This window comes from Alosa alosa, chromosome 14 (assembly GCF_017589495.1).
Source record: "Alosa alosa isolate M-15738 ecotype Scorff River chromosome 14, AALO_Geno_1.1, whole genome shotgun sequence".
Classification (NCBI taxonomy): domain Eukaryota; kingdom Metazoa; phylum Chordata; class Actinopteri; order Clupeiformes; family Clupeidae; genus Alosa; species Alosa alosa.
The window spans coordinates 27806066-27867013 of record NC_063202.1 but is presented as its reverse complement, the minus strand read 5'-3'; the positions used below and the strand labels follow the sequence as shown (position 1 = coordinate 27867013).

The window sequence follows — 60948 nt, the reverse complement described above, 5'->3', positions numbered from 1 at the left end:
AACGGAATTTCCTGTGATTTTTGCAGGCAACTCAGGGCACAGTCTCTCTGAATCACACTGAGCAGGACTTCTACCTAAATGCCCAATCGCGTTGTTTCAACACGTAAATTAGGCAATGCCACAGAGTATGTGTGAAAGTATGTGTGTAGAATGGTAAAAATGGTCTGAGTAAATATATTTTGCATTGCTTATTGTGCAGGCCCTCCATGCAAATGTACTTGATTGTTATTGATGTTATTGATGATACTACATTTTAGTCACTTTTGTCAATAGGAGTATTCCTCTTAAACAAACAACTTCATACTTATTTTTTGTCTTCATATTAAGTTAAGCCTTGTGAAATGATTTACTCTTCTAGAAAGCATACAAATAATTGACAAAACCTGTGAACAATTATGGCTTTTTTATTTAAGATGAATGAATATTGATCCATTAAATCAAAAACATGAACATTTATTGACAGGACGTTTTTTTCTTAATACAAAACTGTGACATCACTCAAGAAACTGAAATATTTATTTTAAAACTAAGTCCACCACGTTCCAGAACGTATCATGAAATAAGATATACTGTATGTAGAATAAAAAAATGAAGAACATCAAAGAAATATGCAGAGAGGTTCCATTTACATGTAGTTACTATTTCGTAGGATGCACAATGCATCCAATATACAGAACAATTCCAGTACATTATACATTTTTGGTTCCTTTCAGATTAAAAATGACTATTCACAAAATATACAATTAAATAAACATTAATGTATCAGAAGATCTGTTATGTGTTTTTGACTTCAGGAGTATTTCACCTCAGTGTTGGACTTTTCTAAATCATTCAAATACAGTACATTTTCAAAGGCTTTAAATCCTGCTTGGTCAATGTGTGACTCATGATTCACAATGATTGTATATCTATGTTGTTTTTATGAGATGTTTTTACCCACTTGTTTTCAGTGACTATAGCATCCACAAAATATAAGAAACCCTTTACAAAACAAAAAAGGTATAAAATTCTTTAAATAATGCACAGATTTGCTTTGGACAGAACCCAAGTCTGAATACTGGAATCAGCTTGATGCATTGGAAAAAAAATGTCAAAACATCTCTTAGGGTTGTTTAATACTGCTTACCTCGTAGATGAGGACTTTTTCTCTTTGGTCAGCTTTAGCCTTCTGAGCAACAACAACAGCAAATACAGAGGGAAAACAATACTGTACAAACACCACTAAACAATAACTTATTGAACAGGACCACTACACATCAAGGTTTCAGCAAAGACCTTTAGGATCAGAGACCCAAACTGCCACAAACTAAAAACTTCACAATGTTTTGCTGGAACAATATTTCAACGGACACAGATATGAACTGACAAGTCATCACTAAATAACAAGAACATCTTAAATGTTTGACTAGTTCCAAAAAATGTTTGAAAGAAAAAGGACGCAACATGGGGAACCCTGCACCAGATGCTATGTGACATCAATAGACAGCACTTTGGTTCCTCAAAGTTAAAACTTTGCAGTTGACAAGTAGAACGGACTAAGGCCAGCAATGTTTCAGATATGAAATAAGTGCATAGAACAAAAAGTGGTAAATACTAGGATTATGAACTCGACATTATGGTGTATGTATGACAGGTCAGTGGCCCTCCGTTAATACAAAAATGATATTAATTTGAATTTCATGATCTCATTAGGTACAAAATATTATCAGTAGTGAGGTACTTATCTCCCATAAGGTTTCTGTAGATGCAGCAATGATACAATCCAAAATCATCTAACCATAAGATAGAAAACTGATCATGTATACATACTGTTGGCATCATTGAAAGTATGTCCTACCTAAAAAACTGTTGTCCTATAGAAAAAAAGTAGTGTGCCTGCAACATTTCCATTTAATCCAAATTCTTTTAATGGATATTTTGAAATTGAAAGACTTGTGCCAGTCAGAGACATTATGCTGATTTGTAATACACTGATATGACATACCATCCTCAGATACATTCTCACATGCATTTAATCCCCAAAAGTGCCAGTAAACAGGTTCTTATTTCTACCCAAATGTAGATAATTCAACAAAAAACAGACAATGAAAGCAAATTGATTTGAGAGAACAGCCCATCCCCAAGATAAAGCCTACTCTTGTTCATGAGCAGTGCTTACAGTCATGTTCCTGTGTAAGTTAGGGTTCTGACTGTGCCGGTTCCGGCTCCTGACTGAAGAGAATGTGGTGTCACAGCCTGGAACCTTGCACTTGTGCAGCAGACGGAGATGAACTGTCTTGTAGTGTGCCCTGAAGGTGCCTTTGTTGCTGTACACCTTCTGGCAGAGTTGGCAGGTGATGGGGGAGCTGGCCTGCAGCTGTGGAGTGTGGGACCCAGGGGAGCGCTCCGTCAGCTCCGTGCCCAGGCTCTCACCCGGCCCCAGGCTCAGTCCGTCACAGCTCTCATCGCTGTCCTCCAGGGCCACTCCCTCCTCACTGCCCACGTCCGAGTCCCAGGACGAGTGGCCGCTGCCGCGGGAGGCAGCCGTGGTGCTCAGGTCCAGCACCGCCTCGTCCTCTACCGATGCCTCCGCTGGGTGCTCCGTGCTCTCGGCCGTCTTGCTCATGGGGAAGACCAGGCCCATGCGATTGTGGCCCTTAAAGATCACGGACGTCTGCCCAACGGGGTCTTTCGTGGAGAAATCTTGCCGGAAGTCACTGGCAATTTCCCTGCAAAGAGAGGACGTGGAATAGATTGTGCTGGACGCTCCATAGTGATCTTTGGTCAACAGCTTGTGGTGGAGGTTTAAGTTGGCGCTGTGCCTAAAATGTGTAAAATGGGGAAAAGTATTGACCTCCACATATAGTCCAAATTGATACACTAAAGACACTCATGCTCACACTTACTCTTTATTCTCTATTACTTCAGTCAATGATTTTAACTGTATTAATGTAATAAAAGAACGACTCAGTAATTTAATGATAATATTGAGTCTCACCTGTCTCTGCTTCTCCGGGAAGGAAAAGCAGCATTGCAGCCATCAACAGTGCACAGGTGCATCTCCTTCAGGTGTACGTTCCGGTAATGCATTTTGACGCTGTACGGATTTTTGAAAGTTTTATTGCAGATCTCACAGTGGTGGAGCTGGTCGTCTTTATTGTCCATGCACATAGAGTGAGGGTCGGTGTCTGCGTCGCGATTGCTGTACTCTTCAGCGCAGACATCACTGTCGTCTTTCTCATCTGCGAGTTTTTGAAAGAGCGGACCATTGCTCACCCTGTGATTGCTGTCAGCGTAGATGGAGTCGCAGGCCTTCTCTTGCATCTGCTTGTTAGCGCAGCCGTCCTCCTCGGACTCAGGCATGCTGTTGCTGCTGTGATTGTGGTGCTCTCGTAGTTTAGGCGATGTGCAGGTGATCACGCTGCCCTCCGCGCTGTGCCTCGGCCCCTCGTCAGCATAGTATGAGCCGTCCTCCTCCTTGCCGCGGTCCATGTCGGCGTTTGAGTCCTGCATGAAGCCGAAGGGCCTCTTCAAAGCGCTCGATGGGTGTTCCCTCTCCAAGTGTGAGTCCAGCCCTTGATCATCGCTGTCGCTGCATATCTGTCGCCTGCATGCCCGACCTCTGCCCTCAGACTCCTCGATTTCTCGGCCGGCCTGAGGAGCCTCGTCGTCCGAGTCGCTGCCGTCGGCCAGCTCCTCCATGTCCTCCACCGCCTCCTTCTCGATCTTGATGGGCATGCTGGACTTGCGCGATTTCTTCTTTGGTACTGGTTCTGAGGACGCCTCGCTGACCACTGGCTTCATGGGGACGGAGGAGGAGATGAGGGGCAGTGAGGGGAGGGTTCCTGGGGTGTTGGCCAGCTCGGCTGGGGTGACTAGGCTACGGTAGAAGGGCAGCACGGGTTGCACCGTCTTCAGGTTGGGGAAGAGGATGCCGCTCTGGCTGATGTTGGGGAAGCTGCTCTGGAGCTTGGTGTCCGCATTGTTGACCATGTAGCTGGTGACCGAGCGGCTCTCGACGCTGGTGGAGATGGCGCCATATTCGGCCCGCTTTTCGCTTTTCACCTCGGAGGGGGAGCCGGTGTGGCGCAGGTCCTTGTCGCGGTTGTTGCGGTTCATGGGCATGTGCAGACGGGGGTTGGGGTTGGCGCTGTGGCGGTTGCGGCTGCGCAGCGAGCTGAAGACCATGTTGCAGCCCTCGATGGTGCACTTGTGCTTAATCTTCAGGTGGACGGCGTTGTAGTGGATCTTCAGCGTGCCCTTGTCGTAGAAGGTCTTCTCGCAGGCGCTGCAGTACACGCGGCCCTTCTTCAGGCCGCCACTCTTCTCCAGGGACCTCATTCTGTTGTCCGGGGACATCTGGTTGACCTCCGAGCTCACGGAGGACATGCACGGGGTGGCCGGGCCGTCCGAGTAGTTGTCGCTGGTGGGGAAGTCCTCCGCTTCTTTCTTGGCGATGCCAGCCTCCAGGGAGTTGTCGGTGCGCTCCAGGTCGGAGGCGAAGGAGGCCGAGCTGGAGCCGAGGAGGCTGCTCTCCCCTGGCGGGCCCGACTCGTCCAGCCGGCCCTGCTGCTCCTGCCGCTGCGCCGCGTCCAGCTGGAGCGCGTCTGGCGGCGAGCCCAGGAGCGGAGCGGGCACCGAGTTCAGCAGCTGGAAGGGCAGCATGAACGCCATGCTGTTGATGAAGTTCTCAAAGTGGTGCACATGGCCCGCGCTGGGCTTCTCCACCTTGATGGGCAGGTTGGGGCTGCGTGGTGTGCTGTTCTCGATGAAGGTCCGGATGTCGGAGTTGGTGCGGGTGCTTGGAACGATGACGGACTGGCTCTCTTTGTCCTGGAGAGCCATCAGCTCCACAATGGACTTGGTTTCTCCAAAGCGCAGAAATTGCTGCAATGTGGCAATCTCCTCTTCAAAGGTCATAATAGCCCAGCGGTCCAGCACTTTCCCTGCCACATCCTACCAAACACAGAACAGGAAGAAAAGGTTCAATGTAACTCACATTCTTCTTAGAACCCACTTAAAACTAATACACATTAGCACCTTCCACCACCTGCCAAATACACATTTGCTTTGACTATTTTAAGGTCAAAAGGGTGTCTAATTATAGCAACAATTTATCCTTATGGTTGCCATTCCTTTCAGTCTGCCATCTCTGATGGATCTCACGGAGGCGGAGTGGAGAGGGGCTGAAGATCAGAGGACAGGGGGCTGCTCATTGATCAAGTGCCTGGGTTGCCCAACCCCACAGTAATTACACGAGCACGATCACGCTTTGAAAGTCATTTGAAAGTCATGACGGCAACTTCGTGCTGTAACAACGATAAATATTTTATCACACGGCGGCTGTTCAAGGGCCTGTTGAGGAGTCTGATTTCGCGCTCACCATTACAGGGGGGCTAACATGAATTGCCCACACATATCACCAATGATGCCTGATGATGAACTAATAGAGCAGATTCTCCTTGGTGGTTCCCTGGTGGGTTCTGAGGAAGTCCTTGTAAAAAATTATGTTTACACATTTCAATCCTAAATCAGGCACCCCAGTCTGATCTCAGCACGACTCAGTAAATAAATAAATAAATAAATAAATAAATAAATAAATAAATCGATCGCTCTAAGTCTGGGACTTCCAACAGAGGCAGTTGGATAAGTGTGTGAGTGCTCTGTGTACAAACCTGAAGAACATATCCCCGGATGTAATCCTGGAGGGTCCAGTCTAGTGCATTGAGGATCTGGATGACTTCTTCCTGCTTGAGAACGCTGAAGAGGCGGTCCAGTAGGATCTTGAGGCGCACCGGGATGGCCTGCGTCCCATACAGCATCAGACTGCAGATGTCAAACACCACATTGGAGTGGACAATCTCCACTTGACTGCCCTGGTACATGTGGTGCACCTTCAATTTACTCAGTGCTACAAGGAGACAATGTCATAAAACAGTGTTACTGTCAGAACATGAGAAAATATATTCACAATCTTGCTACATGAAATGCATGCTTGTTTCTGTCATATTTGAAACGGCAATCTACTCAAATGATGAAAGAGTAAACAGACTCGATTATCTTTCTTGATTATGAAGGAGGATTATCTAAGTGTATCCTTACCATGAGCTACCCATCCATGCTTGCAATTTTCACACTGTCGCCTCTTCAGTTTCCCAGGTTTGAAACTATCACAATTACAGTTCACCAAGGTACAGCAAATAGCCTGTTCAAAAAACAGAGGAAGAGTCACTTGCAGCAGAAAATAGTGTGCAATGTCATCTTTTCTGATTCACAATAGAGGTGGCCAGAAAAAAAAAAAAAAAAAAAAATGATTCTTGGCATTGCATCCCCGAGTTACCTATCCTTATTAATTATCTCTCAGTGAAGTGCTGGCCAGGTGTCATATGTATGCAAAAATCTCAATCTATATACAAACACAAATTCACCACTCGCTTGATCACGTTCAACATTCAGCTTTTATACCCTCTCACGTGAGATGGTTCATTTGAGAAACATCAACCTTAAATCACCCCAAAGATATATCAGCTTTTCCATTTTACAGGGCATTTCATTTCACGATTTCCACCCCATCCTTAAAATGAGAGCTCCTCCATTCTTCAACAGAATAGAGTAATCTGGCCCATGAATAAAAGGCACAAGCCAGAGTTCCACGCCTGTTTTTTTTTTTTTTAGATCACTGTGCCCAGGAAAGAATATAGATTGGAGGCAGTCAGCGAGGCTTTCCTGGCGAATAACTCAAGCCTATTCTCTAAAGAGCAGTGTAGGGAACCAAAGGGGATTATGTTAGCCGCTGCACTGTGGGGCATGTCACACCAGACGCGCTCTCCTCCAGTGAGGAGGGGTGTCTGGGGCCAGGGTGGGGGATGGACAGCGGGGTGAGAAGTAGCCAACACAGCTGCAGGGCAGTAGCAGCCACGCTCATCCTCTCTAACAAAGGAGGACTCGGCCACACCTGGACTGGCCATGCCATTTGAAGGGGGGGAGAGGGGGGGAGAGAGAGAGAGAGAGAGAGAGAGAGAGAGAGAAAGAAAGAGAGAGATGGAGAGGGAGGGAGAGAGAGAGAGTGAGAGAGAAGAAAAGCTCCAGGGCCAGTGGCAGCTAGATGACGTTTTATAGTCCATCGGGAGGGCTTGGGTTCACCTAATGGGGCTTATCTCCCCGGCGGTGGACTCGATATTGTGTTTGTCGTGTTGCCTGCTGATTTTGCGCGCGCTTCCTGCCTGCTGTTAATAGAGGTATAAAGTAGTGGGAGGCAGGAGTGGGTCAGGGGTTGCCTCGTGGTTGGGGCTGACCCCAGGACCACATCTCCTCACAGCCTCAATCTGCACTCAACACAAAAATCAAAGCCCCACATTTCAAGGCATCAGGTGGAAGAACTGGAAGATGAAACAAAAAAAAATATTTTTTTGCATAACATTTGATGTTCTGACACATTAAATCATCTCCATTCAAATGGGCCATTAATTAGTGTGGGGCGGCTCGGCCTCCACAGATGTCCATGCCTCAGGGGGTGAGGTCCCCCTTTTGAGCTGCTCTGACACAGGGGAGCTCGCGGCACTGCTGCGGTGGAGGGGGATGCGGAGATGACAGCCCAGCCTGTGCTGGAGCAGCCGGAGTTGAGCTCCGAGCTCACCATGCAAGTCCAGCCATGTTCTGTAGTTAAAATGAAATGCTGTGAGGGTGTGAGAAATAGTAGTCTTCTTTTTTATCACCTTAATGTCAATGTGTGATGAAAAAAACCCTTGTTGACTGAGACCATTCTTAATGCCAGTGTGATAAAGCTTCATATTGGCAATGGTCTCAATCCTGGTTACCAATGGCCAATTTCAAAGACTATTCATGAGAGCCAAGAGAGCTCAAATAATTTGCTATATCCAGTACATTTTAATTTCAAGAGCCGTGAAGATTTTGACACTGGACCTGTTCAAATCAGTCATCAAAGAACTACTTGGCACGACTGAGAGCAAACCCTTTGAGATTTTTCCTGTACCTCTTCGAACTTGATAAATAATGTATCGGCAGCATGTTTTGTAATCCTTAAAACGGAGCAAGTATGCAGGCTGATTCAGTCAACAGGGAGGAGCCCTTCACTTTGTTAATCAAATATGACTCCTGCTTGAGCTTAATTACCAGAAACACTTGAATGCTGGTGTCCCTGGACCCTGTGAGGCACCTGATTTTCATATAAAAGAAGAAAAGCGAGGGGCCAAAAAAAAAAGAGCCTCTCGTCTTAAAGCAGCAAAATCCCGTCATTATCAGCCACAGAGGGAACACGGCCCAATTAATGTAATCCCATTACATGCATGCGGCTCCTCTGCTGTTACGTTTAATGTAGATCTCAATCAGTTGTGCTGGAGAGTGACAGGAGGAAATTCCATTGTTCGACATTTGAGGCGTTTTTTCTTAATTAGCTATTCATTTCATGCGCTTGAAAGGAAATAAATGACACAAGTCTCTTTGTGAAGTCATCTTGATGAGGGGGACATAAATCCCCCGAGTTAAAAGAGAAGAGGCGAATCATTTCTAAGGAGTGAAAGTGAAGGTGTGTATCAACACCAAACTGATACAATAAAAAACAGCCGTCCAAGGGCCGAGATGTCTATTGACCTTATAGTCTTTAAATAGTGTTTTTAGTCAGCATGGACTGGTTGTGTGTATATGTGTAAAATTCTTGTGCATCATGGCTGCATTATCAAAGATATTTTTCAAACCAGTGTAAAATTATAGCACTGTGAAATAGTCTGTTTTGAAAAGTCAAAGTAAAATATTAATTAAATTTATATTAGCATTTTGTGGTTAAACAATTTCAGTGAAGATACTACATTTTTAAAAATCTATCTATCTTCATATGAACTTCATATGAGCTAGTCAGCCATTTATCTACATTTTATGTTGTGATAAAACACATCTCCTTTTTTAATTCGGTCATATTCTGGGGTGGGTGTGAGAATAAAAATAAGTCTCTTTTTTCTTTGCGTGAGTGTTGATGCTGCCTCTTAGCTCCTGGGTGTTGTATTGCCTGGGCTGGGAAATGTGAAGCAGATGTCTACAGAGGTGTTCTCCCCAGCAGGAGCTACGCTGGCCTCCCTCTCTACATGCCCTCTCTCAACTCCTGCACCACACATGCAGAACAGGAGATGGATATCGCTGCTCTTTTCTTTTTGGGAAGAGTGAAAAAACATATCTAATTTTATCGGCAATTTAAATTTGACATGATTTAAAGTGATCAAATCACATCAGATTACCAGACAACAACTTGAATTAAAATATTTTGATGGCAATGATGCAACACTGCAATTCCAAATTAAATCAAATTAAATTACAGTATACGATTAAAAGAAAAGTCAGCTAAGTAACAAAGATATTTGTAATATTTTTAAAACAAAAATTTTTTATTTTCATGATTCATGTTCTTTGCATTTTTTGTAAAAAAGCATGCCTTTTGTCTTAACCGACATGAAAAGTCTCTTGCTAAAAATAAAACATTTAAAAACCATTGGATATTTTCAATCCAGACTTGAAAATAAACATAACTTATTCACAGAGGCACTGAACTACGCAGAGAAAAGAATAACTTCCCTCTAAACATGTTGCAACTAATGTTCACTTCAGGAGCCATAAATCTGTGGGCTCGCAACCGTCTGCACTCATTTGTTCCAATGAAATGCTGCTTAGTCAAAGTTAAAATGAAGTGGGACCTCTCCAGGGACGCGGGCCAGAAGTCGGGTGGGGAGTGTGAGGGGAAGAGGGCCGGCGTACCATGAAGCCCCAGACCCTAAGTGATAACATTCGTCTGTGGGAGGGAGAGAGGGAGGGAGGGAAGAGGGGGGAACGAGAGGGCCACTGAGGCCAGAGCACAAGATGCAGATGCCCCTGATACCTTTTTTACACAGCCGTGCACAAACACAGGAGCAACAAGCAAATGCAAGCGCGCTCGCACACACACACACACGCACACACATGCACACACAGAAAGACATGGTTGGAAATCATTTGTGGTTGTCTTGACGTACAATGTGGTCCCAAATAACTATATGAAGCAGTCTTTCACCACATAGCCTCTCAATTACATCACTGTCAGCGGCATGCGCAGGGTTCCTGATGAGCTAAACCGTTTGGCCTGGGCCACTGTAGCTGTGCGAGGACATGCTCAGGTACATCACGAGACTGGAGCGGAGAACAGCACTGCAACACCAGCTCACCACAGCCGCTGCCCCGTCCTGCACAAGGCTACTGTTCACACTCACACTGAGACAGAGTGTGTCCAATTGGTCAGAATGTCAGTTATTTCGTGTTTTGGGAATTCAGGACCTCCGTTCCCAGTCACAGCCCCCCCCCCCACATTGGGCCAGGGCCATGACATCCTTCATGGAGAAAAGAAATATTAAAACGGTTCTCTTTGGCTCTTAAAATAAATCCTGCCATATGTACATAATAGCCATGCAAGTTTATAGACTCAACAGCAATTGCTAAGCAATATTCATAACAACTGTGGACAGCTGCGGCCGACAGTATTGAGTGTCCTTGTTGAAATAATTTACTGTAAAGCAAATCAATTAAGTGATGCTTGGTGCAGATTGCCAGCTAAATGCTACACGCCTGGCATTTGGTGCCAAAGAGACACAGCCTCGATAATAACTACAACTGTCTCTAAATATTTTAGGGGGGAGGGTGGGGGAACTGGGGGGTCTGATTTTTCCCCCGACATTCTGTGTGATTCATTTAAGAGTGATTTGTTTCATTTCTTTGTCACTGTCCACAAATGTGCTTCCTTAACCAGATCAGAACACACATCATTATAGAAATATTCCAAAGATTTCTGTTTGGATATTAAACAGTGAATTACAAACTGTGAAACAATATATACAAACTGTAGCTTTGTTGGTGGTAAAAGAAAAACTGTAAGTATAGACAAAGCCAATGATACAAATGTACAAATAGTGGCAAAGATGTATGATGATGTCGATAACCAAAAACAAAGTGACACCATTGCAATTTCCAGTCACAACAACCACACTGAATTTTTTAGGGCTGACCTAAAACGTCTGAGACCCCACAAGAAAACAGAGCAGCACAAAGTTTTCCTGGTGACATCAGTAGGAAATATTTGCCTCCTCATGCTCGTGCTCATGCCTTTATTGTAAACTGACGAGACGTGTTTTCATCAGACACACATCCATCTTTCTGACTCCACTATTTCCCTGATAGATTAGCCACAAACTCTTAGTAAAGTAGAGTGATATCAAACTCAGACTACTAATACTAAAAACGTCAAACTCCCGAAAAAGATTATTAACTTTAAATATTTTCTGAGACTATGGGAACCATATTGTGACTTATTTATATCAATAATGTTGCTCATTACATTCCTTTCTATTATATTTATATTAGAAGTTAGATATAAAACGTCACAGGAATTCTACTTTAATGATAAATGATGAGTCACAATGTAATCCTAAAGACTTACTAAAAGTTTCAAAATGAAGGAAAATATGACTAGAAGCAACTAAATCATTCACCAGACAGATAGGTGCTGCGAGAATACATCATACACTCACTAATCTTTAAGAAACAACTGCAATGTCCGGCTGTGTTCTTAGCCTATAACACTAAATCATGTTAAAATAAAAACATTGATCTCTTTATGATTAAAAGGAGTGAAGGAATTACCTGGATCTCCATGTGAAGCTTTGTGTTGAACATCTATGCCCATGAAACTGATCCCAAAAGCAGGTGGGTACGCACAAAAACAAACAAACAAACAAACAAAAAAAGCCCCTAACTGCTTCTACCCACCACCTCTGCCGCTCGCAGTGTGGAGACAGTGGCAGCTCACAGACCACAAAGACAGGCAGTAAATGAGAGGAACATGTTAGTACACTGCGTCTGAGAAAGTTTGGCTTCGAGCTATGCACTGATTAATATCAGATTCTCCCCCACACTCTGCCTCTCTCTCTCTCTCTCTTCCTCTCTCTCTCTCCCTCCCTCTCTCTCTCACTTTTTCCTCACCCAGCCTCTTGACAATCTTGTCACATCTGGCTGACAAATCCTCACGAGCCGCCTCTATAGCTGTGTGGCGGCGGCGGCGGTGGCAGGAGCGCGCTTAGTGCGGGGCTGTACGGGGCCTGCAGCGGAGAGGGGCCCCAGCGCTGATGGACCATCATGGAACTAATGAAGCTGAGTGCGGGGCTCAGGGGCTGCAGCGCCCAAGCGCAGCACCAGGCAGCTCAGCCCAGCACGCCCCGGGGCCCTACTCTACACCACTCGCAGTTAGCACAGGGAGGGATGGAGAGAGAGAGAGAGAGAGAGAGAGAGAGAGAGAGAGAGAGAGAGAGAGAGAGAGAGAGAGGGAGAGCGAGGATCCACACAGGCAGCCCACACAGTTCATAGGGGCTGGGAGGCCAGAGGTTCACCAGCGGAGGAGGGAGAGGCAGCTAACAGCACAGACAATACAGCCATTTCTCTGTTGAGGAGCTGCTGCTGCTGCTGCTTGATATACTTTTCTAGAAAGGTGCTACAGCGAAATGGGAAGGAATCCTGACGTGAGTCAGGGCCATAAGTGCTTTGCCCAAGTGGCTTTAGAGGGCTGAAAAATCTCTATAGCGGTGCAGCACTGTGTAAAAAAAAACACCCCTCTTTTTTTCTCCTCATGTTGAGATCCTTTTGGTGTAAGCCGAGACAGGGAACTCCCCTCTTTTCCCCTCGTGTTTTGCCCTCCTCCTGATCACTTCTGCCCCAAGAGTTAATCGTTCATTTAAATATTTTTTTTTCTTTTGAAAATTCTTTTTGAATGACAGTGTACTTGAGAGAAGTAAATGGGGGATTTTGTAAAGTACTACACAACAAGCTTACATGTATGACTACATAATGATGATAAGAAAAACAAATCAAGGACAGTCAACATAAAAATCCCAAGGAGACAAAACAACACAGATGCCTCCTAACGATCATGGTACAAGGATTTCTGAATGAATGAAACTTTACTTCCTCCACAGCTGATATGTCTGGCATGACTCTGCTGATGACTAAGGGTCCCCTCCCAAGGCTGGACAGGCTGTGGTTGTCCCCAGTACAAATACAGTACAGTACAGTACAAAGCTGCCTGCCACAGACACTTACACACAAACCAGCACATCGACAGATCGGCTAATTGTTGCATTAAGGCTGCGACAAAACATTATGCCGGTCTTAAATTACATTCCAATAGTGCCTGGCTAGCAGCCAGCGGAGAGCAACTAAAAGCAAAGCATGGCAATGAAGTCTTTTAGAGAGAGAGAGAGAGAGAGGGAGGAAAAGAGGGAGAGAGAATAAGAGAAAAAGAGAGAAAGAAAGATAGCTACTCAGCCACAGTGAAAATGAATGTTTGGACTAAACAGCAACAGTCTACAAATCATTAGATATTTTTCTCTTTCTACAAAAAGTGTAACTTTCCATATCATTAGTGAAGAATAATAGGTTGTCACTGTTGAAGAAGTGTAAAACAATTAGTTCTATCTAAGTTTCAGCATTGACCTCCTAGATTTTGTGGAGTTGACGGGATAGTCAATTTCAGCGAGCAAGTGAGAGCATGAAAAATGAATTAAAAAGTTTCACAACATCAATCAAAAGTTTCCAAAAATATTTTCATAAGAAACTCCACTTGGCAAATCAACCCTGCAGCTTCTCTCAGAAAGAGATATTTTGCTTGTATGTTTTCACCTCTATAAAGTGAAGGCATTAGATGACACTGAAAAGAAGAAGAAGAAGAAGAAGAAGAAGAAGAAGAAGAAGAAGAAGAAGAAGAGGAAAGATAGTGTAATGAAGATATCTTCCTTACCTGCGACATTCTTATTAAATGGATGATCCCAGGCTGAGTGTGTTGTTTGCCATTCCCTGCGAGTCCCTACAAAAGAAATGCCTCCAACTCTCCTGTCTGCACAAGTAGTATGGCAGCCGAGCCGTCACACGCCGCTTCTCTCAGGCTGTCGCACATGAACACTGAAGCCTTGCACAAAACACACACACACACAGACACACACACACACACACACGCACACACTTGCTCTCTGTCTCTCACTCTCTCTTGCCCTCACACACATACACACATTCTTCTTCAAGCTCAACCTCGCGTTTTAAAAACAACAAATGCGCCACTCTTACACATGCCCTCTCTCTCTCTCTCCTCTCTTTCTCTCCTCCTCTCTTTCTCTCCACTCCTCTCCCCCTCTTCCTTATTTTTTCTGTCCGTGGTCTGGCTCTAAACTGCTCAAGATGTGCAGTGTGCTGAAACTGGGCACAGGGGATTGGAATGAGATCCTCCCACCCTCCCACTCGCCGTTCTCACCTCAGGAGCTGCCTTCTCTTTCCCCGGCGAGCCCCAGCGTGGTGTGTTGGAGCATGCCCCCCCCCTCCCCCTCCCACCAAGCCCACCCCCACCCCCCAACAACACACACACACACACACACACACACACCTCCCCCGTCGAGTCACAGGGCAGTCCCCTCACAGCTGGCTGGAAGAGGGCATGACACTCATCTTTCACAGAGATTTGATCAAAAGGAATCACAAAGGCTCCAGGCTCTCCTAATGCAGTCAGGAGAGACTCTACCTCTCTGCTCCCTCTCTCTCTCTCTCTCCCTCTCTCTCCTTCAGCCTTGCTCTCCAAGGCAGCTTGAGTAATGCATTAAATCAATGCAGCCCTGCACAGAGCTCACCCTAGAGTTGAGCTCTGACTACGGATGTGTGTGTGTATGTGCGTGTGTGTTCTCAACACCGCTCTGTGAACAGTCCCGATAACAAGTTGTACCTTGTGCTGACGGGAACTCACCACCGTCTGGACCCAGTATCCAGAAACATGTAAGTGCAGGTAAGTTACCTGTGATTTGATTTTCTTAAGTGTGTCACTATCAGCAATCATACAGGGACGTGCTTATTTAAATCACACTAAACTTCCAGTGCCTCAAGGGCTCATTTTCCAAAATCACGCCATGCACAAAATACACATTTAGCAAGTAGCAGAGGTGTGAGGACTGAGATGGAATATAAGGAAAAAAAGAAAGTAAGTTTACTGTGATTAAGTACAGGACACAAATATTATTTACTATAAAAAACAATGACTGTTTATGACTGTCAAGAAAATGTATTATGACCCATCATCCAATTTTCCTCTCTACTAGAACCAAACTACACATTTCCAAGTATTTTTGAAAACAATATTCCAGTTGGCTCTGTGCCTAAAACTGATTTTCTGATTGTCATGATAACGTAATAGGGGTCAGACCATTCCTTCAACTTCATATAAGAAGCTGTAAAAACATCCTTTCGCAAGAAGCCTGAGAAAAGGAGGACGGCCACTACGGAGGGAGAGAGATGGTCAGGGTGAATCAGCCCGAAGGAGAGGAGCGAGGAGAGGAGAGGAGAGGAGACCTCCCTACCACGGCTCCAACCCATTAGGCGCGGCATTTAATCCACAAATTACAATGCAGGTTTTAACAGGTATGTTTTGACTAACTGCAGGGGTTCTGTAATTGAGAGAGGAACACCACCATGAGGCAGTTAGGGAATCTAATGGCCCAGAATCTTCATTTCTTTTCAAGTTTTATCAACAGGCTCAGACCAGGCGATACCTATTAATGTGTAACTAATAAACCTTGAAATATTCAATTAAAACTGCATCACTTACTGAAGATCAAAGCTTTTATTTTGTCAGAAGAAAAATTTTATGAGGTTACACTCGGGATGCTTTTCAGCCGAGCATGTAGCAGAAGATTGAAGTGGTTGTCCTGTCAAGCAAAAATGCCAGAAACATTTTATTTATTCCACACCCAAGGGATGCATACAAAATCAATCCCAAGAAATTGCTGGGATTAAGAGGCTCCTGGATGTAAAATTGCTGTTTTTAAACAGAATTACTCCAAGCCCGGGTCCCTCCCTCCAGGGCAGTGTTCACAGCGAGGCGTAATGCATCAGTGCATGTTTATCCCGACAGGTCTAGGTGGCTATTTGAATGTTTGTTATGTGCCCACTCGAGGAAAAAGCCATGTTCACATCTGTACTCAGTGTCTATGTACTTCAGAAGATGACGAGAGTCTGGGAAGAAAAAAAGAATTACTATTCATCAGATGATCGCATTTGGGAGAATAGCATGTCTGGTTTGTTTAGGATCCTGTCTGTCACCACTAAATCAATTTTTAAAAGGCAAAGCACTGTTTCAGAAACACAAATCCAGAAGTTCAGATGTTGTGGTTGCTTCCGCGTCACATGAAATAAAACATCTGATACACATATTGCACACGAACAAGGTTAACGAACAAGGTTAATGTTAGGGACCTATACTGATGGCTATACAAACAACTTTTCTAAAAGCACCATTGCGATGTCACCCTGCTTCACAATTGCACCATTTCTGCCTTGGATTATGGCAGAGACAACTCTGTCTGGGTTTGTGCTAGAAATGCAGAGACATGTCATTGGACGCGCACACAGCAAACCTGCCCAGACAAGGCTGGCTGGCATTCAAGCCACTCTGCACATTGTAAAGACATCCATGTGTCTGCCTTCACTTTTAACTGACAATAAAAAGGCCAAGGGGAGAAGCTGTTACTGCCTATCCTGAGGGGCCAACGTCAGCGGTGGTACCAAGTACTGACCGCTCCTCAAAATGACTGGAATTTGTCCGAAACGTTGGTTAATTTTTCAGCTGAAGCAAGTGCACACAGTCTTTTGAGATCGTATCATAAAAGAGCAAGAATCCCAAATGAGTCATGAGACATAAATTCCTGGGAATCAGTTGTTGATAGAGAGAAGTCAACATACAATCAAAATGAGGTCTATTAAATATATTGGCACAACATTCATGTCATTGATTATCTTTGACCAGTGTCATCAGGCTTGGTTACACTTTCAGCCACTGATATGCTGCACATTGAAAAGTTGACATAAAACATGAGTGCTTGGTGCAATAAAGTGATCATTTCACGTGGTGTGTTGGAAATGAATATGGTATTTTCGTTCGAGTGCACTCCTCCGACACGAGGCGTATTAATACGGCTTCCTCGCACGCTCCAGCTCTGATGAGAGGGCTCATGGCGCTTTAATGACCACCAGTTTAATCTAAAACCGAGTGAGTAAAAGCATGGACGTCCTCTGAGTGCACTCCACATGCAAGTAAAAAGGGAGGCTAATTTCACAGTCCGGGCTCTAAAAATATCAACTGAGCGGAGAGGTGCCACGCGGACCCACGGGTCAAAACATTCACAGAGAGACCGCGCTTTTGAAACGCACCAAATACAATAATGTGCACGCTGAGGGTCTTCTGCGGATTCTAATGTGTAGCACAAAAGGTGGCAGCAGAAATGGACGGCGTCTCACTTGATCTCATACTCTGGAGACACAGGAGGAGAGGCTTCCTGGATTTGATGTGTGCAAATTATGTCTGGAATACTGGATTAAATTAGGATGATTAGCAGGATCCTCCTGGAAGAGTGATGTCCCTCCGATATGGCACTGGACATAAAGGCCATGCCAGGTGACAGTAAGCATCTGATGAGCAACAGAAGCGCACTAAAGATTAACACTTCAAACTCCAGCAGTGGATTAGTATTGATTTTGCAATTCAGCTGAGTAGCACAGGAGATAATGTTGAATAAAAGACAGGAAATGAGTCACTTTCAATGGCACTATTCAGCCCGACAGCCTCTGGTCCCAAGTCAAGCTAATACTTGATGTGTGGTTACTCTTGCCAACGTTGTCATAAGAAAACTACAGTGTTTGTCATATGGAAAGTGTTGCTACCATCGTCTGAACCTTCTAAGTGTGTTGGTCTGTTTGTATTTCTGTCTGGTGAGGACAGTGTGATGATCAGGTCACTGGAGAATGGAGAAAGATTAATACAAGCACTCCCCACCCCCCACCCCCTCTTCCTGGGCACTCCATTCCGCCTGTCTGGTATTGATCAGACGTGTCCACATTAGGCGAGCGATGCTTTTATGATAATCTGCCCTCGCTTCATGTAATGGCTACATTAGAGGCACCATCCCTTAGTATCTGACACCTGTTTGGTCTCTTTAGAATTACTGTTTGCATTACAACGGTGTTTAATGGCCTCTTTAGTGGGGGCCAGGGTGGGGGAGGTGGCCACGGAAAAACTTTCCAGAAGTTCCAGCCGGAGAGAGCACTTCAAAAAAGCCATCCTGGGAGACCCAATGATCGAGTGATAGATGACACTGTTTTGGTTTGTCCATTATGGATGCCACTCTTTGCCCCGCAGTTAAGCTCAGGGGCTGCACAGCCACAGGGTCAGTTAACAGAGGAGTGCATCCACACAGCTGTGGAGAAGAAGCCTGAGAGGGCTGATCAATACCCCCCTCTCTCTGCTGGACACATTCCAACTCCTGTGTCACTATGTGATGGGATCACAGACATCACCAGCTAAAAGGAGTTATTCCATGCAACTTAAATTCAAGTTTTTATTATTAGATTAAATGATCACTGGTGACAATCTCTCTTTAAGAAACGTGAGTGTGATGATTGTGTTTGTGAGTACAAAGGAGCTGGGTTGGGTTTATGGCAGTATTTGTGGCTGGCAGGTTTAAAGGTTGAGCCTGAAAACCCCTGGCTGGAGAGTGAGAGACTACTGAGGAAAAAAGCCACCTGGACACCATCAGTCTCACCCAAGGTAAACATCTCCGACATTCCTCCCGGCACGCTGGCCTGCACAGGTCAGGGGTCATGATGACAAACGAGTGACCCAGGAGCCCTGAGCGCTAGTGAAGTTTCTGGAATCTTTCAACGGGGGACAACGCTTAGCATTCAGATGGGGGCGGGGGATCGTTACCAGCGGCTGACACCGATGGCCCTTGGCCACAGGCCCGCCCACCGTTAACCTGCCACTGCAGTGACCGGGACCGCCCTCTCCTGGCCAACAGGCCCCAGAGGCCCCCGGGGGCCACAGCTACCCGGTGGCCTTTCACTCAGACACAGGCCGACTACTGACTCAGCCGACATCACTCAACAGCTCCCAACCACTGGGCTTGGATCGGAGTGATACTATCCTTATCCTTATGTGCACATCTGCAATTCACTGGGAGGTCTTAATGTTGGCTGACAGTCATGAATCAGGGGGGGGGGACTCATCTGGGCAGATAGAGAAAGTATATAACGATGAAAATAAATTAGAGGCAAGGAGTGAGAATGGGAAGTGTTTGCAGTGAGAGGTGTTAATGTAAGCAGTGTAACATATCATGCTCTCCAAAAAAAAAACCTTTCCAGTAGGAAGCAGGTTACACATCAAGAGCATGTAATGACAATATTTCATTTGAATGGAATGCAGACTATGCACACAGACTCACCGGTGGAGATAAGAACCAACTGGAACCAAAGAGGATTCTGCAGGTGGGAACAATCTCAGAGCTTGTCACTTCCAGCACAAAATGGGTGGATGCAAGGCAGCGGCTAAATCTAAGGGAGGAGCCCTCATACGCAAAGCCCAAATGACCTTTAAAACCATACTCTTACAAAGTTGTGAAACAGCACGGAGCGCACAAATTAAGTGAAAACATGCCCGTCTTTATCCACCTTTGCCTCCCTCCATGGGGGTGGAGGAAGGTGTCACTTTACAGTAGGTTGCAGATCTTATCTCAAATCAACACCTCAACAACAAACATATGGAAGACTAAGGAGAGCAGAGTCAGAATTCCCACCCTGAGTGACCTGGAAGTCTTGCCGTCTCGACACGGTGCATGGCTCAGATAGAGGCTCACGGAAATCAAGTCACATGGGGTAAAACCGCACACATGAATAACCGGGTTTGACCTGTGGTGCGATAGGTTGTACATGGTGAGTCAACGGCATGGAGGGGAGGGGAAGGCTGGAGACCCCTACACTGCAGCCTGCATCTGACCCCTGGACCTCCGTCTGCCTGTTTGCACTCCCCTTCCACCTAGACACATTTTTCCAGCAAACTCTCCCCCAGCCACCGGGGCTAATGACTCACAGAGGGACATCTGCAGTCGTGTTCATTCTCAGAGCCAGAGTGAGCCAGAGCGGGCGCGGGAGAGCAGATTCCCATCTCCCACCCCGAGCTGAGGCGCGCGGAGTAGCCAGCACCGAGGCCCCCACACTCTGGGGTCCGTTTGAAGGCAGCTATGCATGCACATCCATCATGCTCAGACCCTCTGACAGTCATGTGATCTTTTGTTGAAAACTGAATCAAACCACACGCACAACGAGCCCAGCAAGGCCAGCATGTCCCTGCCAAGCACAAAGAGAATAATTTAATTCTTACACGGCACCTTTCATACATTTTTCACGTCGTTCCTTTGGGTGTCACTTTGGGAGACTGCCATCTCGACTCAGGAGACATCCTCTATGTTACGGTGCCACACCATGTTGAAGCCAGTAATTAGACTGATTTTCAAATGAAATCTATGATCAAGAAAAGTGCGAAGAGTAAAACAAAATATTTTGGCCCCAGTGCTGGATAACATCTTGCACGTCTGCTCTTTGGCACCAACAGGTTCAGATTGACCACTGGTGGATGAGCTCTGGGTTGTTGACCGAGGTTAGGAGTTCTATTTCTTTTTCCAACTGGTACTGGCGTCTCATACCCTGACCCTGTGCTGCCTGGTGTTTGCGCTGAGTGCAGTGTGAACAGGACCTCTCTATGGGGAATAACTGTGGAAATATATGACAGTGAGAGGAACAGAAGATTGTTTTCCAGTGTGTGCGTGCCTCCATATTGTTTAGGTCTCATTAAGACGGAGTGGGGGGAGGCGAGTGCATGCTTGGTGGAGCTCCTGCTGTCTGTTTGCGTCTCTTCGCCACAGACTCCTCCTCCCCACACCTGACCTGAGAAAAAGCCCACCAGGCTTCAATTAACCATGAAATCAGACGAACGACCGGCCCATCTCTCTCCACACGCAACCCAACCTCCACAGGACCAGTCATATTTTCTAACAAGGAGCCACAAACACACAGACACGTGAAAATGGAACTTCAGCTCGCCTGTTGTTCCATTGATCACTGGCAACTGTCACTCCCTGTCGTTTGAGATCTGCTCTGTGAAGAATGTGTTGAGAGCACTATCTCCTGATCAGGTCCCCAGCTTGCAGTGGTGGGAGTGGAGAGGCGCGCTGTGGCCTGGGGCGATAGGTCTCTGTTTGGGCTTGCAGGACTGACAGGCAGCTTGGTGATAGTCTGAATGGCACCTTTGGCTATGACATTATGGTCTGTTTGCAGGCAAACGCATCGGCGCAAGTCTCAGTGGTCACATTTCTTTAACAAGAGAAAGGCCACTTTCTGCCCACATCCAAATTGAATTTGAAATGTATGTGTCCAAACACATTCCCAATTGCATGCATCAGCAACCTTTGTAGACAGAGGAGGGCACAGAAGTAGCTTTAGAATAAATAGAAAGGAATATTTCACAAAAATCAGTTTTCCCCTTCATAAGAGACTGGGCTTAGATGTAGCAAGGTCGCTGGTGGATGGCAATTATCAGCGAGGTGTTATTGTTTTGACCATGACCAGCAGGTCCCTGTCTGCCAGACGAGGTTCCAGATTGACACTAACGCTCTCCCTCGGAGGAGCAAGAAAGCGGGTCACAGGCAGGAGGGCCCACACTCTGCCAGCGTCCCCCACCCCCCAGGGTGATGGGGCAGGGGGTGGGTGGGGGTCGAATGGGGATGCGAACCTGCTCGGCAGCGGCGCACAAACATCGCCTGCTGCCAATCACAGACCTCTGCAGGCAAGAGAGAGAGAGAGAGAGAGAGAGAGAGCCGGCCCATCTGACACTCGCGGCTAATCAAAGTTCTGCCTTCATTAGGCTTCCAGATGATTCGCTAAGCGCCCGCTGCAGCACACCACTGTCGGCACCACAGCGGCGCTAAAGCTGTTCAATATTTCAACAAATACAAGGGTGACACTCACGCATCACATCTTCTGACACCTAATGAGCCCCGACCACTGGGATGCACCCCCACCCCACCAGCCTCTGAAGTGAAATCTGAAACCCAAACAGAATTCCTTGCTGAAGAGGCACAGTGCCACACTCCTGGAATCTGCCTGTGCTAACGATAAAACTGACAACTTGTTTACAGGTCACAAAAGCTAATGATAATTCAATTCTTATTACACATAATGTCACTGCCTAGTGATCAAACCCTTTGTAAAAATGTGAATAACATTCAAAGTTTGGTTACTGATCAAGAACAATAATGTCCAAAAATAGTAAGTCTTGAAGTCAAACCAAATTAAATTTGATTATTTTTTCTATTTCTTTTGTTGTAATATGAGGATATGCATTTCCATTAAAAGTCTCAACATGGTACTCCCACACGGCGACTGACAACACCATGTACATCTGTTTGTGTCAGAAATAATCAGCGTGATACAAGGTGCACAGCCTGTGCGGTTGCTGTTTCAGATCAGGCTACAGGACATAATTACCCATCTTGGCCGTGACACACCCGTTTAAGGGTCACACATAATTTTCTTTCTCTCCTTCTCCCCCCCCCCCTCTCAAATCAGCCATCCGTTCCTTCATCTGTGGCTGGCTTCATCATATAACCGGGAGCCAAGTGCAGGAAGGTGGGGTGTGATGGGGTTGGGGGTACAGGGGAGGCATGGGGGGCAGGAGTGGGGGTGGAGACGTTTCAAGAAGGGGAGCATGGGGGGAGGGGGAGGTCTGATGAAATTGGAAAAGCATGTGGAGATAGAAATCACTCTCCGACAGATTCAGACACTTCCTGCCACTCTGCAGATGCCACAGCACTGCGAGCCACCCTCCCGGGGGAGATGATTCACCTGGAAGGGGGGCCAAGCGCTGCCAGATGTGTAGGAAGCTGCCTGGGACCCACACGCTAACACTGTCTCGATTGTGCGCGGCATATGCTTTCAGTCAAGGGTGAAAAATGCAGGCACCAGCACATGCCAAAAGTCTTTCAAGCATGGCCCACCAGTCAGCCCCGAGCTTAACGCACTGATCCTCCGAGTCAGCAGATGCATGTCACCACAGAGCAAGTCAAGGCTGGTTAAACTATAAAACAGCTAAGGGACCTCGTCCAGACACCCAACCCTGTGCTAACAAAAATACACGTCTCTGTCACTTTTCGACACTCGCCAGTCCCAATTCTCCAATGGTCTCCTGGGCAAAAAGACGACAGAAGGAAAAGAGATACGTGTCTCACCGTTACAGACAAAAAAAGAAAAACAGAAAAAGAGAGAAAAAGGTAAAACAGGCTCAAGCTGGATCAAAACAACGACAAAGGCTCCTAAAACTCAGTGCTGATCTGCGAGGTCTGTACACGTAGACAGTAAGCGTGATTTCTCATACGTAGGGAAAAAAATACCTCCTCGAGTTATGATTTTCAGGTTTTCATTTGTCATTACAACACTGACTAAGGCGGAAACAACAAACTCAAGGGCATGAATACCCTGTAACTATTTTTAAACACCGTGGGGTGGGGGGTAGAGAAACTCAAGTTTGCCAGCACATTACCAGACCTCATAGTCTTTGGCTAGGGGGTGTGAGTCTCGCCACACAGCTGGTTTGCACACAGCCTTTTTTATATGGCAAATCTTGCTCAAATCCTCCTCACCTGGATCCTCTGGCTCCCAGATGGCTACCTTTAGCAACGCAGCCTGTAAAAAAGCTGAAGCCTTTAGCAAGAATGTTGATGTTACACAATGACCTCATTGTGCTGTGATGGAGCTTGTCTGAGCTCCACTCTGTGGCAGAGTCACACCTGTTCCACCTATGCCAAAGGGCTGCACAAGCCAAAGTTACATCAATCAGCGTTTCAAGGCAGGCACCTAATGTGGCTTTCTGTCTCACGTCCTCGCCGCCCATAAATGGTTGCTTCGTGACTAGAGTTTAACCATCTGTGCGGAAGAAGGCAGAATCCCCACCTATCAATTCAGAGCTCAGCTCAAAATGTTTTCTTACAATCTTACACTGAGCATATCCTATAGCTGCACAGAACTGTTAGTACATTTTTGTGTTGTGTGTGGCAACACACATAATTTCACTGAATTAAAAGGATTAGGTCTTTCAAGTAGCTCTCAGCATAAGCTGTACACAACTTCAGGGCACGTTTTCATAAAATAAACCTACTATTCTTAACTCTACCTAATACAAATAATTGGAGTCCTCCAGACTCTTAGGACGGCGATTTGAATAGCACCACACTCAACTGGCACGGAGGCACGGTGAGGAGTGCCAAAGCCCTCAAATTCTATCAAACTGAAAAAGAATGCCGAGTTGCGCAGATAGGCTTATGTCGACCCCCACACTCCTGGAACATGCCAGCGAAGAACAGCCAAGTTCTCAGGCTCTGTCCTCCCCTCCGTCTCAGGAGCAACTGGTTTGCAGCCAAGAACGCCAGATAAAATTCTCCGCTGTTATGAGTTTCTCATATTTCACCTCATTTTATAAAGAGAGAATAAATAAAAACCTCTGTGCAGAGACCAATGATTAAATGTCATTAATGGTGTAAGGAACAACTCTCATTAATATGCAGGTCCTGAGGTTACTTCAATCAAAAAGGCTGCTTTAAAAACGTACAATGCAATTTAAGTTCTCAAATGATCCCAGCAAGCTGCTGTATTTGTGCTTGGGGTAAAAAATATGGTCTTAAATTATATATAATGCAGCAAACGGCCAGGGCTGGCTGGCCGGAGTGTAATGGCAGTTTTATCTCTTGATCAGGTTTCACGCTACCTGACATGAGTGGGAGCGGAGGGGCTCGGTGGACGCCCACAGTTCACGGCGCTGATGAGGAGAGCCAGGCAGGCCCTCACACCGCTGCCAACACATCATCAATACTCTTCAGCCTCCTCCCTCTCTCCCTCCCTCCCTCTCTCACTCCCTCCTTCCCAGCTCTGCACAGCAGAACACAACACAACACAACTAAGGTGGGTATTTCCAGCCAAACTCCTCCAAACTCGGCTTTTCTTCCCCATAAACTCTACATTTGCTTGTTGGGGCAACATAAGTATTCCATTTAACCCATTACTTGTTCAAGCAAATTCCAAGTTGTCTCCTCCCTACCACTCCCTTTTTAAGTCACTAGTGAACCAGTGAGAAGAGTGTGACAAATAGCACTCCAGGCTAGTTCAGAAAACAGCTCCTCTGACTTGTCAGAGTCCCTCCTAATGTGGCTACCCACAAAAAAAAGCCATTTCTCTCTTCCATCAGCAGTCTCACTGATTAGAAAACCACCACTTGAGGTCAACAATCATATTCAGCCTTAACGGATGACTTCCTCCCCCCTTTACCTCGTCTAGACTTTGTCACCTATGAACACATGATGACTGTAATTAGGTAGTCCCTCAGAAATGAGGCTGTGCCTTTTGTCCACAACACTTAGGTCCTGTAGAGCCCTTAGGCAATGTATCGTTGCGCAGGTTTGTGCTGTTTCCCCAACGTCATTAATTCTCAGTGAAGATGCTTTAGCGTGATGCATTGCTGAGGCTCAGCTCAGTGGATGTGGTGAAGCCGCTGTATCTGAGCTGTAGTGCTCTCTGGATTGTGCTATGAGCCGATCCCTAAGCCACTTGTGCCCTCCTACGCAGTGTGTATATTCATGAGAAGGCAACAGTAGTGAATGTTATTTAACACACCACAATGAGGCACTGAATATTTTCCCTACTGCATTTAATGCTCATATTTGACGTGCATTCATTGAGGCATTCTGCTGTTGTTTACTTGACAACTGGCCAGATATGGCTGACCCTGAAACCATGACTTCAGTTTGTGTGCGCTGCCCTGCAACAAGTAAAGACAAGAAATGTACGGCTTGTTGTTGCAAAACATGTGATGTGCTCCTCTGAATGTTTAAGTGACTATTTGAAGTGAATAGGTTTACCAAAGCACCCCAGGTCATTGTCAGTTAAGTAAAGCCCTCAGAAATCTCAGAGGAAATCCACGACAGTGGAATTGACCAACAGACATGGACAAGGAGAAGACTCAAAGTAAAAGAGAAGTTGGAAATCTCATAAGAGACCTGCCTCCTTGCTACCCCCACCGCCTTTTTTTTTGGATGCGGAGAAAGAAAATCAATATACTCAAGCGCAATGCCTGCGATGGCATTGGTAATCCAGCTTCAGCATTAATGTTTCAGAGCCTCAGAGAGCTGCCTACTCTGCCCTGGTGCTGGTGCTCCTTGGAGGACTCCACTGCCTGTGGTTTGCCTCCAAAACAGAATACACAAGCATGGGCCTGCTCGGAGCAAGCGAAAGTCGTTAGCCAAATGATTTTCGTGTTAATTTGTCATAATATTATCTATAGTGGAATGACATTTCTGCAAAAAATAAAAAAATAAAACAGCACCTAAAACGTTTCTCTGAAATGTTGGAAAATGAGGAATGCTCTGTAGGAGTAGAATCACCCTCACGGTGCCTGGTGGGATTCTTAACACAATATACATTTTTTTTCCATTCACAAGAGTTCCCAGAGTTTTTGTATTTCTGAGCCTTTCTTGAAGGCCAGTGCCCATTTATCAGCCTCCCATTACCCAGCTTTCTCTGGAAAGGGTTGGAGTCAAGCTTCAAATGCACTTGTAAAATAACAACTGATAAGAGGGATGGGTTGGTGGTTTCAGTCAAGGACAATTACCTGAAGCTGCCCTGCTTTCTACAAAAAAGGGAAAAATTTGGCTCAAAAATGCAAGCAGTATGTCACTTTGAGATAACACCAGCCCCCTTGGTAATGATCACCTCTTTGTGTCTGTAACAGCAAGGCACAGGCAGATTTGAGCTATCTCACTGGCCCATGGGGAGGGCTGAGGACGGAGTGGTAGAGTGAGGTTCGGAACACTCCTCCCTAGACTCTGAATCATATTCACAGAACTTTGGAGGCATTTGGGTGTTTATGCCACAGTTTCCACATTGCTATCCCGTGACATTAGGAAAGCATAAATCAGCTGGGCGACAGCTCCCTTGTAGAGACTGGTACGGGGAAAGGGAGCTGCCACTAGCTACGCCCACAGCTTCTGCCAGATGTGCACTCTAAAACCCCAACAGCATCAACTACCCTGACACTGCTAATGCCTTTGTTGATGCTAAAATATTCACCCTACCTCCTGTGAAGACATGTGTTTTTCCACCGTGTGCATGAATTGGTGGCAAGTTACAAAAGGAGGACAATCATGCACCAATGTCATATGGCTTGAGTATAATTAGACAGCCATGTGTTAATTATCTCTGGAACATAATGAGGGTTTCAAATCAAACACAAAACAAACACAGACACAAAACACATGTAATAGAATCTGCACACATGTGCACAAAGCCCCATAATAGAATGAGCACAGACACACATTTGTGCATAAATACTGAATGCAGTAGCTGAATTTGGATAGCTGGTAGACTTCCTATTTCGATTAATAATAATGACTTTTCAACAAGTTAAGATAGAGACACATATATTTTTGTTTGGACAATGACAACAAACTAAGAATTAATTTCAATCAATTAAATCAATCAATCAATCTATCTATCAATCTATGCCAGAAAAGAAAGTGGTAGTGTTTAAGATTGCTATAAATTGCACATTTTGAAAAAGAAGCCTCCTTAACTGTCAAGTAGGTAACAGTGTATTAACTTTATAATTAACCTACATTAACCTTCAAACAAAATTATAATCATTAATATAAACAATCACTAATACACTAATACTTATCAAAATGACATTTGTTTTATTAAAAGCTTCAACATAAAAGACTATATAGCCTAGATAATGCCATTTTTTATTGACTAAATTTTCAAAAAGTATGTGTACTGTATGTGTATAAAAAAAAGATCTAACATCAAGCCATAAGATCCAGGTTTATCCAGAGTTCATCCAAGTTTACACCATCTACTGTTTACCTGAACTCTTCTGCACAATAAATGGTGTTGGACACATTCAGCTGTGGAAGGAAAGAAAACACACAAGTAATCAAATCACTTTGCGGTACTTTAATGTTTGCTGAAAGGCACATTAATGTTCTAAGTCTATCCTCCTAAATCCTTTATTACTCATTTGAAATGTCTTGTTGACAATTGAGTGTAATAAACATGAATGAACTACTAAAACTACATTATCTAAGGGAGGTGGTTCACTAACGTAAATGTACATATATTCCTACTGAAGGTACATATACCTACTGAACCGTTTAGGTACAGGACCGTTCAATACAGATGTACCGAATATACCAAGTGCACTCTTAAATAGTAATCAACAGTAGGCTTTTTTGCTTGTGGACTGTTTCAAATTCATGTCCCCACAAAAACATATGAAGTGGTGGTCCATATGTCAGTTTAATTAATTAATGCATTTTCAAAAACTATTCCTGCTTATGTCTTGAGCATCATGAATATTTACAGTGAATGATGGGCTACCAGTACGTACAGGCTTGCCGTACCAAAAACTAACCGAACCGTGACTTCAACACTGAGGTACAAACCGAATCGTGATTTTTGCGTACCGTTACACCCCTAACCTAGGGGTCTTCAACCTTTTTCAGGCCAGAGGACCCCTTGGCTCATAGAAATAGAGGTTTTAAACTGAGCTAAGTAAACTAAAGCATTCACAACTAATTGTAGAGTATCCACCAAGTTCTAGGTAACATTAAGTCACGTTACCTGATCGCCTTATACGTAAATGCAATATTACTGCATATCCAAGAGAACCATTAAAATAACATTATATTTTACTATTTAAGATGAACGACTACTTTCAAGTTACCCTGTCAAGTAATTTCCCTGTCAAGTCACCCATTATGTTGATTTTAAATGGTGTTCAATAAATATGGCACCTAAAGATGGACTGCTTCAGAAAAAGAAATGGAAGTCTTAACAAAACATTTGTTCTTTTGAGGAACATCCCGATATGTAATTCTTACGCACTGCCAGTCATCAAGAGTGATAGACCTATAAGAGAGATTTTTCACATTTTCATATGATAACTATGTTTATTAATCCATCCAAATGTTTTTTGCTTCCATGAAAATAGAATTAAGATGACATGAGAAACTTTTGCATGGTTTCCAAGATACAGGTGATGATTAAACTTACCCACTGGCTCAACCTCACCTGCTCTCTTTTAGTATATTATTGTGATAATGATGATTCAAACAATCCAAGGGCACATTTCAGTAAAATTGTTTCAGTAAAACAATTAGGCACAATATAGGGAACTTTTAAAATGTCCACTTGAACTTCTTCAATTGGAGTCAAGAGAAAACTGGCCGTCTCCTAGGGGCAAATTTGGGGTTAGGCCTAAGGGATGTTCAGTCTTCACGCGCTCATATTCACAAGAGAAATAGCCTTATTCTTCATCCTGAGGTAACGTTAACGTTTAGCGCTTAGCCTAGGCTACGAGGCAGACATTTCACTTTGTCTACAATTAGCCTACAAATTTGACGACGACACGACTTGTTATCCACAGCGGAACATAATGTTAGCCAATGACAGACTGAATAAGGCCATGTGCAGCGGCAACTTTAAACCTAGTTCTAGTTGTACTCATGTAATTCTAGTTCTACTCATGAAACACCTAAAAAGTGTACATTTGCATGATGGTATGTGACACATGACATATCTTACCATCAATAGGCCTACAGCAGACTCCAGCACTCCCGAGTTCTGCAAACTGATGGATCCACTTGTCCAATGAAAGTGACAATCTACGCCAAGGCATGCGCATGGTTGTAGCCTACTGCATTGCAACTTTTAATATATTACGCGATTTCTTGACGTTGCATTTTTAAGGCAAACATAACAAGTAGAAAATCAGGGCATTATTATGCATTTTCCTTATTGAATATATTTCAAATACAACTTTCACCAATTTAATTGCAAATGTTACTCATGGTGATGTGAACAAGTCTTACCGACGCCATGTTAGTGACTTGATGATTTGTCAGCCTTCTGCACCTTTCCATGACACTTAGGCCCTTTGCACCACTTTTACAATGTGGTAGCCTGTCTCATGCAATTACACTACTGCCAAAAATAACACCAATCTCGAATTTATGTTCAAACTGCTCGAACGCGCTCCATGGTTGTAGTCGCCTAATGTCACTTCTTTGGAATGGCATTGAGCAGTGACGATTTGTCACAACTTCCTTGGTACACCTGTTGGCCTCATTAGGCCTATCAGATGAGCGCAGAATGCGACAGGGGTCATAGCAAGGATGTGGGTAATTAGCTCACACCTCTGAATATCTATTGATAGGCTAGTATACAAATCACCCCACATATACTGTAAGTTTAGCTGTTTAAATTATTTTTACATTGAAAGAGGAAAGGTTGTACTCTGAAATGTTTAGATGTGAAAATTGCAGACAGAAGTTATGCATACTCTTTTACAAAATCAAGCAGACTTGGAGTTAAGAGGAGAGATTATTGTAACCAGGTCAAGTTCACTTTGGCCCGATTCCATTCATTGAGTAAGCAAGAAGTTAGTGAACCGACACTTATTGGATTTACTGAACATGGAAGAGAAAAACCTGTCGGATCAATGGCTAGGCCTAATGGTCACAGACAGATATCCAGAGCTACCCGTTTCGTGATTGATAAGATGTCAACATTATCATTCATTTTAATCATATAATCATCATTAGATCTTGAGAGATCTTTGGTTTAATTTGAAATCTACTTTTAGAAAACCTAAACTGCTTATCACACCTTATGGAGCCCTTTGTACAGAAGGAAAAATCTATTTTGTTCTTAGCATCTATATGCTATTTAAATAACATTTAAATGAAAGTGGCTTCATTTTGATCAACAGTAATCACAGAAAACTATATTTTATTATATAAACAAATATTGTTCTGTTACAAATACCATTTACTGTGGAATTCTTCAGTAAACAAAACAACTATATTGCAAAAACGGCTGTCATTTCATACCTAAATGTTATCTGTGTGTTTTTCCAGACCAAATAAAAAAATACATATAGGCTACACGTCTATTCATCACAGGAGTTACTATTCATTGCCCTGGGGTAGCACTCTTTATGCCGGAGCATGTAATTACTGGTCTTTGTTGTGGCTTGGGACACTTTGCGCTCTCTTGATTTCGTGCACTTTCTCTGTCTTCTCGCCTGTGTCTTCTTGCCTCCCGTCCTCTTTTGTTGTCAACACACAGAGAACGTGCCCAATAGCAGAGGTGCTGTTAGGTCTTGCACCAGTGCCATTCCTCAGTGACAGTATTGATTGCTCAGCCATAGACACTGTAATTTCTATCTGTAGTTCCTGCCTTTGCTCCCTGTGCGGTGATTTCTTCCCCCTCAGGCAGCGCTCTCTTCCGCCACAGCAGTGTTCACTCTCCCCACTCTCCAGAGTTATTACTTTTCCCCCAACTCCACCATGTCCTCATGCGCAGAGGGGAGTGCTCGTGTAGTCCTTGAGGAGATTGCGGACTTTGCTGCAGTTGTGGTTTGCTGACATACACTTATAACACACACACACACACACACACACACACACACACGCACACGCACACGCACACACACACACACACACACACACACACACACACACACACACTCAAGCGCGCACACACACACACAGACACAAACACACACACACACACACACACACACACACACACACACACACACACACACACACACACACACACACACACACACACATAAGAAAGCACACTTTGAAGGAACAAGCACTTCCACCTAACCTGTTCCTGTAATCCATCCAATGAGCCAGACAGTTGTAATTAAAAGCCACGCAGGGCCCTCCTCACCCCAGGCACAGAGAAATGTCATTGAAGTGATTAAATGAACTTCCTAGAAGAGAAATGATAAAAGACTTATTAAATCCTTTACGCTTAGAATTCACAATGGACCATTCAAACAACACATCTTTACTGTTGTGAGAACAAAAGCTGTGTAAGGTGTGGAACAAAATGGAAGTTCATTACAAGTAAATTCAGGCTGTGAAGAGGCCTTTAGACATGTGTGGGTGATGGTGAAGCCTCCAGAGTTTGCTGCTGGTGAGGGGTCATCAGAGGCTCAGAGTGACAGCGGAGTGACAGGTAGAGGAGCAAAGCTAATCCCCCCAGATGAGAGGAATGCCACCACTGGCCCAGCCACCGAACGCAAGCCGCCCGCAGTCGGCAGGACCGCAGCGGTAATTGGGGGCTTTGGAGGCCGCGGAGGCATGCAAACATCTCCGGCTTTTTTGCTCGGCTAACCTTCTGCTCGGCTTCCACCCTCCGCACCAATCCCTTCATTCCACCTGAGTGGCGCGCACACAGCTGCCTCTTTGTTGACTTCCCCTTGGCCCCCTCACTGGCAGGGCTTGCGCTCGCTCCCCCACCCAGCTCCCCCCCCGCGCCTCATCGCTCTGATTAGAGGATGGCTCTCACCGGCATGTCACGTACTGTACATCAGAGGAGATCAGCGAGCCAGCCCGAAAAGTCAGATGACACTGAACACATGCATGGCGCACTCACCCACTCCTCCTCAACGAGAGCACTACCCATAACAACAGAGCGGAGAGGCGGCGGCTAACTAGACAGACAAATTGGGGGAATGGGTGCAATCTGGTTAAAGAAGTAGACAGGAAGAAAACAGACCTTCTGTCTGAGGAACCTGTGAGTTGCTTTGACTTCTTTGTTAAAAAAGCAACAGTGGATCTCCGATATTTAAACTGTGGTGTAAGGTATATTAGATAAGTTAAAGGTTGAAGAAGTTTACATGCAGTATGTTTATCTTGGACCTTGTTTTATCTGTGAAAAACATGTCAGGCTCCCATCAAAGCTCTTTTTTATTCTCATGTGACACATGGAGGTCTAGCACAAAGGCCTCTGGGACCCAGCTTGGGGAGTCACTTTTGGCCTGTGTGCCCATAAATTACAGGGGTCTCACTGGTGTCCCTCCCTCTTGACTTTCCCCCCTTCGATTCCCTGAGGGGATGGAACTCAGAGGGAATGCACATGTCACAAATGTCCTGCCTACAGCGCCTCCCTCACACCGCCACACACCACGCTTCCGGCATCCACGGCCCCACTGGGCACTGAGGAAGTCCCGGTTCCTGAAGCCATCAGTCTTGGCCTCCCATAGGTCAGACATAAATGTGACTTATGGGTCGGGGATGCCTGCTGAATGATGCCGTGCACCAACACTGAGTGCTGTTTTTCTAGCACTAAAAGAAACAGTTCAGAAATGGTAGGAGGTGGACCACATGTGCTTTCTTTGCTGTGTTGTGCCCCCAAACTGAAAGGGCTTCTTTGTTTGTTTTCCAAACAGAGAGTTACCTATCAAATTTATCTATGCAGCAAAACATCCTAAAGGCCAAAATGTCTTTGCTATGAATAAAAGAACTGTTACATAGTTAAATAGCAATAGCGCAGTTTCACCAGTCCAGGGCACAACCAAGTATCAATCAATCTCTTTGTCATAGCCATGCACCAAACCATCCATGAAGACATCAATAGGCAGCCGTGGCACAATCATGCACAAGACATCCTAATGACTTTGGACAGAATTTCAAGCTGTTCGGTCCTTTATGTAAGGTCAGTCAAATATATTAATTCACCACCTGTTGGGAAGAAATCAATGCATCCTTGCTTAACTAATATATTCATATTAAGATGGGAGGTTTTGTAAACTCCAGAGTTTTATAATTGTGATGCAAAGTTGCTCCAGAAAAAAACAGACTATTTTTGAAGTGTTCTCACTTTTAACAATGACACAGCGGCTATTGTTCATTCCCTTAAGCACTGACATGAAATGAGTACATCAAATCTTTCTCCTTCCCTCTAGCCATATTGTTTTCACTGTTTGTCATTTTAATATGCACGTTGTATACACTGTTTCTTAATTACACTGTGAGCATGTGCCTTGTTCTTGTTTCTTTAGAGTAACATCTTGATGGCTGATGGTAACAAAGACAAGTGTACCATGCGGTGCTCTCATTAATACTGGGGGGAAGGGCCTTTGGAAGGGGTCGGTTCACAATAGGTTGCTGAGGCGGTAACCACTCTAATAGCACATGAACCTGAGCTGACGGTAACATCTATAATTTTTTTCATTTCTCTTTGGGAGTAAATACAGTTGAAGGTCAGTAGACTTTAACTCTGGAGGCACAGGGAGATGGTGGAATGGTGCGACTGAATGGTGTATGTAAGGGCTGTGTAGAGTGCATTTTGCCCCCAAAGATCCTGACCGCTGCTAACTGTGGTGGTGCCTTTCATGTAGACTCCGAGGTCAGAGATTCATATGGATGGTGGAGAGGGGAACCTGCAGGACATTGTCTTGTGAAAAAGCACCTTTGCCCCCATGTTCTCTCTAGGGCCACAACACCCTCAGGGCACTGTGCTGCCCATGGATGTCTAGCCGGATCATGGTGTCAGATGGCTTCGAGCCTTTTTAAAATGTATTTTTCAAAAGGGGAAAAATCAATAGGATGAACCAGTGAACACACGGCTGTGAAATGTGAGCCTCTAATATTTACTCATCCTTAATCTCCTCCGGTACTGAAAAAGTGCTTGATTGGCAATAAAATTACATTATTTTTTAGAGCATCTTTTTTCTGAGGGTTAGATAAGGTGTAAATTATGCGTCTTATATTATATGAATCAAAGGCCATATTTTCATTTGACATTATTTGGATGGTTCCCTGAGTGGTGCAGTAGTTTGAACCAGAGTTGTGGGATTTCTACATCTTGACAAAATTACATTTTGAGTATGTAAACTCTTGTATACCCTGTAAAAACTTACAAAGACAAAAAAAACTAAACAAAAGAAACAAAAAATATTTTTGGCTTACACAGTAGCCCAATGTGTGATGGTGATATTGTGTTGACCCTTTACACTGTGGGGTCTTGGTGGAGAATTATAGTGTTTGGCTGTCAAGCTGCAGCGCACATTTGTGCCCCTGAGGAGCGGCAAATTCACATCTCTCCCAAACACGGTGCCAGGGGATTTGCTCAGTGTGGTTATGGGCTTGTCATAGCCCTTAAGGCACAAGAGGAGCGAAATTACAAGCAACATCAGAGCTTAGCTACTGAACAAGAGTGGCAGACATTGATGATCAGCCAGGCCTTTGGCTACTGCCCCTCAGATGGCGACACGCGTGGCGCGAACCCAGCAGCCACTTTGTGTGGAGCTGACATAGTTGGCCCTCTGAGGAGGGTCCAGAGTGAGCAATGTGGAAACCACAGCAGGCGAGAGAACATCTACATGGCAGCTGTACGCCGCATTCCAGTGACTCTGCTGGTCATAATTATCATCCCTGCCAGTGGATGGCATTTACGAGTCAACCACAGAGTCACAACATGGAACTTTTCCCTCTATGAAGACAGTGGTGGGGTTTTTTGGGTGACAAAACCACAGTCAGAGTTCACCGTCATGCGTCCTGTTATTCAGACCTTGAGTTAAGGGTGATAGGCTCCTAAGCTTTATCTTCATTGTGAAGGTTGAAGTGGGATGAATACACACTCCTCCCCTTTCTTGTCCACACAGAATCCTGCTTGAGGAGAACCTGTTTAGTATCTGGGTCTCCCTATCTGCAGTCCGATCACACACTGACACCACATAACTTCAAAGGCTGTCCTTTTGATGCTAGCCATCAATATGCATTTCGTCCAGCACTACTAGGTTTTAAACATTCCTCTCTCCCATTTTTTTCCATCAGAGTAATTGCCTTCAAAGTCAATTAGTGCAAGTTATTTGCGACTATTCTGGTAGCAGAGGACTAAATGCTTACAACTGAGGTGTGGGTCCAAGGCAGTGCTAATTTAGTGATGCAATAAATTGATTTTTTTTTCTACTAGTCTTTCATGAGTTAATTTACAAATGGTACACTAATTTAAGAAATGTTTTGAAGATCGTTGGGCATGCTTTTTCTTATATGTGGCAGATTGGTGAGTATGTTTACTTAATTTGTCCAGTTTTTTGCAGCAGGTTTAGGAGAGCTGCTTAATCTGCTGTTTGCCTAATGCTGCCAGGGTCATTCCTCCGTGCGGCTTGATACACCCCTTGGAAAATACATTTTTTACTCTTAGAGCCAGATCAAAGGCTAGGAGCTAAGATCAAAGACCAGTATCATGCAGCTTTGGTCACATCTGTGTTGTTTACATGAATGCTAAAGGCACTTATATCAAATATTTCCAACTTGAAATATATATGTTTTGTATCAAAGTATTTTGATGTCACTTTTGAAGTGCACCCGTGCATCGGGGAATCATTTTTTAAATTTCACATTAACAGCTTTTTTAAGCTATAACAAGATTGGAGGGGTAAGCTGGAGATGTGTTTGCATCTGTATCTGCCCTGTTTTCCCATTTCCAAGCCGTGGCTGGGCTGTCAACAGCCTGCATCCCTGTAGATATCCCAGGATCGGAATCCTTAAAGTCATGCCTGGGTATGGATCGCTCCCAGCTTCTGGATCAGAGTGTTTCCAGGGCTCCTCGATACTGAGTCCAGCAGCGACCTAATCTGGCCCGGTGTGGTAGCATTTGTTTGGGGTCGGTGTGTTGCTGGTGGGTGACCTCTGGTACTTCGAAAATATCGCCTGTCAGTAATCTACATGGACGGAGGGGGGGTTCAGTGAACTGTGAACTTGCCTGCTGTTGAGCTCGGGGCCAGAATCGTAACAGGATTACAGACCCCGACGTCTCCTGTGCTCACTGGTGAATCTGTGCCATGGTGAGTCATTAAGGAATATTGTGGCTGTGCAGCTCATGACTAAAACAGCAGTGGCTCTCTTTGCAAGGGTCTCTGCTGCCCTCGCAGGCTGTGTGCTGGAGGTGGGTAGGGGTTAGAGGGGGACTTGGGCTCAAGGCTCTCTCCCACCCCAATGTTGACCCTTGACAGCCGAGCATTTGTGAAGATAAGTGTGGCGGGGGAATGTGCGGTTCAGCGGTTCGGGGCAATCAGGGCAGGCAGTGTGTGCGTGTGGGGGTGTGTGTGTGTGTGTGTGTGTGTGTGTGTGTGTGTGTGTGTGTGTGTGTGTGTGTGTGTGTGGGTGTGTTTGTGTGTGTGTGTGTGTGTGTGTGTGTGTGTGTGTGCTGGGTTCATCTCACCACTGGGACATAGAGGACCCAAGACCTAGGTCTGCCCTATTGCCATCCTCCTTCTCTCCTCCTGGCAGATTCCAGGCCAGTGGATAAGAACAATGAACTGGCTGAAGAGTTCTGGAGCCAAGCTCATTTCACACTCATCTCAATGTACATCAAAATGTGTGTCCATTCAAACCTGATACATAGAGCCATTAGGTTCTTAGTTCTGACTTCTCTATACAGAGCACCTCTTCATTTTCTTTATACTAAACATTGTGAATATATTGTACATACGTCTCTGAGATTAACTGTTTCTGTAATAGAAGAGGTGCTATTTACCAAAAGGAATGCTGCAGAGCTACTGTATGTAATCTCTCTGCACCACTCACCAGGCCAATTAAAACCAAAAGCCTGTTCATAACACACTGCATTCCCCAGCACATTTTATTTATATATTGTGAAAGAGCTTGGGTGTTCAGTTAATTGTAGCAGGCAGGTAAGTGCTTCAAGGTCCTCCACTCTGTTGATGGACAGTTTGCTCTCACAGGGCTCAGTGACTGCAAAACATTTGAAGTGTAAACTGCTGAATATCTGGTTAGTTTCAGATGTCATGCTGGTGCTCCATGGCTGGTTGCGATGGCAGATGCGCATTGACGCTCAGGGGCCTGCAGCAAGCACGCCCAAGCAAATGCCTGTTCAGAAAACCGGAAGAGGTGACACATCACATCAGGTGATTCTGCCTGGCCGGCCGCTTCTCGGGCCTTTTGTCACAGATGTATTATAGCGTTATGTCAAATGTTAACACTCATCGGGAGTGACAGGCACCTGAAAGTGCTTGTGGCATACGGTGAAAACATTTAGCACTGTAGCGGTGCCAGATATCTCTCACATTGTTGCTCTATCATTTTCTGAGCGGTGTTTTCCCCTTTCCAAAATCGACTGGCAGGTCAGAGATTATGTGGCCAACCTTCAGTTACAGCCCTGAGAGGTCCTTGGTGACATTTTTCATAGTGCAATAAGGGAGGCAATCAAAATGATAACATTTCCGTACAAAATGGCACAGCATGCATTTAAAGGCTCTTGATGAGGCTCTCTGGTGCAGTCTGATTTTGTTGTAAGTTTACGGTACACAAAGATTCTGAAAAATTCTTTGGATATGCAGGTGATGCAAAAAACCAGATGAACTCTGCATGTTATCCACTTGCTTGTTTGTTATTTTAACACACTGTGATGTGATGGACATGTGAACCCATAAAATACACTAGGAGCCAGACATACTGAGGAGCAGCTATTTAAAACTGCTGCTGATTGTCCTGCATTTCTCTGACTATATCAAAAGTTATTTCATCAACAGTTGGCATTCTTTTCCCTCATTTTTGAATAGGTCATTATATCCCATCGTGCCCGAGTTTATCTGACAACCTGACTTTATCAAGGGACATTGGGGAGTCCTTATGGGTCTTGCTCTTGGTGACTTTGCATTGAAATATTAAGCATTCATGTACATCTGTTTTTTTTCTTCTTTTTTGCATTAAACCATATTTTGTGTAGTGCTTAGGAATACTAAAGCATAATTTATATTTCAGGAGTTTGACACCTTGACATCTTTGGCACCTCTGTTTTGAATTTCAGCATGCGGTTTGACATGTTTATATTAATAACATTGTGATCTCTGAAGGCCATGGCCCCAGGCTACTTGAGCAAGACTACTAAAGAACAGGATTTCAAAAGGAATACAAGAGCAGCCTGGGGACTCGTCAAATCAGCCCTGATACTTTTGCTTGCTAAAAATCCATTACACCCAAACGTATCAGTGAGGAGAGAGGAGTGAGAGGGGAGGTGGTGGTGGTTAGCACTGTTTGTATGTCTCCCGCACGTCTGATCTTTTTGAGGGTTGATCGCTGATTAAGTATGCAATCAGAGTTTCGTGTGATACTGACAGTAGGGGTCTGTTTCTACCCTGAGTGCACAGTGGCTCAGACGTGTCACCCGCATTTATTCCAATGACAAATCACTGGGTGTTTTTGTACTCAGTCACTTGGGGAGGCGTCCGCCACAGTGTAGAGGGAGGGAAGGGGGGTCTCATGAGGAGGTCAGCGCTCCATTCCCAGGCGGGAGTTGTCCTGGACTGGTGGTGTTGCTCTGTAAGGTTTCATCATTCCTCCTTAGTCAGACCCTGTCTGGTGGCTACCACACAGACCATCTGCTCTTTCACTTCCCTCCAACAGGCCTGACCACTCACCCTCTCACCAAGATCGGGGGTTTTTGGAGCAGGACTGGAGAAGCACGGTTCAGTGAGAAGATGGACCTCTCAGCCACCACATGGAAATGGGTTATGTCTGTGTGTGATTGCTTTTAAATGGACACAGCTGTTTTTGATAAATTCACAAGAAACATAGGACTGGTTACTGTGTGTGAGACACTGATTGAGACATTTTATGTCAGATGCATGCAGTATAATATCAAAACAAGTGGTATAACTGGCAATGAAAAATTGTCCAATGAATATTGAGTTAGTGTCAGACATTCATAGACAGAAGAGAATCTGATTATCACTTTTAGGAAAGGGAACCTTGTAGTCATTGATTTTGTTTAATTATATAATGTCTTTGGGCATGATCAATCTAAGCTGTCAACAAACAGAAGTTCTCAGCATCTCAAATTGCTCTGCTGGACAAGTGTTTTGTTCAAGTAAGTGCTAGCAGTGCCAGAAATGTCAAGTAAAGGTCCCTAGAAATCAATAAGACCACTCATTGTTGGCATGTTAACACACTACCAGAGGTTATTTTGAGTATCTTTTTTTTGTCCAAATGATGGAAAATGGACCTGTGGTTGGTCAGAGTCTCCATCAATGAAAAATGAAATGGATGACTCTTTTTCCATCCTCTTAAGCCAATGTGGCTTTCACTGACTTTGCTCCAGACATTGTTCCAGAAAGCCTTTGTATTATTTACACTTTGTGAAGAAACTGACTGGTCTACCATTCTTTTATATTTGATAGCATACTCACAAAGGTCCTTCTCTCTTTTTTTCCACGGTAAAAAGAGAATCACCTTGCCCTTTCCTTCTCCCTCAGCCAACTACAACCAACCCAGTGAGGGCTTTCAGAGGTGTGTGTGACCATTCAGAGCAGACCCTGCTCTTATCCACCTCCTCCACCAACTACTGCACTGTAGCACAGCTCAACTCACATTTTCTCTCTCTCTGTGTGTGTGTGTGTGTGTTTTTGCGTGTGTGTGTAAATTGCTATGGTACCGTATACAATTTCAGCATACTATGTAACCCTTTGGGGGACTTAAACGTTAATGTTCAGAAACTGATCATTTTCAGCCCCGATATTTTACATTTACTGATGTGCATTCACATTTTTTTTTTGAGAGTATGTTAAAGATTACATTTCAGGACAATAAGCTAAACTGTTTCAAGTATCAAAGTATTTTATACTATACATTTTCCAACATGCAGAAATGCAAAGAATGCTGGCTTGACCTTGCAGGTGACTCTCATGGTCACACTTTATATTTTAAGAAAATAGATTGGTTTAATTGAATTTTCAGCATCCTCCACTCGGAATCACCAGAGTATAGATAATTTCCTTATCCACATCAATTAAAGACCCTCTGCTGGGCTTACCGAAGGTCTGTGGCCCCGCTGGTGCTTGGCGGGATATGCCAGAGTCTATTACACAAGCTTTGTTAAATGGGCCCTTGCTTTCTTGCTGCCAGAACTTAGAACTATCGGGGGAAAAAAATACACAGATGAGTCTTGTATTTTATTTGTATTCATTTTTTAACAAAAACCAATTTGACAAAACATATAGAATGTGGAACGTCACATTTCTAAATGGATTTCCCTGCACAAAACAAGTGTTTCGTCTGCTTGAGTGCTAAGATGAAGGATTCTGTGATTAGGGGTATCTATATAATGCATGACTGCATTCCTATAGAGCAACCACTGAGCAGGACTAGTAGCTCAGCGGGGCGTCTGCTTTCATCCTATGGCTCTGTCAGTGGCCAGGTCCACTTGCGGATCATTTTTAGTGGCTCACTTATTTTTGTTGGTTTAAGGATAAAAATCAATGTTCATTTTTTGTTCATTTATTCATTTTCCTGTCTGACTGTGGTCTTGCTGTTTTACTCTGCGTGGTACATTTTTTGCAATCTTTAAAAATCATAAACAGAGTTATCTTGATCTGTAATTTTATAGTTTTCAACTATTATTTGGTCCATTGGAGACATACATTCCTAACTATTTGGTTTGAAAAAAAAAACAGTTACTTTATTTACTAAAACATTTGTGTATTTTTTGTCTCAGTATAGCCTTTTTGTCTTTGGGGAGAATGGGATCAGGAGAATGGGATTTGATGTCCAATTCATACAATGTTAACAATCCATTTGAAAAGCTGTTTCTGACAATCCCATAAAAGCTGTCAACAGAGATGCAACTTTAAATCAATGTTGTCAAAATATAAATAGTAATGGATCATGATATTGTCACATTTATTTTTATCTGCAACATTACTGCCTGCAATGTTTACAGCTGTAGTTTTAGTAAAACAACTTCTATCTTTTCTCTGTGACAGATTTACTGACATCTATCGCCTTTACAGGAGCTCCCACAGGCCACTCAGGTTATTTTTTCTCTTTGTTGGTGCTTGTATTCATCCACATTTAAGTGCCTCAACGAAGGCCCCATTCATCTGTGTGTTCGACACTCTCCCATGGCCTCTCCCCATTTCAGCATCAGAGAAAAACATGTCACGGTCACCTCTGACCTCGGCTGGCTCACATCCACTCTCCACCAGGAAGCCAAACACATGCCTGAACAATTAGCTTTCCAGCACTGAGATCAATTTGTCTGAAAGGGAAGAAAAAGGCCAAGTCACCCAAGTTCATAAAAGAGAAAACAAGCTGAGAAGACCAGGAGAAAAACAGGCTTTTTGAGTGACTACTGTAATGTCACTGAAATGAGAGTCGCTTGTGTGTGTGTAGAAAACACCTCAGGGTCTGCTCTTTTCTGTTTTTTTCCCTAAAATGTAAACTTGTTAAACTTAAGTGCTGCTCGCATCTGACAAACTTCCACTACAGTCTCATAATTCTCCTGCCTGTTTATTGATTTGTGTCATGCATGTGTAAGTGGTCAGCATGACTCCACTGCTTGAGTGACTCTCTTTTTCTGTGTGGTTCGGCTGGCATGTCTGAAATCCCTGTGGAGACACAATTAGCCGGTTGATGGACTGACACACTCCTTTCAGTCTGGCCTGAAAACACCTTGCCAATTTTCCTCCAATTTTCCTCCCCCGAAGTACCTGGTATCAAAAAACAGCTGTGCAGTCTGAGGGCTTTGTGAAATTGTTGGCATCTCATCTCAGAGAGTTTGTCCCCTTCCAGACATATTGACCATTTAAAACTATTCTATTCCTCTGTCCTCTATATTCATAATCAAAATGCTTTTTTCCTGTGTGAGCTACTGAGGAAGGCATAGGTTTGGTGTAGACCTGATGCTTGTGGGAAAAAAAAAACATTGATGTTCTATATATCACCCTCCTAGAGAACTGTGAGAGGGTGTGCTTGTTTATTTCACGTGGAAATGAACAACAATATGAAGTGTTTTCATAAGCACATTGTGGAATTTATGCACCGTTTTCCTTCCCTGCACTTGTGTAGGCACCTATGAGAGCTTAAAAAAAGACAATAGTTTGGTACCTGTCAGCATGCAGGCTCGAGCAATGATCCACTCACACACAGCCGTCACATGGTGAGAGCTCCATACACCATACACAGCAATTCCCAATGCCTCTGTTCTACTCACTGGCCGCTTTGATCTTAGGACAGTGGTAGCAAGTTCCCAAGGTCAGGGAGAGTGAGTCCACCAGAGGACAAATCACTGGGGACACGTTTCCTGCCTCTTATCTCCCCACGTTTCAGCGAGCAGAGCCTGCCAATTAGTGCCAATCAGGAGAATGCTGCGATGAGTCGCTGCTGGCCAGGTGGAAGGGCCTGGGACCACCTGGACCCAGGCTACATCTGCCTACCTCCCCACCCCCCCTCCTCTTTACATCTGTCAGGTTCCAGCCCCTGGTTTGAGTGGGCCTGTGGATCTCGGTGGCGTGCGCTCCAGAGCTTCTCGGCGCGCTGATGGTTTATTCATGGCGAGCGACGCGGGCGGGAACGTGCCTCGGCCCAATGGCTCACTGCAGGGCTCGAGAGTGAGACTTGACCGCGAGCTTGAGCGCTGGAAGATCCAAGATCTTTCACAGAAAATTGTGCCTGATCTGCACGTTTAATAATGCATCAGTGTTTTTTTTGTTATGTTAAAAAGTTGGCTTTTAGCTGTGGCAGTGGGACACTAATGCCACCTGACAGTCTCTCCCTGCAGTCTCTTGTGTGACTTCAAGACGAGCACAAGGTGCCAATGATTGACAAGGACAAAAAGAGGTGTAATCCCATTCATGTTTTTGAATTGTCAACCAGAGCAATGGGATTTGAAAACTAAGGGTGAGACCATGACTTTGAATGCCAGAGGTAAGGACTAAAACATGACAAGTGCTATTAGAATATCCAGGAAAGTCACTTAAAGTGTCAAGGTAAGAGATGCGCTTAGTAAGTAAAACAGTAAATTATTTATTACTTTGGGGGCTTTGTCCTGTTTCAAGGCCACATGTGCTAGTCTTGTGCTTGTTTTTATATAAGTTACTTTGTCATATATAGCCAGAACAATAACAATAAAAAACAACCTAACTCTCTGTCTTTGACACATGAATACACTCCACCAATACAAGATAGATCATAGGACTACATGAAAAAGAAAAAATGCATTAGGCCTCATCAAAAAACGTCACGCCTATGTTTTATTTACAATGGCACAGATACGATAGTATTCAAATGTTTGAGGACTTCTGAAGTAGCGACCTGAAGAGGTATGGACAGCTGATGGATAATAGATTATGAGGAATACCAAGTGGGCTATGGCAGGCAGGTGAGTCACAGAGAGCGGGTAACTTCTGAAACAGAGCACTCCTGGTCCCTCAGCGGTATCACAGCTATCGCTCTACTTATCCAAACACAAAGTCTGGTACTCTGATGGGATCTGTGGCTGTTACACCAAAAGCATGACTTCTGAAGTCAGATTATGTTATCTTAACATGAGCCAGCATCGAGGTCGCATAGATCTCCATGCACACAGGGACGGTAGGGCTTCTAGAACCTTCTGCTTACATGAAGGCCTCCACTGCTCGAGCCCTTGGCAACTCCCCCACACATCCAGATGGGACCAATTTGCAGAAGGCGAGGTTATACCAGAGGCTTGGACCAAGGCCTTGGGTGAAATTATTTAAGGCTCCCTTGAATGCAGCAGCAGTGGAAATGTCCGACATCAATTAACCGAGGGGTGTGCAGCATGGGAGCGTGGCACTGCCCTCTCACTCCCACAATTCTGTGCGGGTGGCAGGAGGTGCCCAGGTGCACGCTGTCCTCCAATCCCCCTTGCACAGTCTCAGTGGTTGCCACACTAAACAAAAACACATTTCTCTCTCAGCTGACCTTCTGGGTTCGAGTAGCATTGGATTATTGATGTCTGAGCAAGCCATGTATCTTTATCTGACTCTTTTAGCCTAGTCTTTTACAGAGTATAAACATACTGCAATAAAATGCTGTAAAGTAACTAGTCCAACTCTTTTATGGGCTAGTCTCTTTAATAAAAATGAATGCATGGCACAGTGCTAAGTTCAATGAATGTGGTAAGAGAATGGAATTAGTGCATTAGTGTAAAATGAGGGATTCTTATCAAATCCATAAACTTATTATAATAATAAATAATAATAATAGCCTAATAATAATAACAGCCTAATAATAATAACAATAATCTAAGGTATTCATTAACGTCCACAAAGGCATATCACTAACATAATCATGTACAGATGCTGCAGGGCACTACATTGAGACCCATGGTATATGTCCACATTCCACTCACCCCCACCCTCTTCAAAAAAAGTGAACTAGTATAAGGAAATAAGCACCTGTCATGTGCCAAGTGAAGTGTTAAGTGCACAAATTGTGGAGGCGCGGGTGATGTTTCCGTAGGGGTGACAGCTCGGGGTCCGGGTGCCATGTCAAGCCCTGGCAGTTCGTGTGGAGCCGTCCCCCGGCCCTGCCGTGGCTGAGGGGCACAGTGGCAACAATTATTTACTGGCTGTCTGCCTCATTTCCCCCAATGCATCCTGGCTCTGCAACCATGGGCCACGGGGGTCGATTTCCCTCCGTGTCATCACCGAGGGGATACAGTGGCAAAACAATCTCTACGAAACATTTAGATCGTTTATTCAGTGTCATCCCTTGACAAAATTGCCCGTGTTTGAGCCAGTCCTAAGCGCGTCGCCTTAGGTTCGCTTATGGACACAGGCCATTGAAGGTACTGTGCTTGGGCGTCACAGAGCTTTTACGTGGTCTAACACTAACATCATTTGAGGGTAAAAGCCCTGTTGTGTGTGAAAGTGAAAATGAATCTCAAATTGACCAGGCTGGAGGGTGAATGACTGGGAACCATTTTGTGCTAGTTCCAGGCTACACCAGTTTTGCATCATAGAATGTGACAGTGGGTCCAAGTCAGTAGCAGCACGCACTGTGTTCATACTGACCGCAACGTGCAGAGGCCTGCGCACAGAACATATAAAACATCAGAATTCATTAATAACAGTGGCAATTGGTCCAAGAATGGCATACTGTAATATTAAGCAACACTAAATATATTGACAAATTGAAAAAAGGTTAACTGATATATTCTCCCCACAATAGGCCATTTCTAATTTCATTCTAACTGAGTTTGTTGGCTCGGTGATAATTTGTCCTTCATAATAAATTGTTACATTAGCAGCCTGCACCACCTAGTGGAAATACACATGGCACACTGAGAAGAGTCCCATATGAGTTCCAGTAGGTTCATTCAGTCCTCTTCAGGATAAATTAACCAATAAAATTACATGTTTAAAATGTAGGCCTATGGTTTCAGTGTGAATGCTGTTAAATGTAATGTAAATTATAGGATCATATCATCTTAAGGGATGATAGATCAGATCACATAATCATACGCTATTGCAGCCTAGTCGTGTCCATCATACTGGTCAATGCAGTAAACAAATGAGCAGAATATATCACATATTATTGTAATCCATAATTTTCCGCATGTTAAGCAAACATACTGTCTATACTGAAAACTGATGGTTCGAGATATCCATCCATTCATTAATTATGTGCATGGTCTCCAAACAATAAACCATTACACAACTTTATATGATCTGTTGTTTACAATATCTGTTATTTTGCAGTTTAAATGTAATGTGATGATGTGAAATGACAATTATACACACACTGTCAGAAGTAGTAAAGTAGTAGTGAAAAGATTGTATAAAATCAATCACATAGACCTACTACGAAATATCTAACAAGTGTGCCTATATGGTTTATGCAAAAGAGAAATTAAACTCCTGTGCAATATCAGTTAAATGTGGGGGCAGCAGTAGGAGCTGAGCTAGCATGCAGTACCCCACAAAGTTGTGGGTTCAATAAACTGTTGCGCCCTTGAGCGAAGCACTTCATCCTGAGTTGCTGCAGGGAAAATGGCCCTTGTAATATAATTGATATGTGTAAGTTGCTTTTGGATAAACATGTCTGCTAAATGAATAAATGTAAAGTCAGTTGATACACGCAAGGTCATACTTTTGTTTTTCTTTAGGAACTTGTGAACTCGTGATCATGCCGGAATATTACTTTTCTTCCAAGTTGCTACACTAGAAATTGTCATGTTAGGTAGTATTTTTGGTATATCCAGGCATTCACAATCAATTTTCCCATCAATTTTCACAAACCTGCTGACCTGCTTCACTGTTGGGACTATACCTTCACTGTAAGGTTCATGCCAAACACCCCATAAACCAAACAAATCTTTCTTGGCTTCATCTGACCAGACAATGTTATATTCATCAGAATTATTTTAATGCTCTTTAGAAAAGTTCAACATTGCAGTTTTGCACTACGAAGGAAGTTTTTTTTTTTCAAACTTTGTTTTTATTGTTTTCTTGACATGGAAGTTTTCTGGATGCTTTCTGTTATGGTCAACATTATTACCTTTGCACTGTTAGATCACAGAAACTCAGAATTCTATAACTCTTGTGTGAGGACTGAAGCACTTGCCCGTCTGTCTTTCAGATCTATTCAATGTAGTGCTCTGTCTGTAGCATCATCAGGAGGACAGGGCAGCCACTCTGGCTCTAACTTGTGGTATACTGTGGCTTGTTCTAGACCACCTGAATATTACTGTTGCAACTGATTTGTATTTGGTCACCAATCTTATGTTTTTCCCTTCTGTGTGAAATATCCATCAGATTTTTTTTTTCCAATTTATTTGGCTATTCTTCTTTTCTATGGGGATATCAGTCTGAAATTGAAAGTTATTACTGTGCATGAAAATGCACTGTTCTGTTATCCGAAGTCTTCTTCTTCTTCTTCTTCTTCTTCTTCTTCTTCCCACCAAATTTCTGCGTCTAATTCAGCTTTAACCGTTTAACGTAGAAACGTTCTTCTAGAAACGTTGTAACGTAGGTCTTGAAAAGGACACGTGGGGAATGTATTTTTCACTTTTGTAAACTTTATACTTTTTGAGATATTAATAAAAAACAAGCTTATTTTTCCCCATAGACTTTGCATTAGCACTATGACATCACAATGGACTAATTAACTTGATTTGCACCTGTATCAAGTTCCAGCTGTTCACTACTAGGACCCATCAAAGGGCCAGTTAAACTGATTGCACCTGTATCAACTGCTTTCTGCTTAACTAGGCCAACTCTCTCTGTGTCTCTCCATTCTACAAGGATAGAAGGCACATTCCATCCAACTTTCTATCCATTCACCCTCTTCAAACCATTCACTCATCCACCCATTAAACTATCCACCAACATCCATTAAACAATCTGCCTATCAACATCCATTCAACTTTCTGTCTATCAACATCCATTACACTATCTACATTCAACTTTTAAACTATATACTCCGTCTCAGGCTTTAAGCATACAATCTGGCTCTCTTAAGACTACTATTTCCTCTGCCCACAACTGTTTCAAAATACATGTCCTCACTACAATAATTCACTATTAAATAATTTAACTATTTAAACTACTCAACTATTTACCTGTTCAGCCATTTCAACTGTCAGTTGTTATCAACTATGACTCCTGCCAACTGTTTCCAAATAAAAGTTTGTTTGGCATTTTATGTTAATATACAGTATGTTTATATTTTCATGCACTGGTAATTTCCTCGAAATTACATTTTCTAGTTACTATTATTATTATTATTATTATTATTATTTTCTTATAAATAATCTTAGGTTTTGCTTGTGTGATCACAATATTTTTAATTACATTGACTTTCTATTTTTTATTTTCAATTGAGTCCTTTTAAATGTTTGTTTTTCACTGCTCATATTATATATAATATTGGAATATTCAATAATTTTCCATTTTAATGATATTGAGGTAGGGTCAACTCAACCAAATGTTGATTTTATCGCCATCTGCAGGCCTATTTGGTCAACTGAACCCGGATTGGAAAAGGTTTAATTTATAGTCCAGGCAATCTGTGAGAAAAAATCACCCAACCCAAAACTAATTGCAACAGAAATGATTTTTGTTGTATTCAGTTCATGAAACCTTCCCATTTCACATACCAAAAGTCCATGAAAATCCAAGTGGTGGAACATTGTCAAAATTGTAATTATTTGTGCATAGGTCAATGGCGAAAAGCTGCACCTTTGGCAGTTTTATTGAACTTTCATAGCACAGGGGATATGAAAATTAGGTCAAATTCTTTCATAAAGGCATGAAACTTGGAGAACTTGTACAGTTTGGAGCCCTGAACATTTTCAGATATAAAACCATTATCAAAAAACCCTAATGGTCGCCGTGGCAACCATTAAATGTTCCACTATAACTGAATTACGCCTATATTCTTCATTATATCTCCTGAACTAAACATGGTATCTCAGAACAAGTGATGCCTACATGGATGAGCAGTATTTATTACATGTATTCCATTTTTCAAATGCAAAATATATCGTATATTCGTAATTTGTATTTGACTGGGTTGAAAAAAACGGCTTCGTATTTTGTATCAAAATACTTTATAGGTATGTATTTTTGTAGTTTAAAATATTGAAAAATATTTTTGGTAAAACCAATACTTTTGGTGATGTGATGACATCATAACTGACTGGTGCTGACTTTTGCCCACACTTGTGATAATATTGAGATTCAAGAAGATGATCCAGTGCAAGTTGAGTAACTTTAGGCGGGTCACTATAGGGTTCAACATCAAAAAAATTGATACAAAAGTTTTTTTTTTATGGATTCTGGTACTGTTAGACATGCTAAATAACATACTAAAAATCTAGTAAAATCTGACCTTGCGAAATGATGGTCACCAAAATGGCTGCCAAGAGGTTAGAATGGCTATGGGCCCTATCATGACAGTCAACAGCACGGCGCAAAGCGTATAATCATCATGATGCAACACATATTTCTATTGTACACTCAAGTTTTTCATCATGCCTCTCTCTTTTATTGAGCAATGCACCAAGGGGTGTAACCATTAACGACCTAAGGAGGGGTCTAGCGCATTATCTAAAAATCGCTATCGTACACTACCTAAAACGCATTACGCCACTGACCAAGAAATACCTGGTCAGAAATCCATGGCGAGTTGTTTATATGTTATTTAAGAGTTATTTATATATAGAGTTAAGAGTTAAGGGTTATTAACCATCATTTGCAAATTGTTAATGACAGTTAAAAGTGAATAGGCGGGAGGCACATATGGAGCACATCTAAAGACACACTGTCACAAGATGTAAGCAACTCCTCTGCAGGATAAATGTCCTTAGGTTTCTTATTCAGTCATTTAAGTATAAGTATAAGTATATATACTTTTTTGATCCCGTGAGGGAAATTTGGTCTCTGCATTTAACCCAATCGGTGAATTAGTGAAACACAAACAGCACACAGTGAACACACAGTGAGGTGAAGCACACACTAATCTATGACACCACAGAGAAGTTAGTTGACTATGACACCACAGAGAAGTTAGTTTTACTTTGCCAATGAGTTCCAATAATAGACGAGTGCAGATGCGTTTATAGGCTATACTCTGCTAGGTTTTATTAAAGCATGGTTTAGTGGAATACCTGTTCCATACGGTCTCGCATGCAAGCAGATTCCTTCAAATGCGCCACTGACTATCACAATACCGATGCGCTGTTTGAAGTCCAACTCCTTGCTGTTAAAGGGAATGACAGATGTCACTCTCATTGGTTTAAAGGATGTTACGCCCAAAACACACCCATGACTAACTAAGAAACATAAGATCCACCTTTTTGCGCCAGGTGCCGGACTTTTGAAAACAAAACCACACCCAATGTGGACTGGACAAACCCCTAAGCTATTTGCTAGTGACCATGCATATTAGACAAATATAGCCCTATATCTCAATTACTATTCAGCCCACAGGGGTGAATCTGAGGACAAATGATGGTCAAAATAAACAATAATATGATTTTAAATGTTAACATTGAACATTTTGGAATGCTCTACCTTTTTCAGCGATATTAAAATCAATGTGTTTTAATACAGAGTAAATGCAATACAGGAATATGTACCATGTCCAAGGCATGGAGGAAGATAATACTTAACTGGTATTATATCTCATCTAGAGGGCATATGCTTTTAGAAAATATATAGTTTAGGGTGGTTAATCTGTTTTCCCTGGACATTATAGGCCAAAATGTATCCACTTTACACTAGATTCGCCTTTACAGAATAGAAGGCAATGTATTGTGCATGGCATGGAGGAAGATAAGACATGTCTTAAATTGTGTAATATCTCATCTAGAGGGTATATGCTTTCAGAAAATATATAGTTTAGGGTTGTTTAATTTGTTTCCCCCGGACAGTATAGGCCAAAATGTATCAGCTGTTCACTTGATTTGCCTATACAGACTAGAGGAGTATGTATTATGCATGGTATGGAGGAAGAACATAAGTTGATTAATGCTATATTTCATGTACAGGGCATATGCTTTTAGAATATGTATAGTTTTGGCTGTTCTATGATTTTGGTAAAACCATGACCCATGCATAGGCATTAATTTTATTAATCTTAAACTATATTTATTAATATAGCATGCACCTTTTGCTAGACGATAAAACAATAGTCACCTCTTTAGAGGCTAGCTGCAGTTATCTGCACCTTTCTGTCGAATTTGGACATTATCATGTCCATCTTCAACTTTGCCTTTACAATTTTCCTTCATTCATTCACTTACATAAACATACTGTGCTGTCTAATTACTGTTTTAGCCAAAATTGTGCAAAGTGATCATACAGGCCCCTCTGATAGGACAGACAGTCTATCAGTCAACCCCAAGAGGTCAATTACTATAAGTCTTGGAAAATGATGCACTGATACTTTCGTGTGATATACTGCATATGATTCAGTGACCTCTAAATCAGACCACCAAAAACACTTTCCTACTGTAGGCTGAATAATGCTTAACTATGTGTTTGTACAACTTTAACATTGTGGAACACTTAAATGCAAAAACACACTGGCTCTATTTAAAGACTGAACAACCATTTCCATTGATTCAAAGGGCCAAAATGAAAAAAATAGACACCAATTAGCAACAAACCAGTCTGAAATAAGCCTGAGAAATGTACTAACTTTGAAAATAAAAGAATGTTCCTCAACAATGCAATATTCTAAAATTCCATGTTAAGTTAGATGGGGTCAGATATTCTTTAGAATGCTTATTCTACAACATTCTAATTACAGTTTTGTCAGTATTTGTTGAAGGATAATGCATAAAACAACCCTCATTTTAACATATTTCCATCAACTTTCCAGGACTTTTACTATGGTGTTTAGATCACCAATTTAAATATAAAAATGTGAAAATAAATTCTGTTGCAATTAGTTTTGGGTCAGACCTTACTTTGCCTAGACTATTAATTCACAATTTCACACCCTGCTTTAAAACAGTGACAAATATACACAAATATACAGGTCCTAAATAGAAAATAAAATAAAAACCTTCATAAATGTTAATTGACATAAATCATTTTGCCACAAATAAAAGAACAGTAGGCCTACAATAAAAGAAACTCAGCACAACATACACAGCAGTTATCAGCACCACAGTGGCCAGGGCTGGAGTGGGGCCACTTTTTAGCCCGGGAGTTTCAGGCCCAAGACCGGCCCACGTTTTCCATAGTGGTGGAAATTGGATAAATGGAGCAACATTTCAGCTCTTACTATCCTGTAGCTTTTATTAGTACCATGGTTCAACAAATGTGTAAAGGTTATATAATAATTCACTTCAACTGAGAAGTTAACAAAAAATATTCCACTATTCTACAAGTTAACAAAAACAGAAAAAAAAGAAAGACAGAAAGAAAGAAAGCCTTTTAAATGTAGCCTATCCCACGCATCCACAGAGGCATATTGAACTAATGTTTAGGCTACATGTTTTTTGCATGGGTAGGCTATATTGTTGTCCTTTACTATACCCTCTTCTAAGCAACAAGGCATATAGGTTCATCATGTAGCATAATTGCTCTTTCTTACATTAAATAACTTTAATTTATCCTCTCTACTTGTCCCTGTAGTCATGGCCTCCTCATCACTAATTTCGGGCTCATCATTTTCAGTGGTCGACTGGTTGATATGCTCAGAGGCTACAATTTTTTACCGCATAGGCCTACACAGATCCAACTTCAGTTTTGTTATATTTGCATACCGCAAAGTCTATGAATCGGATACAAAAGGCTAATATTTTAAGTAATTTAATTTGTTGCTTGCAAATAGCTTGACAACGCTATAAACGTCCAATATTAGCCCAATAACTGCTAATAATCATTGCCTATAGGCTATCTCTCTTTACCAGTTGCCACTTTTGTCTGTAGGCCTAATCTAGAAGCTTTGCCCATTTAGCAGCATCTACCTGGCCGTTTCAGTCCCTCCTGGCCTCTTTCTACCATCCATCCTTCCTGACGCTTATGGCTACTGTAGGGCCGGCCCGGCTATCCGTCTATCCATATCTGAGAAAACTTTTTGGAAAAGACGGGCTATATGGACCCAACCAACTCTTTTTGGGAGGGGAGAACTGCATGGTAGGCTTCAACCCATGCAGAGGCAACGGTGCCATGCACAGAATGCGGAACGTGTAGCCTACTTTAAGAGAAGTTAGACTAACGTGACAAATGTCAATATTTTTTCCCTCGACCGGCCCAAAAGTGAAGTGGCCCACCGGGAATTCTCCCGATTACCCACCCCGGGCCTGACGGTGGCCTTGTACATTAGACTACAATGATTAGCCTAGTAGTCGAGTACTAGCTGCTCTCAGTAAAATAGCCTAGTTCAAATGTACAAGGGTTCATTTCAACCAGAGGTGCCTGCTTTTGGATTTTCAATTTCATTTGTGAATGATGCTGAATTGGGACTTATGAATTCAATTTTACTGTAGCCTACAGTTCTGAACTTCTTTCAGATATATCAGCTTTAGAGGGGCAATATCCAAAAACAAGTTGAGAGGAAGACTTGGGCTAAACACACTCTTTAGATATACATCAAAGTCAAAGTCAAAGTCTGCTTTATTGTCAATTTCTTCACATGCCAAGACATACAAAAAGATCGAAATTACGTTTCTCACGGTGAAGACAAGACATAACATTTAGGAAGTCGAAATCATAATTTTCCTTACTGAAAAAAGGCTAGGACTATAGCAAATATCCTTAAAGCTCTTCTTTAACCCTTTCTGGCTATTTTAGCTTGTCATTATTGATCAACTATGCTTTACTGTAAGAAAGAACCAGAAAAGGTTGTATGTCAATTACAATTCATTTAATTTCAAATCCAAGGCTCTGGGCCAATAGGCATATCAAATTCCTAAATCCATAGAGGCAATGTAGGGATGCAATGATGCAACGATGGGTAGCCTTTCTTTTGGTGCTGCTGCATTTCACAGACAGACAGAGAGGCAGACAGACAGATAGATAGATAGATAGATAGATAGATAGATAGGCCTCATTTTAGAAATAGGCCGGCTGTTTGGATACAAAATATGCCTCATGGATGATAAGCTACAAATAGCAAGTTTTTGAGCAATGGTGCTGAGCAAGAACATAACTGGTTCCATTTGATTATCATGATAATTTTCTTATTGAGGATTAAAACACCCCCTAAACAAATGGCAACGTCAGGACAACAATATTCTGGAACATTAGCCAGCATCATTGTTCAAAAAGTTGCCTTGTGTATAATCAATATAATTAAAATATTAGTCTAGTCTACGCTAGCCCTAGGCTACTGCTCGTGGGGACTAAATAAAAAAAAATATATTTTCATTACGTTCATAGCCCTTGGTTGCGCAAATCAGCGTGGAAACTTTTAGCAAAGTAGCGGAAGGTTAAAGTTGATTCTACATGCGTATGACGTTTCACACCGGTTCCTCTTTCTCTTCTCCGCTTCCTCCACAGAAGGTCCTTCGTCAAACCTCACCATGGCGAACGTAGCTGATACTAAATTATACGACATTCTTGGAGTATCTCCTACGGCAACAGAAAATGAATTGAAAAAGGTAAGAACACCTTTCTTGTATTGTGATCTGCAAATATTCAAAGGATGATTATGAGGTATTGTTGAGAAAAGAGAAATTAGCCAGCTAGCGATAAATGGCTAACGCTAACAAGTTAGCCAACCTAACGGCCTAGTTGTAGAAGTTCACATTAGCTGCCATTATGTAGCGATTGTTGGCTGGCTAGTTAGCTTTAGCTAAGTTCGCAGTAATTTTAAAGTTGGCTGTAACGTTAACGTTTAGCCAGGAAATGTTTCTGTTGGTGTTGGGCCTCACGGACCAGAAATGATTAACGTGCTAGCCGTCCAGCTAACGTTAAAAGTAATCGCGTCATGTGGATTAAACGTTATTAACGTTTAATCATAGGTAGTTGGTAGTTTTCTTTGCCATTTGGTGATTAGATTAGTCACATATAACGTCCTAAAAAATGGTTTGCAGTCATGTCATGGTAATATTAACAATCATGTCACCTATCATTGGGTTAACTCAAGGATTGCTAACGTTAACTGTACGGTTAGCCAACTAACGTTAGCTAGCAGCTAGCGAAATGTTGAGACATCATGGTCTATCTGCTAACGTCATGAGTGCTGTTATTCGCATGTTGTCTAACGTCAACGTTCTCGCTAACTTTGCCGTTAGCAGGCGGAATGCCGCATTTCAAACATTAGTTAGGTTATGACCCCTGAAAGTGCCTGGAACCTTAAATATTATTGCTATGAGAAAAGGCTATCGGATAATGTTAGTCGTTAGCTATGTGCAAGTGGCTAACTTGTGCTGGAGAGGACAGAGTTAGCTCGGCTAGCTTGAAGAAATGTGAATGCCCTACCCAAGCGGGTGGAAACAAGCTAGCTGACTAACCTAGCGGCTGTAAATGCTAACGTTAACTTGTTTACATCTCGCTAAGATACCCTGTTAGCTAAAGTTGTTAGCCATTGGACATGCTCTTGAAGCAATTGAGTTATACAGTTATAAGAGTAGCATTACATCAGCATTGCGTTAGCAAATGTTAGTCACACCTAACCTATACATGTAGTCAGATAACGATGTTAACGTTACCCAGAATTCAGGTTAACGTTCGTTGGTTACAAAGCTAACGTTATGCTAGTTCTGTTAACTGGATGTCCTAATTACGCTAACGTTAACCCTGTCAATAACACCGGCGAGCCACTGGATTATCGTTAGTGTGCTATGTCTGTGGTGAACAAAGTTGCCCTGTTGTTCTCTTATCGTATCCCAATTAAATGTATACGTTAACGTTGCCTAGTTTTGCCTGATTTGATGAGTAGCTTAAGGCTTTCCTGGTTGACGGTGTCGTTGGATGTTTAACTTGTTTCTTTTGTTATTTTTTTTTCTCAATAGGCGGCAGGAATTTTGCTACCACAACCCTTGTACTTGTAGCTTAACATATATGTGAAATATAGGATGTTTAGCATTTAGACAGTGGAATAATAACTATGCAAGTGTGCTAATGTGGGTTCGCAAGGCAAGTTTTGTTCTTCCTGGTAGACTCATCAAGGCCTGTAGCCTGCTAGCTGGCTATTTTTCCTTATTCATCTTTGATTCCCCAACCACTGTAAATTAGCATGTTAACTGTCTGCCTAACTTGTCCATTTACTTTCAGAAGTCAGTTGCTTTTATAATTGCTGTAATACTGCTGCGCAGTGACGTTACATATAACAAATAAGGCTAGTTAGCCGGTCTACCTTAATATTTTAAAGATTACCTAATCACCATGCATCCTTTTCAGGCATACCGGAAATTGGCAAAAGAATACCATCCTGACAAGAACCCCAATGCCGGAGACAAGGTACAGACATGTCAATTTAACCAGTTGAACATATACAGTATTTCCACAGTAGGCTTGATGAGGTGAACAATGGCTGTAAACTGTATTTGTATAATTGGTGCATTATGTTGTATATGCAGTATACTATATTGTGAAGACGGTACTTAATACTTAAAGCAGCAGTTGTTTCTGGCAAGTTAAGTCTAGGAACATACAGAATACCTTTCAACCACTATCCAGTTGTTTAATGTCCAGTTGGCATTGTGAAAAGCTTGTCAATGTAGTGTGCTAAGTAGTACTGTGAGCTTTTCATACATTATTGTGGGGTGTTCATCCCAGAGCACAACTCTGCATAGTGCACATCCTGAATGGCTAGTGAGAACAACAGATGTGTTTATCTGTCCTTAACAATACATCAAAATGAATTTGAAGCCAAAACTAGTTGCATAAAGCAGCACTTTTTCCAAACCAAGAAATTAGGTTTTCAGTTGAGTTGTTGTATTTGTCTGGCTCTGAATTCACACCCACTTCTGTTTTGTAAATTCAGTTCAAGGAGATCAGCTTTGCCTATGAAGTATTGACTAACCCTGAGAAGAAGGAGCTGTATGACCGTTATGGGGAGCAGGGCCTGCGGGAAGGGGGTGGAGGAGGCGGTGGCATGGATGATATCTTCTCCCACATTTTTGGAGGTGGCCTTTTTGGGTTCATGGGTGGCCAGGGCCGTCGTAATGGAGGCCGAAGGAGAGGAGAGGATATGGTGCACCCTCTTAAGTGAGTAGATGACAACCAAACTATGTTATATCAACATTTTACTCTGTGCCCATTTTAACATGAAATGTCCACTTCTGTTTTCTCTCATGAATACTGTCAACTTGAGGTAGTGGCATCATTAGTAATCACTGTAGTTATGAAGATATTTAGACATATAGAGTTTGTGTCATGAGATCTGTATTCAAAATTTGGAAAATATGTTTTAGAAGTCAAGTTCAGATATGTATGATAGATTGCCCCAAAGGAGATACCAAAATATTAATAAACTATCCCAAAAGGAAAGTCTTATCACATTTGTGGCATGACAGTTTTGTTTTAATGAAGTGTCTCTCAAAATGAATCTCATTACAGGGTGTCTCTTGAAGACCTCTACAATGGTAAAACAACAAAACTACAGTTAAGCAAGAATGTCCTGTGTGCAACTTGCCATGGGTAAGTATACTTGCAATAGCCTCTTATGTGACACTAAACCTTTTTTCTCACTTGATTCCCTTTTTCTCACATGATTCCCTTGAATGTTGGAAATGGGCTTATGGAAAAATGCTAGCCAGAGTTGAAATGGCTGGACAGGTTTTCATATAACCAGGTCTTAGTATCTAGATCTTCAGGGTTGTAGGAAAAATATCCACAAGTGATTTTCCAATGTATTCAGATTCAGAATCTGCTCCTTAGCCTTGGACCTGGATGACTCATTGCTGTTAGTATTCACACTGCACACACACAGCCTTCATACTAGGGAGTTATTTTACTGTCACAGAGAGATTGAGTATGTAACACATGTATCATTAGCAGATCCATGGGTAATTGGCCACCACTCCATGTTTGACTGTGGCATTGTTACATGTTTGTATACTTGCCTGAATCTTTGGTGTGAATGAAAGCGGGGTCAGTGTTAGGTTGGGCTTATGTCCTAAGTCCTTTTCAAGCCAATCTTAACAAGGAGTGCAGTAGAGATTTAAAATTCATGAGCTCTGACAAAGGCTTTAGTTGCTAATATAGGTTGTGTGTAGTTGTTCCTGATAATGTTTAAGTGTAAAATGTAGGGCTGTAACGATACACTAACCTAGACATTTTATTAAATAACATTTAAAAAGCCTACCTTAACACCAGATGATTACAATATGATAGGCCTATAGTATAATATCAGGGTTTCCCGCAGCACTTTGCAGTCAAGGCGGCCACCTTGGCAAAACATGCCTGCCGCCTTAACTACGTAAAAAAAAAGTAGTCCACCGTGTTACTGTCCTGATTTCTCCCTTTCATTCCAAACCGTGACCAACGCCAGTCTCTCTTCTCCGTAGAACGCATTAAAAACCTGCCATAAATCGAAAAATAATCAGTTTTTATAATCTTTACATAAGTGATCTAGCCTAGCGGGCCATCCTATATCATTGAAATGTATAGTCTGGAATCGAACCATTCACCTCGCTTAATCCAAGAGTGAGCGGAGCCGCGCAAATATCCCGCTAGCTCTCAGAATCAGTCAAATCGCGAACAGCCACAGCTCCGTTTACTTGTCAGGTGTGATGAAATGCATTCATATTCCACTTTTTATGTCATAAACTTTGCAGGCCTATAGAAAGGTTTTGTGGTAGGATTGTCCAATGGTCAAGTTGTTGCTTCAATTTGTGTTTTAATTTATGCGACGCACCGATGCTGAGTTCGTCAGTTTTGCGCACGTTTAAAATGTTTAGCCGACCGCGTAATTTGTCATTTTCGTTCTACAAGTTTCACTTTTCATGTCATGAATGTAACATGCCTATGATGAGGCTTTGCCAGGACCGGTTCTCCCTATACGCACACTACGCAAGTTGTGTAGGTCCCCGCAAGTAAATGAAGGCCCCCTCCATCGTCTCCCCTTCAGTTAGTCAAGCTAGTGACAGACTGGTATACAGTTATAGCGACAGTGTCTCATAGACTACATTAAGAAGGTGAACATGAAACCGAATTACCATTCAGGGCATGAGAAACGTAAGAAGAAACTTTACGAGAATGAACAGCGGGAACTACAGTCGGGTGAACTTTTGTTAGTTCAATGGTTTGATGTCAGCATACAGCCTATATCGTGTTGCTGTCCTATTAGGCCTACAGGCTGTGAATCCCCTGATCTGTCTGCGGCTTGCTTGCCAGCCTTTCCCATGTCACAGTAGGCTACATCGCGAAGTTGTGAAATATAATCGCATATTCCGTTTTTTAAATGTGGGCGACTGGCTACATTTATATATAACCGCGTCTTTAAATGCGTTCATAATAACGTACAGCTGGGGATGAAACTAGCGGGGTTTTTTTAGCAGAAACACGACCAGTTGAAACTAATCCAGGGCTTAAAATTCATTTTTCAAAATGGGGGGGAATTCCCCCCTTAGGTTATTCATGTAGGGGGGGATTTACACAATTTGGGGGGATCGATTCTGATACCAAGTCAAGAATTGCGATTTCAATACTTCGATACTTTTTTAAAAAAAGTCTTTGATTTTGGGGCCCCCACCACCCCCACCACCCTGACGTCATCAGTAATATATACTGTAGTGGGATCATTCACAACAGTGGACATCCTAGATTCTGCTTGACTCTCTCCACACACACAAACACACACTGAAAATGATAGCTTATGTGATATGTTTCTATCATATATTTTTGAATTCATATAGAGTGTATTTATTTAATAATGCGTTTTTTAAAGGATAGCATTTTACTAGTAATTACTAGTAGCTAAACATATTTAGTAATTTGAATGCCTCATATTGACGTTTAACCTATAACACTTAGGCATATCTTTAATGTGGTGTGTAGGTCCAATTGAGTGCACATTGGTGAGGAGTAGGTGTAATTGAGTGCCTGTCACTTTAATACCTGAGTAATTCTATGGAGTAATTAGCCCCCCTTCAACCTGACTGTTTTAGGCTGTAGTCGCTAGTGAATAAAAGTTGTGCATAGTGCGGTATGTGTATGCAAATCATTATGTTTTCTATGTCATACAATAAAGTTTCAAAAAACTAACATGTCGAAGACAATCTTTCTGGGATCAAGTGTTGACGTGACCTGAGCTAGCAGGATAGTTACCAAGGAGCTCTTTCCAGATGTAAAAGTTTGCCATGGTAGCGTAGCCTATTTGCGTAAGCGCAAAGTGGTTCTCTCTCTCCCCACCCGTGTGTGTGTGCGTCTGCATGAGGCTATGGTTCAATTCAACTCGGTAGTTGATCAGTCCGGTCAATAGCACCGCATTCACGCCACTTAATGATTAGGCTATATTAACGTCATCAGACAGGCTGTAAAAGTGCATGCGGGAATTTCTCGCATTATGATGGCTAGAGTTACTTGAACAAATTATGCGCAATACCCGCAATCCCGCAGTGAAATTTAAGCCCTGTAATCGGTGATTTCACTCGTCCAATACATTTTTAAAAGATGTAAATGGTTTTACAATAATTTCAGTCAAGCTTTAGTTGGTTTAGATTAGGCTACTTTCCATTTGGCATAGGCTGCGTTCAGTTGTAGGCTAATGTATTGATTTGCTGTGCATACTGGACAATAGATGCACAACGTAAATTAGGCCTACATGAAGTATTAAAATGATTATTATATTATATAAAAATTATTGAAGGGAATCAGGGGGAGCCAGCTCAGTAGCCTATCCTATGTCTTTGGCAAGTATAGCCTACTGACACAGGTGAAGAACAGTCAGCCTCAGCCAGTAGGCTACAAGCAACCAGACCCTTTAAAAAAAAAAAAAAAAAAAAAAA

At 42.9% G+C, this 60948-nt stretch overlaps 2 protein-coding genes across 5 annotated transcripts in view; one reads left to right on the top strand and one right to left on the bottom strand.

Annotated features, from left to right (window-relative positions):
* Nucleotides 1-2125: 2125 nt before the first annotated feature.
* Nucleotides 2126-30008, bottom strand: bnc1 (basonuclin 1). Of its 4 annotated transcripts, none has more exons than XM_048263495.1 (5): nucleotides 29835-30008; nucleotides 6082-6184; nucleotides 5655-5890; nucleotides 2978-4935; nucleotides 2126-2801 (listed from the first exon to the last, which is right to left on the bottom strand). In XM_048263495.1, the coding sequence occupies exons 1-5, from the start codon at nucleotides 29883-29885 to the stop codon at nucleotides 2132-2134; spliced, it is 3018 nt and encodes a 1005-aa protein (XP_048119452.1). In that variant the 5' UTR covers nucleotides 29886-30008; the 3' UTR covers nucleotides 2126-2131. The 4 variants fall into 4 exon arrangements, with proteins under 4 accessions (XP_048119452.1, XP_048119456.1, XP_048119455.1 ...); XM_048263499.1 differs by having other exon boundaries at nucleotides 2126-2708; XM_048263498.1 differs by lacking the exon at nucleotides 29835-30008 and adding an exon at nucleotides 13799-14249.
* A 24490-nt stretch (nucleotides 30009-54498) lies between these two features.
* Nucleotides 54499-60948, top strand: part of LOC125307397 (dnaJ homolog subfamily A member 2) — a 13297-nt gene continuing 6847 nt past the window's right edge. The window contains exons 1-4 of the mRNA XM_048263359.1: nucleotides 54499-54651; nucleotides 56396-56455; nucleotides 56982-57205; nucleotides 57557-57637. Coding sequence (XP_048119316.1) covers nucleotides 54574-54651; nucleotides 56396-56455; nucleotides 56982-57205; nucleotides 57557-57637 — 443 coding nt within the window. The 5' untranslated portion in view covers nucleotides 54499-54573. The remainder of the gene's footprint in view (nucleotides 54652-56395; nucleotides 56456-56981; nucleotides 57206-57556; nucleotides 57638-60948) is intronic.

What these genes read in the sequence shown, in the direction of transcription:
- bnc1 (XM_048263495.1), bottom strand. Translation starts at nt 29,885, where the DNA reads ATGGAAAGGTGCAGAAGGCTGACAAATCATCAAGTCACTAACATGGCG. An exon ending in GCATGGATGGGTAGCTCATG is followed by an intron (nt 5,891 to 6,081) that starts GTAAGGATACAC and finishes GTCTCCTTGTAG; the next exon opens with CACTGAGTAAATTGAAGGTG. An exon ending in TCCGGGGATATGTTCTTCAG is followed by an intron (nt 4,936 to 5,654) that starts GTTTGTACACAG and finishes TGTGTTTGGTAG; the next exon opens with GATGTGGCAGGGAAAGTGCT.